Source organism: Mus caroli, chromosome 11, assembly GCF_900094665.2.
Source record: "Mus caroli chromosome 11, CAROLI_EIJ_v1.1, whole genome shotgun sequence".
Lineage (NCBI taxonomy): Eukaryota > Metazoa > Chordata > Mammalia > Rodentia > Muridae > Mus > Mus caroli.
Window position 1 is genome coordinate 90779172 of NC_034580.1, and position 70385 is coordinate 90849556.

At 51.1% G+C, this 70385-nt stretch overlaps 2 protein-coding genes across 4 annotated transcripts in view; both read right to left on the bottom strand.

Moving 5' to 3' along the window:
- The window catches only part of Pdk2 (pyruvate dehydrogenase kinase 2), a 15623-nt gene extending 6905 nt beyond the window's left edge, over positions 1–8718 (bottom strand). Inside the window, exons 1-2 of one of the 2 annotated variants that reach the window (XM_029483836.1) lie at positions 8694–8718; positions 6284–6425 (exon numbers count right to left, since the gene is read on the bottom strand). In XM_029483836.1, the coding sequence (XP_029339696.1) occupies positions 6284–6351 (68 nt within the window). In that variant the 5' untranslated portion in view covers positions 6352–6425; positions 8694–8718. Of the gene's footprint in view, positions 1–6283; positions 6426–8061; positions 8363–8693 lie in introns of those variants that run through there. The other variant, XM_021176814.2, reaches the window with a different exon arrangement.
- A 2671-nt stretch (positions 8719–11389) lies between these two features.
- Positions 11390–43150, bottom strand: Itga3 (integrin subunit alpha 3). Of its 2 annotated transcripts, none has more exons than XM_021175585.2 (26): positions 42545–43150; positions 35161–35288; positions 34677–34756; positions 32341–32590; positions 29761–29847; positions 29168–29378; positions 28487–28683; positions 26731–26819; positions 26499–26635; positions 26267–26353; positions 24986–25053; positions 24741–24877; positions 24049–24198; positions 23862–23959; positions 23501–23648; positions 23261–23332; positions 22675–22754; positions 22514–22591; positions 21080–21182; positions 20737–20919; positions 20229–20351; positions 19447–19560; positions 18448–18546; positions 13832–13957; positions 13360–13501; positions 11390–12678 (listed from the first exon to the last, which is right to left on the bottom strand). In XM_021175585.2, exons 1-25 carry the CDS (start codon positions 42748–42750, stop codon positions 13391–13393), a joined length of 3162 nt encoding a protein of 1053 aa, XP_021031244.1. In that variant the 5' UTR covers positions 42751–43150; the 3' UTR covers positions 11390–12678; positions 13360–13390. The 2 variants fall into 2 exon arrangements, with proteins under 2 accessions (XP_021031244.1, XP_029339793.1); XM_029483933.1 differs by having other exon boundaries at positions 11394–12678; positions 13388–13501.
- Positions 43151–70385: the final 27235 nt, after the last annotated feature.

Sequence of the window (70385 nt, forward strand, 5' to 3'; positions counted from 1 at the left end):
GCTGCCTGAGGCAGGAGATGGTGCCAATCTGATGTCACTGTCCCCTTGCCTGACTGAACCACGACCTTAGCTTCCCCTCCAGGCCTGCTCCAGCCTGTGTCTTATTCTGGAAATGTGAACTGTGAGCCTAGGGCAGAAACACTTCTGGTCTGAGGGCTGGGAGGGCTACCTGGAGTCCTGTCATGGGAGCCCCTGAGGCCCAGCAGTGTCTCTAGCGGAGACACTAGGTTTGGACCTATTTGAAATCACCCAGAGCTCTGAGAAGAGAGGAAGGAATGGGCCCCACAGCAGTGCCCCCGCTGGGTGGGAGCACAGCCGAGCCTTGTGGAGCTCCAGAGCTCCTGCCACTGACAGGGCTGCCGTTGCTCCGGTCTCACCCCGGCCTCCCTTTCTGTGTAGAATGCCCTGCTCTTTGCACCCCACAACTGCTGCTCTTTGCTGGTGCCGCTGGGTTCCACTGTGGTCCTGGGTTAGCTGTGGCACTTCTCTGGGCTTGTTTTCTCACTAGGAAAGGTGGGAGTTCTTATCCTTATCTCTCACTGTGCAGTGAATGCGCTGAATGATGGCCACTCAAAACCTGTCTCCAGCTGAGCACACCCACTCAGCTCCACTACTGCGGCACCTTGGGCTATTCGGCGAAGGGAGCAGGAGCAGGCTTGGTCTGGGGCTCCTTCCTCTTCGTCCCAGCCAGAACCTAACACAATACCTACGGGGATCGCTGTGGATGGGATAAATGAAGAAGCCAGCTTCCTGACAGTCTCCCTTCACCCCTGCCCAGATACCTGCATCAGGAAGACCTTAGTCTCCTTAGACAGGCATGGCAGCTGGCGTTCACTGAGCTACTTCTGTGCCCTCATCATCACTGCTGCCTATCTGGGCTCAGAGGCCCACACAGGGCCTTTGATCACTAATAGGTGAGGGGGCTTTGAGGGAGAGGGGACTTGGAAGAGAAGCTACAAGTGTGAATGTGTATGGGGGGGGGCGGGGGAGAGGAAAGGACAGAGCAGATGGAGGGTGGGCCACATGACCCCTCCTCAAGATCCACGGGGGGCAGGGCCCCAAAAGGCCAGAAGCAGTAGGCTCTGTGCTTGCCCAGAGGTGGTGGATGTGGGTGAGCCGTTCCGACTGTTCCACCTCTAGGCCTGGTGGGCGGGGCAGGTCTCCTCTCCAACTAGGAAAGGTTCTCAGAAGTAGGATGCTCTGTGCACGCCCAGAGATATAAACAGGCACAGTCCTAGCTTCCAAGGCCGGGCAGGGCTGTAGAGTGAACTTTCAGGAGAAGACATAGAACTGGTGACATGGCTACTACTGTGGAACAAGGGCCACCTGGATCCTTTGACAAAAGTCAAAACTGTCGCGGGGTTGCTGTGGGGACACTGGAGACTGACATCCCTGTATGTCCCTCAAGGGGCCATTTTCCATAGGGAAAAAATGCTGGGTGTGCTCCTGATTCTCCAGGGAAGAACAGGGGAGGCTGCTTCTGCTCAGGGCCCTTGGTAGCTAGCCCTAAGGTGCCCGTAGGCCTGGCCTTCCATGTCACCCTGGGATTGGGATACAACTAGATCCTCCAGAGAGAGAGACACTGAGGTAGGGTTATGCTGACCCTTGGGTAGCCCCTCTCCAGAGCCAGGGAGAGGTTAAGGCACAGTATGAGTCCAAGTTGAGAGGAGACAGCCTAGAGTCTAATCTACCCACCTCCTTCTTGGTAAAATCTAGTGTCTCCAATGCCCCAGTATAACAGAGACACACACCCACTCCCTAGCCGATACCCTCCAGGGAGTGGAATGCAGGCCCGAGGGGAGAGGCGGGTAGTAGAACTAGAAGAGGGAGGAGGGCACGCAGCCACCTGCAGGCACTGTGTGGGAGCAGAGAGACGGCTGAGCCACAGGAATAAGTGTGTAAATGGAAAGAGTGTGCATCTGTGGGTGTGTAGCAGCATCAACAGCTGCCGCCCACGGACAACAGTGTGAACCAGACCGCAGTCATGGGAGGGAGGAGGGTGGCTACTCGCACAAAGGGCGAGGGCAGACGTAGCCCCCATCTGGAGTCACTCTGTGAATGGCCAGTGGGCTTGGGTTTGGACACTGGCTATTCACTGAAGGCCACCGGGATGTTCCAGCCCAACTGCAAAATGTGCTTCACAGCCGGAAGCTCAGGACTCAGGATTGGGTAGAGCTTAGCTTTAAAATCGCCTTGGGGAGGGCTGGTGAGATGGCTCAGTGGGTAAGAGCACCTGACTGCTCTTCCGAAGGTCTGGAGTTCAAACCCCAGCAACCACATGGTGGCTCACAACCATCCTTAATGAGATCTGACTCACTTTTCTGGAGTGTCTGAAGACAGCTACAATGTACTTACATATAATAAATAAATAAATCTTTAAAAATAAATAACAGTTTTAAAAAAAAGCCTTGGGGTGATATAACTCCCTGTGAGACTACTAGGCCAGGCATGCTGGTGTACTGAGGAACTGACTAGTTTAGTGCAGGCTCCACCTCTTGTCTATGGACCTTCTGCCCCTCATTCTGCTCAAGACAAGGGCTTGCTGGCTTTTGTGGGATGGGAGTGGGACTCTTCCCAGGCAGGGCTTGGGGTCCACATACCATACCCTGTGGACAATCCAGGGAGAAGGATGTCCACTCTCACACACATACATACATACCCACCGAATCATCCGCTCCCACACACCCCTTACAACTCTACAAAACCCAGCGACAGCAGTGGCTCACTGGCTGTGTTTGGGGAAGCACCCTCTGCCTATCCACGCCTCTTCAGGTGGTCTTCCTCCCGAGAGGGTCCACTGGATACCCCTGTGCACCTTGGCATCACTAGGAGACATTCCATTCTGTAGGCGAGCCCTACTTATCCCCAGGCTTGCATGGGAACGTGGAAATCATTGCCCTGTGACATGACCCCATACCAAACTTTCCTGTCCCTCAAATGCAGCCTCCAGAACCCATGGGCCTGAATCTGAATCCCAGATCCACCAGGACTCCCTAACCAACCTTAGCCAAGATGCCCCACTTCCTGAGCCTCCGTCTCTCATCTGGAGATGAGGAGGAGACACGCTAGGAGATGCCATCCAGATTACAGGACCATCTGAATTAGCAAACAGAGGGACCCTGATACTCCACGAGCCCTCAGGTGTGTTAGTCTTGGGGAGGGGGGCGTCTACCCTGTGTTCTCATTGATGTGCTGCCTCTGAGACCTCTGACATAATTGCGTCACCTTTGACCTGCAGGTACAGCTGCCCAGGAGCATAGGACTGAGGCCGGTACTGTTCTAGATGTGTGTGCTGGCTACTTTTATGTCAGTTTGACACAAACAAGAGATGTCAAAGAGGAGGGAGCCTCAAGTGAGAAAATGTCTCCGGAACACTGAGCTGTAGGGAATAGCCCATTTGAGTGGTGCCATTCCTGGACTAGTGGTCCTGGGTCCTGTCAGAGAGCAAGCTGCACAAGCCACAGGAAGCAATCCAGTACTGACTTCTTCAGTGATGGACTATGATGTGGAAGTACACACTGCATAAACCCTTTCCTTGCCGTGCTTGTGGCCACAGTCACAGCAAGGGTAACCCTAACAGAGACAATGTGCTCTACATTCTCAGTAACACAGGACCCTGAGAAACAGCACGGGACTCCACTATACAGCCCAGGAAGCTGAGCCCAGGAAAGCCCTACTGTCCTGTAGTGTAGGGTACCTATCAAGACTCTACCGTCACATAGGTCACACATGCTGTTGCTAAGCCTAGGAGGCAGCCCCACCTTCTGGTAACCACCCCCCCAAATATAGCCCCATTCCTCCAAGCCTGAGCAGGCTAAGAGTTGATCCGGTTTATTCTGAACTGGGAAGTTATCATGTTGAGTGTCAGCCCAGGCCTCGAGCGCTCTCCATTAACTATGACTGTGTAGTAACTACTGGGCTGCCAACAGCTCCCTCCCTCTGTGCACCCCTCACCCCACATCCCCAAGGGCAGGTTCTGCTCTCTAAGTCATCAGACTCAGGCTAGAGGCCCTCTTCCCAGGCTCTCTGTGAAGTCAGGCCTTGTTCCTCTTCTTGTGAAGGCCCTGCCCACCTCCGTCACTCCACCATCTCAGCCCCCTTGAGTTTATCCTAGAAGAAAAACTGCACTCATTCTCTCATAGAGAGCAAGTCCTTCCTGTTCCGCCATGTTAGCTTCTCTTGCTGTGGTTGCGGCCCACTGGCTCTGCAACCCCGCTCAGCGTCTCTCTTTAGTGTACCAGGATGACCGACCACCCCTTGGCAATGCCCTCCTGCACGCTGAATCCTGCGCTGCAAGAAGTGTTTTCTCTGGCTCTACCCCTCCCTGCTGTGCCCTGGCATTCCTTCCAAGCTTTGAGGGGAAAATAATTCAAGCTATGCCTCCCTGTTCAGCAAACTCTTGCCCTCCTCTGGTCCTCCATTTGTCAACCTTCCTGGCTACCTCAGAAAACAGTTTCTTGGGAAGGGTCTGAGAGATCTTGTTGTGAAGTCAGGGACCAGCTGGTTAGTCAGCCACTCCAGTCAGCTGGACAGACTGGAGGAGGGCTGGGAGAACAGATGGTACTTTCTGGTTTCTCCCAACAGCCCCGCCACCCTGTGGGAAGACACGCAGACTGGCTCAGAGGTCTTGGACGTCCTAGTAAGGGCTCAATGACAGGTAACTTAGTTGGGCCACCTGAAATTCAAACCCTGCCCTCCACCCACCCGTCACCTTCTTGGGTCTATTCAAAGCCCCTCCTGTCTAGCTCTGAGTATCCAAGTCCTTCCGTGTATACTTTTCAGTTTTCCCACGTGTTTTGGCTTCAAACAGTGCCTGAGCTGGTCTTGAACACCTGAACTCATTATCTTCCTGCTTCAACCTGCCAACCACCAGGAAGACTGGAATTGTTTCCACCCTGCTCAGTTTTCCTCATGACATCAGTTAGCACACACTGCATACCTACAACGCACCTGGCCTGGTGTGTACAATGCTATCCCTTACCGGAGCCCGTCTCTCTAGAATAAACCAGGGAGAGACATATCCACGCACAGACTCAATGCTGGAAGGGCATCGGAAACCCGCAGGACATCCTAGCAGGGGCTGGTATGAAGGAGGGTAACGGTAGACATGTTCTGTCTACACTTTTGTGCTTTCCAGGTGTCAAAAGAACATTCTACCCTTCTGTAAGTGGGAGACGTCATAATCAATGACGTCTTTCATTTAAAAAGAAAAATGGAACCTTCCACGATCGTGACTCCTCCACGTGTTTGTATTGCATTTTGTTTAGCCTGTCTTGGCAGTCTCCCAGGAACGCCTTGGGCTCCTCGTGGGAAGCTGCTGCTGTCTTGGTGTTTGTCTGTGTGTGTGATATTGAGACTTGAACACAGGGCCTCATCTATACCAGGCAAGTGCTTTCCCACTGAGCTACAGCCAGCCCTTTGTTCGTTTTGAGACAGGGTCTCCCTAAGTTCTTCAGGCTGGCCTTACAATCGCGATTGTCCACCCTCAGCCTCTGAGCTGCGATTACTAGGCCTGTACTACCAGTGCTGCCTAGATCTATTGTTTCAGCTGCAGAGGAACAGCTCAGGGCAAAGGCAGCTTTTATCCCAGAGCCGCACAGTTAGCTGCTGCCACCTGCTTAGCCACAGGATAGTGTTGGGACCACAGGTATGATCCTGCCGAGCCCCAGGGAATCCTCAGTCATCCCATGTTGCAAATCCTATGACTAGGTTGCTGCCCAGTTGTCACAAAAGTCTCTTGATGATCAGCCAGGGACGTGCCCAGTGACAGACACACCTTTGTTTATGTTTCATGTGAGGCTATCTGGCCGCCAGTCACTCAGCAATGTCCCTACAGCTACCTGTAATGAACTTTCGATCCTTGCCCTCTGAACTCTTTGGGAAGGGACTGTATTGTCTGTTTTTAACTGTTTCTTCAACATTCAAGACAAGTTAGATTTGCCACCTGAATAACTGAATCTTCACCTTTTTTCTTCTTCTTCTTCTTGTTTTCCCAAGTTACTGAGCAGGCCAGGGGTTACTGCTGATGTCAGCATGACTTCTGCTCTTGACTTTGAAAGCTACGCTTTCTTGAATGGACCCTAAATCCCCAGGGAAAGTGGGATGGTGACCCACAGACTGAGCTTGACCTTTGACCCTGCTCAGGCTGAGGACGTCCACGTGATCCTGGCTAACTCTCCAGCCTCTTGGGGCCCCTATGCCTTGCCTCTGTCCTAGCTTCTGACACAAGAACGGAGGAACACGGTGAGGATGGAGGGGTGGTACTATGTGAGGGGGACCTCACCAGCTCTGCACCAGCTGCACCGATGGGGTGCCCAGCACTCGGTCAGGAAGCAGGTTGATCTCTTTCATGATGTTGGCCAGGCGAACAGGCAGCTCCTGCCGGAGGAAAGTGAATGACGTCTTCTCGCAGGCATTGCTGGATCCTGAGGATGACAGAGGGGTCGGTCGATCAATAGCTGCAAATCATGGGGACAGTCCCGCATGTGGAAACTGGGCAGGCTGAAATGACCATGGGACCTATCTGTGGCACACAGCAAGGTAGCCCTCCTAGCCTTGCGATGTTTGAGTCTTCCCCAGACATCCTACCACCTGGACGTCACTTCAGGTGAATGTATCACCCACTGACCCTCAGTGAAAACCCTGTTTGTTAACCAGGGAAACAAGATGTTCCTGGGGCTGACTCTGAACTGTTCTAGCCTGATTCACCTCACTTTCCTTTCCATCTCTCTAGGTGGGCACTCATCGCAGGGGGGCTAGCCCAAGGTGCAGAGGCACCTAAGAAATCCTTTTCTCCTTGGGGTGCTAGGACTAGGTTCCCAGGACTGTAGGAATTCAGCATTATCCCTGAGGCAGGCCACCTCATCTAGGCTGAGGAGACAGATGAATGCCAATGTAGAATTGGCCATGTTAATGACCATCTGTGAGTAAAATGGGGACCTTGGTCCAGGGTCAAGATTAACAGGCAGTAGAGGAATGAGCTGTGTCAGCTAGAGACAGGAGACCTAGGATCAACAGCAGGCGATGCCTCTGTAACTTACTGTATATCATCAGCAGTTTTCCCCATACAGGTGGACCGGACTACGGCCAAGTCCCTTCTAGCTGTGGCATTTAGCGGGGACTTGGAGTGGGCCCTGGAGGATTTCCTACACAAGCAAAGCTCACAACTCCAACTGAACTGGGAGTAACCAAGGCATATCCTGGAAAACAGGTGCCCAAGTCCTGTCGGCCATCTTCCTGTCCTGTGACACAGTCAACTCTTGAGAAACCTGGGTCCACTCCCGACACCAGCTGGCACCAGGGAATACCCTGCAGACAGATGGGGGCCACACAACGTCTCCATCCACCACTCCACAAAGCTTTCTCCTGCCCCAAAGCCACCTCCACCCTCAGAATACCGAGTGGGTGATCTTCAGAAACCCAGGGGTAGCCATGGGAGGGTGAAAGCCACCTGACTACCTCATGGTAAGTTGGGCTCTGCCCAGCTAGGAACCGCTGCCAGGCCAGAACAGATTTGATCTTCAAGTGTCCTTGCCCAGTGGGCAGCTGCAGTGGGTGGAGGCTCACCAGTCAGGGGAGCTCCCCCTGTTAGCACCTCCTACTCAAGGGGCCCCCTTCCCACCTGCCTTGGCATTTCTCCCTTGCTCTGTTCAGAAGTACCCCGCCCTTCGTGCACTGCACAGGTCTTCCAGATGGCTGAATCTCCTTAGCACTCCAGCAGCACGTCCCCTGTTTACTCCTGGCTGCCCACTCTCAGTGGCCGGGATCGCCCACTAACTCTGTCATGTCTGGATAGGGTCCTATGCCCTCACTGCCTCTTACTCTCCACGATCCCTCGCAACGCTTTCTCCGCGCCCCCATTCTTAGTTAACTGTGAAGGGGGCACTCTTAACTCTTTGTGGGCAGCCAGGTTGGCCTCGCCGTTTACCCATTCCTGTCCATACTCTTCCAAGCCAACCCTCCTGCCACCCAGGACCTCTTCCTCCGACGTTAACCTCTCATTGCCAGGGTCTCCTTCCCCGCGCCCACCGTCCCCGGTGCCCGCCTACGCCGACTCCGTACCGAAGTCTAGAAACTGCTTCATGGACAACGGGGACGGGGAGAACTTGCTGAAGTGCTCGATGTACTTGGGTGCCCCTGCCAGGGACGCATTCTTCAACAGCGCCCGGACCCAGCGCATGGCGACGGCGCCTGCGGCTCGGGCTTGGCTCCCGCTGCTGTCCCGGGGCTGGAGGCGCTGGCACCGGCCGTCAGCTCGGCCCAGCTCAGCCGGGAGACGGTCTTCGGCCGCCTCCTCCCTACCCTTGCCCTGGCGGTGCCTCCAACGCCTAGCCAATCGGCTTGTCCCGGCGCCCCGACGTCGCCAATGGTCGCGCACAAACAACTCTGGGAGAACCAATAGCCTTGCGCTTCGACACGTGGCTCTCCTCGAGGCCCACCTCCTTAACCGTGAAGGTGCTGGAGAAGGCCTGTTGTTTTCCTGGGCTGAGCTCAAGTCCCGCCTCCCGTCGCCAACTACCGTAGACTTCTTGGGGGCGAACCCCAAGTTAACCCTTTCTTTCCCAGAGTTCCGCTAACCATTCGTTTGACGTTCTACTTTCTCTGGTTCATTCTCCTGTCTCCTTCTTTAAAACCTCCCTTCCCTGCCCTGTCCCTTTCCTAAAGGCACCTGTTTGACCTGACAACCTGCTTACCTGCTCTGCTATAGGGGCTCACAGTGGTTTCTCACTCCTATGATGGACCCAGAACGAACACTTGCAAAATCCGGAACCAGTATGCGAGCTTATACTAAGCTATCCTATATGCGTGCAACCCGCTGACTTCCATAAATATCCAAAAGGCCCAAGAAAAGGTCTCTCTCTCTCTCTCTCTCTCTCTCTCTCTCTCTCTCTCTCTCTCTCTCTCTCTCTCTCTCTCTCTCTCTCTCTCTCTCTCTCTCTCTCGTGAAAAACATCCGAAATCAGGGTGGGAGTGTAGCTCAGAAGGCATGGCTCTTACTCAGTATGCATGAAGCCCTGTATTGATCTCTGGTACTTGGAAAACAACAACAAAAACAGCCAGAGCCAAACCCCTTAGGACAGGCAGAGGCAGGAGCAGGAGCTATGGTCAGTGCTAATTTTAGTTAAGTTCCATTTTATGATTACCTCGCTCATTTGACTGAGCATAAAACCTTGCGCGTCTTGCACAACCACCTAAGAAGGTAACCTTCTGTGCACCTAACCCGAGACGAGCAACTGTCTGTGCCGCTGGCTTCCTTATTACGATTCCCCGGGAGCTAAGGCATCTTAGCGGTTAGCGGCTTGGGAACCCAGCCCAGTCTTCTTAGCAGTTCCCTGCCTCTTCCCTGCGAAATGTCATGCGCCCTCTTTTGGTAAAACTTGGTATGTGCCCCACTCTCTGGGCCTTCCTAGGTTTCTTAGTTCATTACTATTGATTATCCTGTGGTTTCCCGGCCTTTACTACGGTCCTGTAAAGCACAGGCAGGATCGAGGCTTGGCCTTTAGGAGGGCCTGGTGATCCTCTTGGAGGCTGAGGCAGGAGGAGATCTGTCCAAGGCCCACCTGAGGCAGTGTGAGTTTAAGTCCAGCCTGGGTAATTTAGTAAGATCTTTTCTCCAAAAGGGAGAGAAGGGGGGTTTGAGCTGGTAGTAACTCAGTAGTAGAGAGTTTTCCTAGAATATGCAAGACTATGGGTTTGATCCTCAACCACCCCCCCACACACACACACACACTGCAAGTTATAACAGTTTAACTGTAGCCAACACAAAACAAGAGTTCACCTTGGAAAGTGTAATGCTATGGGCCAGGCACTGCTTGCTGGATTACTATATCATTTCCTCCATTTTATAGGCAGGAAAACAGAATTTGCAAGCATTCTCAACTACAAATCTGGCCTGTTTGGTTCCACCACACAGAGCCTTTTCACTTGAAAAAAAAAAAAAAAGTATCCGTGTATACCTTTAATCTCAGGCAGAGGCAGGAGGATCTCAGAGTCCAAGGCCAGTCTGGTCTACAGAGTGAGTTCCAGGACAGCCAGGGCTACACAGAGAAACCTGTCTTTTTTTAAAAAAAAATTTTTTTAAAGGATCTATATATAATCTGTATGTGTGTGCACCCAAGTGAGTTTTTGCATACCACAGCACACAGGTGCCTGTGGGGCTGGAGGGCATCTGCTTGCCTGGAATTGGAGTTACAGGTGGTTACGAAGCTGGTGTAGACGCTGGGAACGCAGCCCAGGGCCTGTGCAAGAGCACACATAGTAAGTACTCTTAACTGCTGAGCCATTTCTCATGGTCCACCTTTCCACCTCTTACTGGAGCCTTTCCAGTTATCCCAGTATCCACTTTAGCTCCATTCCTTAGCTTCATCTTTTCAGATTGCCAGGCTTAACAACTCCCAACTCCATCTACCTGCCGCCTTGCCCCAGCCTCTAATCTTTAAACCACTGACAATGCTATCTCTTTTCACTTGGAGAGGTGACAGGGGGGTGGGGGTGGGAGGGGGCGTTCTGGATCGTTCTTCTCAACCTCCTGTACCTATTCTTCAGGTCTTGGCTGCTTAGCCAAGTCCTTTTGCTGAGCTCCTGGGCTGGGCTGGGCTCCCTATGTGCCTCTCCTGATCTTAGGATGACATGAGAGCTTCTCACAAAGTGGGCTAACGGCTGATTCATGGGTCTTCCCCACTGGACTTTAGTTTAAGGAGGACACGGGATGTGTCTGACCTAGTCATTGCTTTATTTGCAGTGCTGAATACACAGCCTGGCATGTAGTAGAGCAGACAGACAGAAGAAAGGAAGTGAGGTTGGCAGAGAGGCTTCAGGGCTGTGAGGGAGGATCGCTAGACATCTACCAGCCTAACAATTAGAGATGGTGGGTAGCACAGAGGGTGTACTTTCAAGGGCCAGGCCAATTGGATGGGACCTCTCTTCCTCCCCCTGCCCCCTCTCTCCCTTCCTAAAGTCAGCTTGGGTCATACCTGATACCCTAGCACGGAAGAGGACGAGTTCAAGACCATCCTGAGCTATGTAGTTTGAGATCAGCTGGGGATGCGTCAAGTTTGTTTTCAACTCCCTTCCCATACTCCCTCCCTCGCCAAATCCAGGCCAGGAGCCTAGCAATAAATGGAAATGTTTGATGTCAAAATGAACCCAGCAGGAACAGGCCACAAACTCTGACAGGTAAAGAAAACACTCCCCCATGTCGCTCTCCCTAAAACTGGATTTCCGTGAACTCTGTGCTTGAATCAAAATCTCTCATGTGTGGCTTGCTGTGGGGTGCAAGGTCCATCATCAAGGGACCAGCGAGGGAAGGTTATTACCCCTCCAGACTGAACTGAGATTGGTCAGGACGAGGGGGGGTCGGGGCGGGGGCAGGTAGGAGCAGACACAGCAGTACCAACTGGGAACAGTTTATTTATTTTAGTGAGAAGCCCATATACAAAGAAGGCACAGGATCAGGGAAGTTGTTATAGTACCGTGGGGTGGAGGGGACAGAGCTGGGGAGTGGGCCTGCCTGTGGACTGGGATGGGGAGAGGACCTGGGAAATCAGCCTCTACTGCTAGAATGGGGATGCAGCCCCTGGGGGAGGGGAAGAAAGCCACAGGCAGCTCAGAATCTCATCTCTGTGGTCAAGGGAGCAGAGTTAAGTCTGGCCAACTGGGGCAGGGGCTGGGCCCTCCCCTGCCATGCTACATTCAAGTATCACACCCCACGTGGTCTCGTGGGGATCTCCAGGCCTTGCCCAGACTGAGGTGGTCAGGATGGATCAGAAGTCTCTCCTCTTCGTCCTACCAATGTCTGCTGCGCCAGGACCCTGCCCTCTGAAGGATGCCGCCATGCTCCAGGTCAGTCCCAGCACAGTGTGTGCGTCCAGGCTGCCCACGGTCTCTCTTTGTTCCTTTGGGCTGCGTTTCTTGCCAGCTCTATCTGTCGCCACGATTTTAGAGATGCGCCCACAAAGCCCATCCTGGCGACCTGCTTTCTAGTTCATTGCTCTTGCGTCTGAGCACGCAGGCCGTAAGAACATCCCCTGGCTAGCCTTTAGTGTGGCCCTGCGCTCCAGTGTCTGGCAGGAATTGCAGCCGAGCCTGACTGTCTCCTCCTCGTCAGTAGTTTTATTCTGGACAGTAAACTCCATCCATTGACAATGGCTCAAGGGGGATTCAGTGTGGAGGAGCGGTGTCCCCACATCAGGGACCTTTTCCTCCTGTCTCCCAGTAGAGGCGCTTTGGCTTAGTTTTGGCACAGACAGAGACTTGGATACGGCACCCTCCATGGTATATCAGAGCAGACCATTAGCAGTAGGCCCTGTGTGTGTGTCCAGTGTGCAAGGGCTGTGCTGGGCTCAGCATTGCAAGGTCTTGAAGGAGATTCCAGGGCCCCAGAAAACATGCCTGCACTGAAGAGGGATAGATGCCTGAGCCTGCTGGTGCCAGCCAAGGGCGTGGCCCCCTTTGGACTGTTGGAGTCATAATTTATGATAAATAGGAAGGAAGGCAGCGCCGGGAGGTTTGTCGGGGAGGGCATCAGTAGTATCGGTCCCGAATCTGCCAGCTGGTGACCCAGTGCTTCTTGGTGGGTATCGTGCTCCCTGGAGGTGGGTAGCGGTCCTCCTCCCGGATACGCACTGCGTGGTACTTGGGCATAATCCGGTAGTAGCGGGTCGGCTTAAAGAAGTCACACTGGGGTTTAGGCAGAAGAGAAATTGTGTCAGTATCCAGAATTCAAGCAGGAGAAGGTCTGCACCCCCCACCTCCGCCGCCCCCCACCCCTGTGGTCCTTACAGCAGGCCATAACTCAAACAATCCCAACTTCAGTATGAAATGGGCAGATGAACATCCCCACCCCAGGCCCAGAGGAAGGAAGGGCTGAGGAAGACAAGAGGAGAGCAGAGGCAGGTGGAGACTAAGCAGCTGCAGAGATTGTGGACCAGGAAGATGGGGTGGTCTCAATGGCCAGTACTAGAAGTGGGTAAGACAGTTATCCTAGGGAGATGGTGGGACTCAAGACAAAAGAGATTGGCCTCCCTTGCCCGCCTCCTTCCTTGTGGGAGGAGAGAGGACTTAGAGTAACTGTGGCCATGCCTGGTGATCAGACAGAGACAGGCCCTGACTATTTCTCTTTTTCAGTCCTCCAGAAAGCAGCACGCTCGTTGGGAGGATTTCCCAGCATGCTCTTGGGATTTTAAGCTCCTGAGAGCCAGGTGGAGGTGGGGGCACCGGGGACAACCAGAATGGCCTGCACTTTGGGGTGGTAGACAAGTTGAGATCCAAGCAGACCCCAAGGCAAGAGGAGCAGACAGGACAGAATCAGAGGTCCCAGGCAGCTGGGGATTCGGAGAGGAGATTCATAGGCCATGTTACCCGGGTGGGCCGGGGCAGGGGGGCTGACCCCTCAGTAGTCGTCGGTCAGCCTTTCTGTCTCTGACGGCTGGCTCTTCATCTCAGCCTTCTGCCTCTTAGCTTCATACAGGGCACGAGTGCGGGCTCGCTTGAAGAAGCCGCACTGGAGGGAGGAGGTGGGGGTGGCCATCAGGGTTGCTGGTAGACCTGGCCACCAGCACTTGGGGAGCTGGGGCTTAGAGCTGAGGAACCTGGAAAGCTAAGTCCTGAACCCAGCTTCCTGGGTAGCCAGATACCAGAGCCCCTGTTCCCCTTTGCAGCCTGCAGCTCCCTGGGGCATGGGTGGGCCTGGAAGCTAAGGGGAGGGGCAGGGAGTATCTGGGATGGAGATGAGGAATGGGATGCAGAGCCACGGGGTGGAGGGAGGGTGGGTGAGCGGTGCTGGCACTGGCAGGTCTGAAGTGGGAAGCCCCAGTAGGCTAGGAGGCTCTACCTTCCACAAGAGGATAATGATGAGCCCCAGCAGCAGCAACCCAGCACCCACGGCCACCAGCACCAACCACAGCTCGATCTCAGCCGGCAGCTCCTCCACCAGCTCTGAGTCAATGTCCACAGAGAACTGCAGAGGAGAGACAAGTGCTGGGTTAGCCTGCTGAGACCCCACATTTGGCCATTTTCTCTGTCTCCACCCAGCCCATGTCCCTGTCATTTGACCTACAGCCACTAGGGGGCAGTCAAAGAGTTAAAAAGCCCCCTGCAGTACTCATGGACACCAGCAGGTCTTAGCCGAAGATTGGCCACAGGGGCAGGCTTAGATCTGGTAGGCAGCCTGATGTCTGAGTTTGTGACACACACACACATCTAGACTTGCGTGCCAACTCCGTTTCTAATAAGTTGTGTGACCGTGGGCTAGTATCGTAATTTCATCTCTCTCTAGTTCTTTCATGTGCTCTGTAGAGACTATTTGCAGTTATTTTACAGTATAGCCATGGCCAAAAGCATGCGTTCGGAAGTTAGGCTACTTGAGTTCATGCCCAGCGTTGCTATTCACACTGGCTGTGTGGCCTTGAACGAGTTACTCAACCTCTCTGTTACTGTCTGTAATCTGGGAATGCTAATTTCCTACCTCAGGGGCTGTTGGACAGGATTAAATGGTGGTTAGCATGGGTGGACTGCTCCGAGTGGCTCTTCATAGTTATTAAAAACACAGACAACGCATAGCAATCGGCATGGTTTTTCCCCTCTATGGTGGCATGTGTGTGGTCATTATGTTCCCGTATGCATGTGTGTGTATAGGTTAAATAGCCTTCTGATGCTTTGGATCATAAGTGTTTCAAATTTGGGATTTTGTTTTATTTGTGGCTCAAAAAGTTCCCAGTTTGGAACGTTTGCAATTCCAGTGTTTGGAGTAGAAGTTCTCTACATGACTATGCTGATTTTTCACTTCTTTTAACATTATTTTGATTCAAAAAAAAAAAAAAAAAGGTAACAGAGAAAATTAAGGGTCTCCAGTAGTTCTGTGCTCTGGAAAAGACTGTTTCCACAGTGAACAGTGGTTAGTGTGCACTGATGATCCCAGCAGGAGGAAAGAGGATCAGAAATTCAAGACCAGCCTGCACGACAAGCGGCCACTACCTCCAAAGAACAAACAAACAAACAAGCTGTCTTGGCCTTTGATCCTAGCATTGGGAGGCAGGGGCAGGTGGATCTCCATAAATTAGAGGCCAGCCTGGTCTACTTAGTGAGTTCCAGGACAGCCTGAGCTACACAGAATGAGCCTGTCCCATGAATGAATGAATGAATGAATGAGTGAGTGAGTGAGTGAATGGATGGATGAATGAATGACAGAAGTGCAGAGTAAATCTCTGTACTGAACTTTTCTATTTTGGGGAGAGGGTCTTGTTATGTTAGCCCAGGCTGGCCTCAAACTTTTAATCCCCTCTCAGCCTCCCACATGCTGAGATTATAGGCATGCATCTGTGTCCCCTCCCGAGCCATCTCCGTATTTTTAATACACCTGGCCCACGCTGATAGAATCACACTACATGCACACTTCTGCAAGCTTCATCTTCCCCAAGTTTTTTATGAATAACATCATCTTTCTGTCTCAATGGATAAAGGCCAATCTGATCTCTTCTGAGGACCGCACACGCAGTCATTGTAGAAATGGACCACATTTTATTGAGCCAATCTCCTACTGACAGACATTTAGAGCCTTTCCAATTCCCTGCTCTTATTAACAATGCTCTAAAATACCCTCACATTTTTATTTATCTTTGTATACTTGTCCTGTTAGCTCTTGAAATATATGAGCATGTGCCAAATCAAAGGGAATGGGTGCTTTAAATTTTAATGACTATTGACAAATTCACCTCCACAAAGGAGCCACCAATTTAGACTCCCATCAGCAGTGCTTCCCGCCACCGAGCACAGCCGGATGGCGTGTCTCTTTTTAGTATTTTCCAATCAGATGGGCAGACCGCTCTTCTTTGTTGTTTTTATTTCTTTGACTTTTAAGGTTTTTTTTGCTTAATTTGTTTGTTTGTTTGTTTTTAAGACAGGGTCTCAATATTGTGTAGCCTTGGTTGGCCTGGAACTCACAATGATCCTCCTGCCTCAGCGTCCAGAGTGCTGAGATTAAAGGTATACACACCAGTATGCCCAGCTAAAGGGTTTTTTAGACAGGGTTTCTTTGTGTAACCACCCTAGCTGGCCTGGACTTTGCTTTGTAGACCAGGCTGGCCTCGAAGTCACAGAGATTCACCTGCCTCTGCCTCCATAGCACTGGGGCTAAAGGCGTGTGCCACCATGCCCAGCAGGTTTTATATTTTAAATGTTAGAATTTAATATTAAATTGTGTATATGCATGTGTGTGTTGTGTGGGGATATGTGTATATTAGTGCAGACTCCCCTGGAGGTAAGGAGAGGTTGTCTGATCATCTGGAGGTAGCATTACAGACTCTAAAATTAATGTATTAGCATCTTGTATAAATTGTGATATTATTGATACATAAATCTGATTGGTTAATTAAGAATCTTGATTCTACTGGGGTACTGTGTATTGTGATGTGATGGCTGACCGTGGGGTGCATAGTAGCAAAAGAAACTTGGTGGGGGGGCTCGGGGGTGGGCACCAGAGAGATTGACCTTGCGGGAGCCCTGTGGTCCAGCATGGCCAGAGAATTGGCCCCTCAGAGAGTTGACAGGTTCATTTTTAAATATTTCCCGCAACAGTAACACACAACTTTAATTCCACCACTTGGGAGGCAGAGGCAGGCAGATCTCTGTGAGTTTGAGGCCAGCCTGGTCTACAAATTAAGTTCTAAGCCAGCCAGGGATACATTGTGAGACCCTGTCACGGAGGAGGAGGAAGAAGAAGAGGAAGAGGAGGAGGACAAGGGAGAGGAGGAGGGAGAAGAAGAGGAAGAGGGAAGGGAGGAGGAGGGAAAGTAGGAGGAAGAGGAGGACGGGGGAGGAGGAGGTCTGTAACATGACGACATTTCCAGTGTCCAGCCTTTTCCCCACCCTTCTTTGTCCCATTGACTTACTTTAGGAAATGCATCCCAGAGTCCTTCACCAGCCTTCCATAAACCCCGCTTTGTGTATCTCCTATGTATTTTCACTTATATCCTTTTCACAACAAATCATTAGGAATCTGTTATATTTCTTCTTCCAACTTAGAACATCCCCGACCTCCCCCCTATCAGAATTTCCTGACTCTCACTTGGACTGGGATAATTTAAAAAAATCTGACGATGAGAGAATATTCCCTATCCATAACTTTAATTTTTTGTCGTATGTTTATCTCCAGGTGCTTTACGCTCTTTCAGCCGTACATACGTGCATTGTTCTTGTTCATGATTTATTGATTGGCTCGGTTTTGTGAGACAGCCTTGCTATGTAGCCCAGGCTATCCTTGAGCTCACTAAGTTGCCCGGGCCAGCCTCCAACTTGAATCAATGCTTCTGTACCAGCTTCCAGAACACAGCACTCCAGCACGGCCAGCCCTTCTTAATTTTTATTTATTTACTTATTTTATTTTATTTGGTGGGGGGGGGGTGTTGAGACAGGATCTTTCTATGTAGTCCTGGTTGTCCTGGGACTCACTATGGAGACCAGGCCAGCCTTTAATTCACAGAGATCCACCTGCCTCAGTTTCCCAAGTGCTGGGATTAAAGTATGTGCTACCATGTCCTCTGCCCTACCTTTAAAATTGTGTGTGTGTGTGTGTGTGTGTGTGTACATCTATGTGTATGTCCCCTGTGTGCCCTTTTGGAAGCCAGAGGTCAATGTTGGATGTCTTTCTTCTATCATTCATTCTCTACCTTTTTAAAAGATGTGATATCTTTCAATGAACTAGTAGCTATTTTGTCTAAATTGGCTAGCCATCAAGTCCCCAGCATCTCCCTGCCTTCACTGACCTACAGCTGAAGTTACACACATGGGCCAACACACCCAGCTTTTAACTGGGTGCTTGGGTACTGAAGATCCGAATTCAGGCTTTCATGCGTGTTGAGAAAGGCCTTTGCCTGCTGAGCCATCTTCCCAGCCCCTCGTTTTTAGTTTTGAGGCAGAATATCAGTAAGTTGCCCAGGTTGGCCTTGAATTCACTATAGCCTAGGCAATCCTGTGACTTAATGATTCTCTTATTCTGTCTCCCAAGAAACTAAGGTGGCAGGCCTCCAGCATCAGGACCAGCATCATTGTCCTCTTAGAAATGCTCTGTGCTGTGTGGCCTGGCCTGAGGCTGCTGCACACCTACTCACCTGTGGCCTCCCTTCCCCCAGCCTGGAACCTGCTTGCTCAAAGGTGGAGCTACGTGCTCATTCGTCCTGTCACGCCTACCTACTGCTGGAACCTGCCTTTGCTGCCTGGAGGCACACACGTGTTCNTCCTGCTACTGGACCCTGAGTTACTTGGCGGGATATTGGGTTCCCTCCCCCTTCCTTTATAACTGAGTGTCTGGAATTAGTAAAATTGAGCTTTGATCAGGATTTGTCTTAGCTCCATTCTTTCTTCCGCCCCGTCTAGATTCCTCTCTTTTCAGCGAACTGCCATTCTCAGTTGAACCATTCGTGTTGTGGACTGCGGGCAGGCCGCAACACTCACCCATGTGGTCTTGTTCTCCATGTTGATGGTAGAGATGCTGGTTCTCAGGAACAGGGTAGCCCAGCCATCTACCCTGACTCTGTCAAAGTCTTTGTAGTCCTACCAAGAAGACAGAGGGGTCAGAACTAGCAGCTGAAGTCTCTCTTGGCCTCCCTCTTTGACTCTACACTCTCTACCCTCTTCAGTGCCCCACCAGACAGCACCCTCAAAGGATCTGTTATCCAACCTCCCCTGCACACGCTAATGCCTGCCATTCACTCCTCTGTGCACTGGGCCCTGTGCCGATGCCAAGACAGCAGAGACAGGGAAAGTCATGGTCTAGGTCTAGGCCAGGCTCCTGGACTAAATCTATCCAGCACCTGTTTCTGGTAGATAGCCACGCCCTTAGTTCATTTACCTAAGGTGACTTTTGTGGTCCAGTGTTGGAAACTGAGTAGATATGACAGAAACCAATCAGAAGGATAGATAGTCTAGTATTAAGAAAAGGTTAGACTAGGTAGCAAGAGAAGGCTGGTATAAGGGTAACCCTAACCTATCCAAGCAGGACAGGTGACCCAGGTAACTTCCAGGAAAGACGTGTTATTCAGAGGAGAGAACTCCAGCTGCTGAAGTTAGCTAGGATCTCAGAAGTGAAGGTTGCTGGAGACCTTGGTGACTGAATAGGGAATTCACGCACAGAGACAGAAAAGAAAACAAACAAACAAACAAACAAAGCTGGCATTCCAGTGGGCAGGGGGCACCAGGGGCAAAGGCATAGAGATAAAATGTAAAGGACATATAAAAGGTTATTTTGGAAGTATTACACATTCACACACATACACGCAACCATAACACCAATGTGGTCACAGTAACAGACACACAACTCTGCAGAACATGATACTGTATTACACACACACACACACACACACACACACACACACACACCATGGCTTCAATCCCTCCCTGTCACTCTCCTCACCCCAGTGGGTAACAGTAAAGACCTCCAAACCCAGCACTAACCTCAATGAAGGTGCTGTTCCACACCCGTGCCTTCACGGTCACATTGGTAATGTTGGAGGCGTCTGGAAGGGGGCACTCCAGCCACACGCAGCGGGCGCGGCCATTGGAGCAGGTCTGAGGTGGACAGGAGGACAGACGGGGGACAGCCTGAATCTCTAGACGTGGTGCTGGCTCCTTACCTTCTACCCTCCTAGACTTCATCCCATCCTGGAGTGACATGGGGTCTGGTCGTTGTTTTTCTCATTCCCGTTTTTCTACTTCACGAACATACATGCAAGATGGACTCTCGGGCCAAGCTCATCTGACTCAGGGAACACAAGCGTGAAGCATAGCCCTGCTCAGGCTGGCAAGGTGCAGCCTCAGACACCTCTTCCAAGCCAAGCACGTTGAGCGTTGTCTGTTGTCTTGGGATACCCCTGCAACCTCTCTAATCAGTTAGGCTTCCCCCTGGGTCCCCATATTTTCTTCTCAACCTCTTCCTGCATAGACCACTCTGCTCTACATATCCTCTCCACACCAAATGCCCAAGCTACACCCAACAGGGTGTGAGGCCTCAGAATCTGCCAGCACTTCCTCTTTGGGTCCATTGTGTTGGGTGTGCTCTAGGATAGGAGGTAAGTCTGTTTTTCTGTCAGGAGGCTCTTGAGGCCCAGGTCTACAGCACCTCTCTAACTGGTGTCTCTGTGTGAATGGCTTCTATCACCCTTGCTTGTAGGCCCCTGATGCCCATGAGCCTTGTGCCAGGCTGTGCAGTCCTCCCTGCCTCTGCCCTGGCCACTCACCAACACAGTCTCAGACTTGGCTTTTTTGGCAGCAGCTAGCGTGACAGGCGGGGAACTCTGGTCTCCCCCTGGATCCAGTTGCCGCCGCCGGCGCTGTGGCGACAGTGGTGTGACTCCAGGGTCCTGAAGAGGGCAGAGATATGTTGGGAAGGCAGAGAGAGATAGAATAGCTGATAGGAGGGCTGGGGAGATGGCTCAGCGGTTAAGAGCACTGACTGCTCTTCCAGAGGTCCTGAATTCAATTCCCAGCAACCACATGGTGGCTCACAACCATCTGTAACGGGATCTGATGCCCTCTTCTGGTGTGTCTGAAGACAGCTAAAGTGTACTCAAATAAATAAATAAAAATAAATAAATCTTTAAAAAAAATAGCTGATAGGAGATAGGAAAGGGACAGGAAGTAGTCAGGCTCCCAAAGGCCACCAAGGCAGCAGGGGAAGACACTGGCCTTTCTGCCCTCCGGCATGCAAATGAGACACACGTGGACCATCCCTGATAATGGACTTACAGAGAGAGTAAGGTTGAGAGGGTTGACAAGGTTTCCAGACGGCTGGCAGGGCCAGGACCCATTGCTATGGATGGTGATCTCCGTGGGGTACAGCAGCCACTTGCCATTGGTAACTTCATAGGGCCACTCCAGACCTAGAACCAGTGTGCCCAAGGCTGCCAGCCCATCTCCCACTGGGCTCACCTGTGGGCACACATGACCCGTGTGTCATGGTTACCATCCTTTGGAAAACCACCCACAACTCAACAACACTAAACCCTTCACTTCTGAACTCCAGACTCAGAACAGTCTCGCCTCTGTCTTTCAGAAGAGTGGACATCCTGGATCCCAGAGGTGCCCTTACCTGGAATTCATATTTCAGGGGACTTCCCACATCCTCCACAGTTTTCATGGCAGCCTCACCCATCACTGTGCCACCAAAGAAGCTCTGCAGCCGATGATTCATTCTGGGTAAGAAGACACCAGAGTCAAAGCGGACAGGAGGCTAGAGCCCTGCCAGAGGGGACTGCAGTGTGGATGCGGGTTGCCTACAGTGCCCTTGGCACATACATCCCAGTTCTACTGTGCCCCAGCTGTGCGGCCTCACACAGACTACCGATCCTTCCTGAGCCTCAGGTTCCTCGCCTACGAGGTGGGGTTAGTCATAGTTGGTACAGTATGGGGCAGTGATGGAAAAATCACTAAGAGTCTTTGACATCTTTGCACAGTGGGCTTTCAAGAAGGTGGGAGAGGGGCTGAAGAGATGGCCCAGGGGTTAAGGAAGGACACTTGTTGCTCTTTCAGAGAACTGAGGTTCAGGTTTCGACACCATCTGTAACTCCAGTTTCAGGGGACCTGACACCCTCTTCTGACCTTCATGGGCACCAGGAATGCACATGGTGCAGAGTCAAAATACTCCATATATATGAAATATAATAAATCTAAGAAAAAAATTTTAAGCTGGGGGTGGCTGGGGAGGTGGCTCAGGGGGCAAAGCACTCACTATGTAAGAGTGAGGGTCTGAGTTTAAATCACGCCCCCTGCCCCGAACCCACTTAAAAACTGAGTGCAGTAGCACACATCTATAATCCAAGTGCTCCTTCTATGAAGTGGGCGGGGGAATCCCTAAGACAGGAGGATCCCTAAGGAAGCCCATGGGCCAGCTAGCCTGCATATGCATGCTGGTGAATGCAATGGCCAACAGCAGAAAAACCCCCTGCCCCGCAAAAGGTGTAGGTGAAATGCAATACCTCATACCGTCCTCTGACCTCCAAATGTGTTTCATAGATGCACACATCTGCATTCTCACACATGCACGTGCTCACACACATCATACATACACATACACAAAGGTCAATATCAAGAAAATAAAGTGGAGCTGGGCTTGGTGGCGCACACCTTTAATCCTAGCACTCGGGAGGCAGAGGCAGGAGGATTTCTGAGTTCGAGGCCAGCCTGGTCTACAAAGTGAGTTCCAGGACAGCCAGGGCTATACAGAGAAATCCTGTCTTGAAAAAACCAAAAAAAAAAAAAAAAAAAAAAAAAGTGGAAAATGAAAAGAAAAGAGCAGGGACCATCACCTTAGCCCCAAGTGCTAATCCGGCCCCTCCTACCTGTGTGACATACAGGGAGCACATACAGGGAGCACATACAGGGAGCACTAATACAACCATCATAGCAACCATGGCTACCAGGAGGGCCCGAGACCAAGAGAAGTGTCAGGGGAGTTTAGGAGGCTCCTTGAGGGTAGGGAAGCCCTGGCTCGGGCACAAAGGACTGGGAACAGAGCGGTACCCACAAGCTGAGCGAGGCCTGGAGGGTGTAGTCCACCTGCAAAGTCAGGAGTACGGGCTGCAAGTTGTCCTGGTGACTCGACCTGAGGAGAAAATGCAGCTGGTGAGCAGGAGACCCAGGATGTGAGCTCAGCCCTGACCAGACTCCCTTCACTGGGTCACTCACGTGGACAGCTGAAGAAGTACTGGGAGGGCCCTCGTGTGCAACGTTACCCTGATGACCTCAAAGGCAATGAGCAGCTCCATCTAGCACCAGGGTCAGGGAAACAGAAAGGAGCATTGAAAGCAGCAGGGGGCTATGGCATGGGGAAGATCCAGGCAAGGGGGTCTCCATCCCTCCTCCTTTTCCATCTCTGCCTCCTATCTTAGTGATAAGATCACTGGACATCACTGCAGCTTTGGGGAATCTCTGCCGCTTTTGCGAAACCTTAAGCAAGTTACTGAGACTTTCTAGGCCTGCGTTTCCTATTCCGTGAGATATAGCTATTGTGTTAGGGTAAGTTAGGATGGTACATCAGATAAAAGACGAGGCGCTATCTATAAGGCGAGCATCAGGGCTCCTTGCTTGTGTCTTCCTTAGAATCATGCATAGATCCCTAGTGACTCCATACTTTAGTCTCTGGGCCTCTTCTCACCCCCTGTTGTGCCTTCCCCTCCTCCAACTCTGGTTCTTTGCTTCAAGAAATACCATGAATTGGGCAGGTAAGATGGCTAGAAGCTCGCCAGGAGAGAAGGATGTGGCCAGGTCTCACCCTCTGGTTCCGTTTGAAGGGGTTTCCTAGCTCACACAGGATGGTCTGATTATCAGCTTGGCAGGTCCCAGACTGAGGAAAGAAAGCAAATAAGGTCAGGGTTATACCTGTCTTTCGTCTACTAGAGAGCACAATTAGAAGCCCTGAAGGCTTGTCTACCGAGTAGCAGAGGTACCCCAGTTCCAAAAAAGGTCAGCACACCACAGCAAACGATTGGGGTGCAAATAGCCTGCCACTCACCGGGCGCACTGAGGACAGTAGCAGGGCGGATGGCACCTCTAGGGTGAGCAATGCCTCATGCGCATCTTCCCCAGCCCGTTGGCTGCTCGGTGAATTGGTCACATTGATGCTCAAAAACAGTTTCTTAGTGTCTCTGCTGTACTGGAGCCTGAAGAGAGAAGTCTGGGACTAAGCCAAAAGCCTCACTTCCACTAGGCTCCGCCCCTCGGGCTTCCAGTGCTAGGAAAGCCATTGGGGGCAGTCTTAACCCTGGCTAATTAAAGCACCTCTGCTCACATCCCCCTACCCCTGCTTGCCCCAGTTCTGTCAGCCAGTGAGGCCCCGCCTAGCCCTTGACCAATCAGGGTCACCCAAATACCACCTGCTCAAAGGATGCAGCTGCTCAGACAGGAAGGCTGCTCGCATCTGCAGGTTGCTGTCACACTTGTTGTCTGGCCCGCACTCTTTCTGGAAGTGGACCTGGGGACAGTGGAAGGCTTGAGGAGGCTGTGACCCACACATCACCTTCTGACCCTGCAGCCCTCCTGGCCCGGAGAGGGCCTGCTCACCTCAGTGTGATTCTCCATAGCCTGTGCCTGGTTGAGGACTGGGTAGGCATCCAGAGACCGCAAGCCCAGCTTGAGGCGATCAGGCATGCGCAGAGGTAAGGAGTAGTTCATGGCAATGATGATCGGACGGAGTTTATCGCGAACATTGTCCTGGGGAAGAGGGTGCCGGGAACACAGTCCCCAAGCTGAATCCTCCCATCTCATTAAACCCTAGCCAAAGACCCAGGGAGGGAGTGGGCTTCTTTCTACCCTAACCCCCTAATTAAGCTGAACCCCCCACTTATCCAATCACCAAATCGAGTCCTGCTATCCTGCGCTGCCCTGCCTCGCTGGGACGGGGACTCCCCTGTACTGTTTGGATCTCCCGGTCTACTTCCACCTAACACCATGATGCCCCAAGGAGGAACTGAGCTTGTCCTGAATCTGGGTCCCATTCTTTCCAGACTGGGCCAGAGCCGACACCTCTTTTCCAAGATGATAAGCCCCGGGGCCCCATCTCTACATCTGGACTTACCTTCCTCCTAACATGGGTGACCTGCTGTGTGCGGCCACCATCGGCAGATCCATATTTGCCAGACTAACCTCCCCAAACTCTGGGGATGCCCCTATCTGTGAGCTTTGACTTAGAGGAACACTGACCACCTCTCCCAGCGATCTCAGGGCCCCGTCCTCCCCCACAGCCCCTCTCTCACCATCAGCAGTAACTCCAGTGTCTGGCAACGTGTCTCTGGCATGGAGAAGAAGCCGTGGAAGACAGACGACTGGCTGCGGGCAAATCGGAGCCTGGGTGGGCGTCGGTCCCTGTCAGCCTCCAGTGTGTAAGCCAGGGCTGTGGACAGAGGGGGCAGTCATCAGGTGGCCAGGTGAGCGCGGGATCCCGCCCACGAGTGCACACCCGGTCTCTTTCCCACCTGAGCACGCTGTGCCTAACACTTACTGATGTTCCGCCTGTAGTTGGGGTTCCCAGCGCTCTGGTTGTAGGCAAAGCACAGCTCCACCTGAACACTGTTGTGGATGGGGACAAGAACGCATAGCAGGGCCTGGTCACAGTAGGAAGGATGGCCACGTCCTGCTCTTCACTCCTGTGCTAGGCAAAGAACTCAGGACCCTTGTTGGGGGAAAAGGGGAGTCTACAAAGCTGCAGTGACTTCTCACGACTTCTAGAGGCCACCAGTGGGGAACCTGAGGTCCAGGGAGCAGCAGGGTTTGTGTGATGTTATCAGGTGGCTGATGACCCAGTCCGGGTCTTGGGATCTCCAGATCTTACTTTTGTCTCTGATCCCCTGATTTTCAGCTCTGCCTGCCCCCACCCCTTTTGCTACCAGACAGATATACACTAAAAAAGGCACTAGGGAGGCCGGGTGTGGTGGCGCACGCCTTTAATCCCACCACTTGGGAGGCAGAGGCAGGTGGATTTCTGAGTTCGAGGCCAGCCTGGTCTACAGAGTGAGTTCCAGGACAGCCAGGGCTACACAGAGAAACCCTGTCTCGAAAAAAAACAAAAAACAAAACAAAACCAAAAGGCACTAGGGTCACTGCTGATAGATCACCCTATTAGCAACTGGGTTTTGTTTGTTTGTTTGTTTGTTTGTTTTTGTTTTTAGTTTTTAGTTTTTTTCACGACAGGGTTTCTCTGTGTAGCCCTGGCTGTCCTGGAACTCACTCTATAGACCAGGCTGGCTCCGAACTCAGAAATTCGCCTGCCTCTGCCTCCCGAGTGCTGGGATTAAAGGCGTGCGCCACCACGCCTGGCTGTTCTGTTTTTTTACACCTAAGGTATAGACTACTGTGCTTAGGACTTTTTTTTTTTAAGTAGAATCTCATTTAACTATCTCAAGAGCCCTGTTAATTGGTTATTACCTTTTATACATTATCTGGGACTCAGACTAATAATGTGCCCCGGGGTGAATCTCCCTCCCCACGTCCATCCACCTATGAGCATTCCTTTTCCCCTTCCTTCCATCCCTTAGCCTTCGGAGTTCCCCCTGCTCTCCCCTGGCAGGGAGTGGCTGCGCTTTGAGCCCGATGGTCCAGAGCTCCTGTTCCTAAGCTCATGCTCAGGCTCCTACGAGGAACTTTAACTTTAAATGAGACTGGATAGGGAAGATGTTGCTGACCCTAGAATGCAGAGGCTGATGGCACATCAGGCATGTCCAGGGAAGGGCTTAAGGCCTGAGGCCTACAGAGGGGATAGGAAGAGCTGGGCTGACAGTCTTACCAGGAGGTAGCTGTACAAAGCGCAGGGTCCAACACAGCTGGCCTGGCCACCAAGGTCCTATGGAGGATATTGATGACAGGCCGGGCCCTATAGTAACAAGAAAGCAGACAGACATCAGTATTTCCTGCCTACCCCAGGGCAGGGCTGGGGTTCAGGTTTCTGTGGATCACTGTGGAAGGTAGGCAGATGAGGGTGGAGAAGGGACATGACCCTGCCCAGTCTCTGAGCTCACCGCAGCAGCACGATGTGGTCCGACAGGCTCCCTACTAGCAGGTCTGGGTAAAGGTTTTCATCTACGTCCATCTTCCCGCTCAGGGAGTAGCCAAAGGTGGCCAAGCCTGGCAGTCCGAGTTTCTCTCCATCGATTATCTGAAGCATTGAGGAAGCGGTAGGGACAGGTTCTGAGACCTGCCTGGTGGAGGGTGGTGGGCAGGGGTATCTGACTTGTCCCCACCCGTTCATACCTGCTGGGGCTGCCTGAGGAGCCCCCCGGAGCTGCTGTGGTAGATGTAGACTTTGCCCAAGCCCTCAAATGGGGCTCCCACGGCGATGTCTGGGAAGGAGAGACAGGGCAGAGTCACCAGGCATACAGGGCCCCACAGCTCTTTCACTCTCTGCGGCAGGCCACTGAGCCCAGTGTGGCGGTGTTGCAGTGGTGACCTCACCCTGGCAGAAGTGTTCGGAGCAGCCAAGAAGGAATCTCAGTACTCTAGTGCTCTGGTGGCAATGGAGGCTCAGGAAAGAGGAAGAAACTTCCTCAAAGTCACACAGCAAGTGAGTGCCACAGACAGAGGCCACATTCCCCAGTATAACCCAGGTTTCCCACTTTCCGTATCCCTACCCCCAACAGCCACCCACCCCTTTGGATTCATTGGTTCTTCTAAATGATATTTACTATCAGGACCAGAAAAGAAGCCATTCACCTTTGATAACCACCAACACAGCAATCACAGCATCCATTTCGTCTAACCCTTACGAGAATGTGAGTGTGTGAGTGTGTGTGAGTGTGTGTGTGTGGGGTGTGTGTGTGTGTGTGGTGTGTGTGAGTGTGTGTGTGAGTGTGTGTGTGTGTGTGTGTGTGTGTGGTATATGTGGGGGGGGTGTATGTGTGTGTGGTGTGTGTGTGAGTGTGTGTGTGTGGGGGGTGTGTGTGAGATTGTGAGTGTGTATGTGCGTGAGTGTATGTGTGTGTGAGTGTGTGTGTGTGTGTGTGTATGTGCGTGAGTGTGTGTGGTGTGTGGTGTGTGTGTGTGTTGCTATCGTGTACTTTTATTTACTCCCTTTATAGATGAGCAGACTCAAATCCCAAGGTCACACAGCTAGGAAACTGGATTATACATACAACACTACAGTGGATTTTGCTTCAGTATAACGGAACTTCCCGTGTCAAGACTTTTAAGATGCTAAGCAATGCCTCGTCAAATAAACTCAACACGTTCAATGATCTCAGCCTTTGCCCGACTCATCCGCTACATTTGATCCCAGGCTGGGGTGACTGGAGAGGATGCCAAGGACAGTGAGTGAGCAGACCCTAGGCTGAAAAAACCTGACCCGTCTGTGGGAAGGGCTTGGGCCTGTGGGCTGACCCCTCTGGCATCCATGTCTGCTTTTCTTCCTTTGGCTCTTAGCTGTGTGGTGGGAACTAAGATTGTCAGAGGACTGACTTTTGGTAAGCTAAGTGCTTCCACAGTAATTGGACTCATATCATAATGCGTCCTCCCTATGACTTCTCCCTGAGTCTGATTGTATTGTCCCCCGGGTCCCACAGAACACTGGCAAAGGAATGGCACTATGCCTAGGGCTCCCTCATTGTGCCAGCCCTTTCTTATCACCTGATATGGTACATTTTGACCTTCCTCACGAGGTTTCTAACCTGCTTCCACCCCATGCCACCCCACCCCCCAGAATCACCCTCCAAAGCAACAAGCTATACCTCCACCTTACTCTCGCTATGACCCAAACAGAAAGCTCCGTTTCCTCTGCCTGGCTCTCAGAGCATTCACCAGCTTGACCCCAGTGTACGCTTCGGTAGTGTACATGACATTGCTCCTGTGTTCATGTTGCATGCTATACCGACCGCTCTTCTGTGCACTCTCAACCCAACCCACTTATCACCCTCTATACATCCTCTCTGTTATGACTTTGAGCTGCGAGTCCTGTCAAGCTATGCAGCTGGTGCTCAGTCAGTGAGGGTTCTGAAGGAGGGATACTAGCTCCTACCCTGGAATCCATCCTGGTTGATGTCACCGATGCTGGCTATAGAGATGCCAAAGGCAGAGCGGCTGGGGCCGTGAAGCAGGAGGGAAGGTTGATCAGGGAAGGATGCGCCCGCCTGGTTCATGAAGACATAGACGGCACCCCCTACCTCCTCTTTCCGTTCGAAGTAGTAGGGAGCACCCACCAGGAGGTCCTGCCACCTGCACAGGGGAGGAGTGGGAATGGAAGTGTGAAGCTGGCCCCTGATAGACAATGCGAACGCCATCTAATGAGCACGACTTTGCCAAGGGCCATGCAATTAAGCAAACGGCAGGTCCCACCATGGTTCATGAGAAGGCCAGCACGACCCACCAAACAGAAAACACATGTCACAGAAAAATCATGCAGGCAAAGATCACCACCCCCAAAAAAACACCCTTACCCCATTGGCACCTTATGAATGACAGAGACAGACAAGCAAGCACAGGTGTCATGCAAATGACATGCAAATATCCAGGCTCATGCAAATGACATGCAAACGCCCAGACTTCCAAAAGGTGCAATTGAGACCTTGAAAACAGTGAACCGAAAAAAAATGTGTGAACGGAAAAAGCTTCTACTTCTCTGATCTAGCTTGAGCAAGCCTGCCACCCACCACCTTTCCCCCTGGCCCCAGAGGATGCCCCATGTCCCTGGGATTCTCACCCATCATTGTTCAGGTCTGCCAGGGCAATGGCACTGCCAAAATAAGCGCCCACCTGCGTGCCCTTCAGCACCTGCTTCCTCTGCAGGTCTCCACCTGACTCTTGCTTCAGCAAGAAGACAGCGCCCATATGTTGGTGCCGTGGGGCACCCGTCACAACAGTGATGATGTCCGAGGGATGTAGGATGGCGCTGCCTACCTGCACCGTGTACCCTGGGATGGGGGGGGGGGAGTGTTCAATCAAAGCCCCAATAAATCTGTCCCCTTCAATACTGAACCTATCCTCATTGTCCACCCTCTATTATTTTTCTATTCCTCTGGGCCAAGTTGAGTAACTCAGTGGGCCACAGATCCAGTCCTTGCACACTGGGTTTTGAGCTTCCTGATGGAACTTTGCGTCCGAAAGCTTAAACCATGTGCAGAGTCTCGCATGCAGGCAGTGCTCAATAAGTGTGTGTTAACTGAACAAAATGCCTCAGGTCACATCTGCACTGTACTCGCACCTCACAGCACACACCGGGGGTAAAAGGGCCAGTGTGTTAGGGATAAAGATGGCTCCTCCCATTCTTCAATAGGCCACCAGCACGGAGCTTACCAATATAAAGGTTTCCTTGCTCCTCCGAGCCCCTGTAGCTATATTCAGATAAATCCCAGTCCTTCCGCTGAATCATGTAGCTGTTTCCTGCAGAAAGTTTGGGGAAGGAGAGCAGCAAGAACCAGTCACAACCTTTTCTTCTACGAAGCCCGCCTCCCCACAACAACAACAATAAAATGTGTGAGCACTGTGCTGGTAAATCACTTCCTGGTTTTTTGTTGTTGTTGTTGTTTATTTTGTTTTGTTTTGTTTTGTTTTGTCTTGTTCTCCAAGACAAGGTTTCTCTTGGTAGTTCTGGCTGGCTTGGAACTCACTCTATAGACCAGGCTGGCCTTGAATTCTCAGAGATCTGTCAGCCTCTGCCTCCTGAATGCTGGGACTAAAGGTGTGTGCCACCATTGCCTGCCTGCTAAATCACTTCCTCTCTGAGAATGTTTTTTTGATGTAGGTGGGTAGGTGGGATGGGGCTGGAGAGATGGCTCAGTGGACAAGAACACTGACTGCTGCTCTTCTAGGAGACCCAGGTTTGAGTCCCAACACCAACTGTAGCTCACAGTGGTCTGTAACTCCAGTTCCAGGGGATCGGACAGGCCCTGAGCTCATGCTCCTCAGGCCTCAGCCTTCCAGCTGTTGGCCTGTCTGTCACGGTTTCTGTGATTATAGGTCTGGGTGTTTTGCCTGCATGTCTATCTGTGCACCACCTGCATGCAGTGCTTGCAGAGGCCAGAAGTGGGCGTTGGGTTCCCTTGGCGTTAGAGTGATAGACAGTTGTGAGCCACCTTGTGGGTGCTAAGCCATCTATCTCTCCAGCTCTTTAAGCAAGGATCCTGAGAGAATAAACTATCCTGTAACCTGAAAAGGAGGTTCCTGTAAGTACTGACCATGATGTACGAAAAGAGAATGTGGAAGGCCAGAACATTTCACTTGATCTCTTTGCTTTTAAGAAGATATTTATAAAACACTAAAATAACGGGCTGGAGAGATGGCTCAATAGTTAAGAGCACAGGCCGCTATTCCAGAGGACCCAGGTTCTGTTCCCAACACCCACATGGCAGTTCACAACTGTCTGTAATTCCAGTTCCAGGGGATCTGACACCTTCACACAGACACACACCCCAGCAAAACACCAATGCACAAGTGAAGTAAGTGTGAAAGGAGTCCTAAGACACTGTGAATGTTGGGAAAGGCATGAGGGAGGTGGAGGGACAGTAGGGGCTTTTTTTTCTCTCTCTCTCTCTTTAATTTGAGGTACTGAAGGTTGAATTTTTTTTTTCTTAAATCTTGAAACAGGGTCTTGCTAAGTAACCCACGCTGGACCTGAACTCACTGCATATCCCAGGCAGGATTATGGAATCCTCCTGCCTCAGGCTCTGAATAGCTGGGATCACAGGACAGTGCCACTGGGACTGGCCATTTTTGCTCTTGCTTCTAACAAATCCTTAGCTAAGATTTTAGTGCTGCTGTGGGCTGGAGAGATGCCTCAGTGGGTAAGAGCACTGACTGTTCTTCCCTAGGTCCCGAATTCAAATCCTAGCAACCACATGGTGGCTCACAACCATCCGTAATGAGATCTGACGCCCTCTTCTGGTGTGTCTAAAGACAGCTACAGTGTACTTACATATAATAAATAAATGAATTAAAAAAAAAAATTTAGTGCTGCACCAGCATGTTTGTGAAAGTTCCCAGAGGTTGAGCTGACGTCAGACGGGTCGCAATCCAATCTAGGTTTCCTAATTTAAAGTTGGCTTTCTCTAAGACAAAGTTTTTAATTAAGTAAAATGGGTATAAAATGCTGTGTCACCGAGGACTTTAGAAATGCTAACACATATAAATAAATTTATATGTGTGTTATATAATATAACATATTATATATTATATAGTACATGTAATTTTATATTATATATATTATATATTTTATATATAATTTCAGCACTCAGAAAATAGAGACAGGAGGCTTGCTTTGAGTTTGAAAATAGCCTGGGCTACATAGAAAGTTCATAGTATGATCTACCACCACCTTTCTCTCTCTCTCTCTCTCCCTCTCTCTCACACACACACACACACACACACACACACAGAGGAGCGTTTTTCAGGTTGCTTAAAATAATATGTGTAGGGAGCTGGGGAAAGAGTCAGTGAATTCTTTGCCATGGAAGCGTGAGAAGCTGCATTCGGATTCCCAGCACCCATACAAAAGGCCAGGCACAGCATTACATGTCCATAACCCCAGCTCTGCCAGGCTAAAAAACAGGTGAATCCATGGAGGTTACTGCCAGCCACTCCCCTCCCACTGCATCAGTGAACTCCTGATGTACCAAGAGACCCTGTTTCACAGAATAAGGTGGAGAGCAACTGAGGAACTAATGCCAGCCTCTGCCTGCTACAGCCACGTGCGCACATGTGGACATACGCAGAAGATTTAAAGATGGTGCATGTAAAGCCATTGGCACACAGTGAGTGCTTTAATACTGCTGTTGGCCTGGGGCCTTGTCTCTTGTGACCCTGACCCTGGATGGTCTTGACTGGCTGTGGCTTACTGACAGGTAGTCTCCGTAGCACCCCCTTCTCCCAGGTCCCCACCTTTCCAGTTGTAGGCACCAGGGGCACCGAAGTATACAGTGTTCTGGGTGAAGCCGCCGCTGGTGCCCAGCTGGCACATGCCGGTCTGCAAGTAGTCAGTGTTGCTGTTACACATCTCGTTGTGGTATGTCTGCCAGTCATCGCCGGGGTCAAGCTGTAGGTCGTTGCCACGCACATAGCACTTGCCCACCATGCGCCGCTGGTCTTCTAGCCCAGACCACAGCACCTTGGTGTACCGATGGGCACAGACCTAGGGACCCACAAACACACACACATATGGCATTAGACAAGATCAAGGAACCTATGGCAAGCTATAGCTCTCACCCTGGGTACTGCTGGCTTTGTGAGTCAAGGGCCAAAGTGGAAGTCTGGTTTCAGGCTGGAGAGATGGCTCAGTGGTTAAAAGCACTGACTGCTCTTCCAGAGGTCCTGAGTCAAATCCCAGCAACCACATGGTGGCTCACAACTGTATGTAATGGGGTCCAATGCCCTCTTCTGGTATATCTGAAAATAGCAACAGAGTACTCACATACAATAAATAAATCTTAAGAAAAAAATCAGAGGAAGTTTGAAGTCTGGCTTCTTTTTATTCCTGTGTGTATTCTGAAACCTGTACCTTCTTATCTATTATACTGGAATCAAGGGTCAGGAGTAGATCTGGGGAGGCCAGAAGGCATGAATTTGAGAGCAACTTAGAGATCTTGGTGAAAGGAATTACAGGATGAGGGAATGTGGAACTTAGGCTCCTGGGTCTAAAAGGAGCTATTTACAGAGAGATTAGGGAACTCGGTTCTCTTGTCCCAGGTAACCCTGCTGTTTAATGAAAGGGTCATTTAAAATTATTATTAATAATGATGATGATGATGGTAATGGCATTAATAAGAGCAATGAACATTTGTTTATTTGTTTGTTTTGAGATAGGATTTCTCTGTATAGCCCTGGCTGACCTGGAACACGCTATGTAGACCAGGCTGGCCTTGAACTCAGAGATCCACCTGTCTCTGTGCTACTACCACCCGGCTCAGCTAAGACTTCCTGAGCACTTCCTTATACACCAAGCACAAGCTCTTCTCTCAGGGAACTGGAGTCAAATCCAGCATTGGGAGGCAGAGGCAGGCAGATCTCTGGTTTTGAAGCTAGCCTGATCTACACAGTGAGTTCCAGGCAACCATGGCTACACAGAAAGAGCTGTGAATTAGCCTCTGGGCTATACAGTATCTAGAAACAGGGGGTGTTCTTATTTAGTGACTTTTTTTGTTACATCCCAGCTGTAAACACCACCAGCATTTCACACGAGCTTATCCTTAGGCACTGCTAAATTTCTGGTGCTTAGCTAAATATTTGTTGACTGAGTAAGGGTAGGTAAGGAGCTAATCCTAGCGTCTACAACCACTTAAACAAACTTCGAGACACATACCCACAAACAACAGGGGGCACAGAAGGGTGGTCTCATGAACTGACTGACAACCCAAAGCTTACAATAGTGTTCTCGGGACAGAAATCACAGCAGTGATGATTATAGGAGTGGCGACCGCTCGGAGGTGGCACAGAGAACTTTCTGGGGTGATGTAAGTATGCTCTGTTTCATGGGTGTTACTGACATAGGCTTATCATTGGTCAGAGCTCATAGAAAATCTGCCCTTTTCACTATAGGTAAATTTTATATAAACTTAAATAATGTCTATCTGGGACACAGAAATTGAGATTCCCAAGGGTTGACATTGAAGAACTGTCAGCAGCAGAAGGTGACAATTGACAGCAGGGAGTGGCACTCAAATCAGTGCCAGGGTGAGCCAGGGCCATCAGGGCTGTGCCTCTTCCGGCAGCCAGCCTCCCAGGAAGGAACGCCTGCCAGCGCCCAACTGCCTGAGGCACTCTCTGCCCTTTCCCCCTCCAAGTTCTCTCTGCTCTTTCCCACGGATGGTGAGCATCCATGCAGGTCGCCCAGGACCCACGCCATGTCCAGCCTCGGGAGAGTACCAGACAACCCTCTCCCCAGAGTGCAGGGATCAGGGATCACACAGGCCTGTAAAGATACGAGGCCGGGGGCTGGAGAGGTGGCTCAGCGGTTAAGAGCACCAACTGCTCTTCTAAAGGTCCTGAGTTCAAATCCCAGAAACCACATGGTGGCTCACAACCATTCGTAATGAGATCTGACGCCCTCTTCTGGTGTGTCTGAAGACAGCTACAGTGTGTACTTACATATAATAAGTAAATAAATAAATCGTTTAAAAAACAGAAGCGGACATTTGCAAAGGCCCCAGTCATCAGAGGATCCCCGACCACTTCTGCCGTTCTCCCTGGCTCAGAGGAGATGATGCTAAGTCTTCACTTACCAGGACTCGACCTGCAGGGCCCTGGCTGGCCACAGTCACTCCAAGCCACATATCCTCAATAATGTGATGGTCAGGGTCACCTGCAAGAATGGGAGAGATCACGAGCTCCGGTCCCTTACCCCCATACTGCAGCATCCAAAGCTTCCTGAGGGCAGCAGCTCTCTGTCCTCTATGTCCTGTCTGTCATTGCTCTGAGCTCACACTGTATATGATCTTCCCTTTTTCCTGTTCCTCTTCCCCGACGGATGAGAAAGAAATCAGCACTGCTTTTTTGTTTTGTTTTGTTTTTTGAGCCAGGGTCTCCATTTTACATCTCAAGCTATTCTGCAACCCACTATGTAGCCCATAGTAGATCTAGCCTTGATCTCACTGTCTTTTCCCTTTAGCTTCAAATGTTGCCTTGCTAACAAGCTAGCCCCGTATCTCCTCTTTGGGCCCCCTCTGCCAGGCTCCCGACTTAGCTCTGCCCTCAGGCTCATCTCACTTTTCTCTGAAATGTCCATCCGTTCACAGTCGTCCTTGTGGGCCGTGAGGGGACACAGGTACACAGCACCAGTCCGGTTGGTATAGTCATCACCCACAGCGAGGTCTCGGGGAGCCCCGGCCAGAAGGCTGGAAAAGGAAGGTGGGTGGGTCAGCCTGGCTTTGCAAGCCTCCCTCCAGTCAACCTGCAAATCAACACTCTCTGGGCATGGGCTCCATACCAATGTCTGGAGATAGGACATCGATAAACATTGCCTTTGTCTTCCAGGAGGGCCAACCACAGAGGAAGGTGGGCCAGGAAGCTCACACGCTGCAAGGATCTCACGGGGAAAGCATGGAAGTCTGTACACAAGGTGCCCTGGCCTCAGTGTAAGGACAATAGCCAGGGGTCACCCAATGATAAAGGACACCAGAAGAGGAAGGACACCAGAGACAAGGGGTACAATATGTACAGGGGCCAGGAAGCATGAGAAAGCCAGTGATTCAGGCACCAGCCCTCTGGACAACCGGAACCCAGGAAGAATATTGGGGGAGGCATACAAGCCAGGACAATGGTCTTAGAGGAACCACAGAGGGACCCAGGGCAAGGCAGCGACTTGGTTTTCTTTATTTCATTCTCTTATTGAGACAGGGCCTCATGTAGCCCAGGCTAGGATACTCCCTATTCAACCAAAGATGACCTGGGACTTCTGACCCTCCTGTTTCCACCTTTCACGTGTTGGATTTTCAGGTATGTACCGCCGTGCCCGGATTTAGGTAGTGCTAGGAATTTAATCCGGAGCTTCCAGAAAAAGCACCAGATAAGCGTTCTACCAGATGAGGTTACGTTCCCAGCCCCAGGTGTGGGTTCTTAAAGGAATTCTTTGGCCTCAAAAGTAAAGGTAGTTGTGAAGGAATGAGAGTTATGAGTTCGAGGCCTGGGGGTATCAGAGAAGGCAGAAGATGGAAGCTGTGTAAGGACGGATGGGTTGTTGGAAGCCAGGATCTCTCCTCTTGAGACTCTCAAGCACATAGCTCTGGGAGGCAGAAATTTCCAGGTGAGCTGAGTGAAGCCTCCACTGGCCCCACCCCCACCTCGAGACAGGCACGCCGGTATGGGGTGGGGCTGGATACCAGTGTGGCCCAAGAACAGGGTTCTAGTGGTCGGAGTGGACAAGAGCTATCTGTCACCTTGTCCTCCGAATCCACCTTTAGGGACACCAAGAAATTCCCACAAGGGGGCTAGGACCCTGGAGTCCCATCCCACACCAAAAGGGTGACTTAGGCAGGGCAGACAGGGGATCAGTCCTGAAATCCTATCTCAGACAATCCCTGGGTATTTATAAAAGAAAATTTCTAACTACCACAGGCTATATGAATAGTATCTGGGGCAGTCAGTCTAGCTTCAGACCCAAGTTTTTCCTTGTATCTTCTCCCTATCAATATTCTTTTTGAACATGCCCTCTGCCACCTTCTTGCCAACTCAGCTTTCTGGATAGCAGCACTTCCCAGGTTTATCCCAGCAACACTGTGGCCCCGAGGCTCCCAGGCTCCAGGCCTCTGGCCAGTATGGAACTGCTGAGCAATGGCTGTACCTACAGCTCTGCTTTGGACCTGAGAGTGAGGCCTACAGGGAGTAGGCAGGGCAGGGCCCAGGCATGCTGGGACTTGGGGTGCCTCCACCTACAAGGAGTCAGGAATGCATTGCCTGGAGGTACTAGGAAGTGGGTTGACCTGTATCTCATACAGGCAGCTCAGACATCACCCTCAGTGGCTGCTGTTCCTAAGGGCAGGGACAAAGCTTCCCCAAACAGAGTAGTGTTCTGAGCACCCTAGGGAGGGGTAAGGGAAGAGATAAAACAGCCAGGCCATTAGCCAACTTCTGTTCAGGCTAGGGAGGGTACCTGCCTGACTACCCTGGCACACCCACCCCCGGCATGCTTGACAAAGGAGAGAAGAGAAGAAAGGGCCTGTGGGAAAGGAACACCTCAGCCTGAGCTAGGGCCCTGCTTCCAGAGTGATTTCCTTTCCCTGTGAGTCTTGAGGGTCTTAACTATAAAACGGGAACGCCAAGTGAACTCTCTGTTCCAGGATTTGGAGGGAAACAAATGGGTTTCTGCAAAGGGACTCTCTGACTAAGAAGGCACCCGTGGGCGCATCAACACTGCTGCTCCGGATTTCTGTGGTACCAGCCCTGGCCTGAGGTTGACTCCAGACTCTCCAGGGACCCGGGAATTCCAATACTGCAGGTTTGGGAACCTGACACACAGAGGAAAGGACAGACTACTTCATTGTTTAGAAGGAATGAGGGCAGAACAGAAGTAGACCTTCCACATCCCGAGGATAGTAGGCGGTCACTGGGGAGAAGGGAGAGATAGGTCTAGAAGAAGCTCAGATTGGCTGGAGTGGGGCTCCGACAATAAGCCTGTAGGCTTCAGTGGATGAAAGGGCTCTCTGGGAAGCAGTATTACCATCATGGCTGCCACTATCCTGCCTAATTTGTCTAGCTGGAGGTGTCTGAGGAGCAGGAGGGAACTGAGCGACCCCTCCTCTTAGCTCCTCTGCAGTATGGGACAGGCAGAGCCAAGCACAAACCACGGCTGGATTAGAATAAAACTCTATACAACCTTCGAATTCCTGTTCTTGAGTGGTGCCAGCCTTGTGCCCACTGGTGGGGACTTGGGGAGGGGCCAGTGCCTAATCCCTAAACTCCTCCCTCCCGAGAGATTCCAACGGGAGCTCCCCCACACCCTTTGGAGTATTTTTAGCTCCTACTTGGCCCACTCAGAGGCCCTTTAAGGCCCTCTGGCTCCCAGCCCAGGATGCAGTGGTCTACAGCCAGAGGCCTGCACACAGATAGATGGAGGAAGGGGGTTCAGAGGGTAGGGTTCACATTCCTCCTGCCAAAGCCAGGTATGTGTAAGGTCAGGGTTAGGGAATCCCTAGACTGGAGCAAACCTTCGTGGTATGTAAACGAAAATGTAAAGTACTATGTACTAATAACAACAACAACAAAATCTAAAAAGAGATCTCTTCCAGGCCACCACTAAACCCACCTTCCAGCCACAGTCAGGGGGGCAGAGACAAGTGGAGATGCCTAGACAGAGCTCTTGGGAGATAGGACCTCCTCCCTCCTTGGAGTCAAGCTGGGCGGGGAGGAGGTGGGGAGCGGCGAGCACCTCAGGAAGAAATGGATGGGTGAAATGGAAGACCAAGAGCTCTCAACAGCTGCCTGTTCACCCTTTCATTTGGCCCCAACTAGAAAGCCCCTCCTGGCCTCCGGGGAGCCCCTCAGCTCCAAGCGCAAGGAGTGGGGCTCTGCCCAGCCCTCTACACCTTCATTCCTCCCAAGCAGTTCAAAACTATAGAATAACTGCACAGAAAATGCCATTATCTGAGAAGGCCAGACAATGGAACCCAAGAGAACTCAGGGCACCAAGCTGGCTCACCCTAAAGAGGAAGAGGGATTCTCGGAGTGTGGTGGCACTCAAAGAAAGTCTACCCAATTCATCTTCTTCTAGGGGTGGAGTGGGGTGGCGCCCATGGGGAGATCTGAGGAAGCCCCCAGGGATTTCTTTGGGGTCTTGGTTACTGTTCACCTCTGATACAGGCGTGGGAGTAGGAGTCGAGGCAAAAGCTGCTCCAGCCTGGGTAGGAGGTAAGTCCGTTTGTGGATGCAAGCTCTGTGCCAGGCTGCCTGATTTAGCCATTTCCCCAGAGGCTCTCCTATGACGGCTGAAACTGCTGCCCTCGCCACCCTCCCTTCCCCCTCCTCATGCTGCCCACCCAGCCCCCTCTCCCCTGGTGACTCAGCCCTAGAACCAGAGCAACGAGCCGAGCCGAGCTGAGCCGGAGGGAGGAGAGAAAGATGGAGAGAGGACTGTCTTGGCGGGACCTTAGGAGGAAAAGGATAAAGCTGATTTTCTCATTTCTCCTCTTCCCTGGCTTTTCAGTAGGTATCCGTATTTGACCCTTTGAATTGTCTAACCTCAGTCCCTTTACCGCAACAGACAGGGTCTTACTATGTAGCCTGGACTATTAGCAAGCTGCCACACCTCCTGCCTTCCTCTCTGAGTTGTGGCATCCCCCACTGCATGCCAATGCAATTCTTCCTCCAAAGGATCAGCCCTCCTCTACCTCCTTCCCATCTTAAAGCTCATTGGCCTAGAATGGCCACTGGAGAAAGCCAGCAGATAAGGATAAACCACATGCAGGCCTTGTGCCCATAGCCACAGCAGCTGTGCCATTTCTATTGGCACGAGCCGTGAAGGCTGCCAGGAACACGCCCTGCCCAGGGAGCATGTTTCAGGAGAACACAGCAGGTGAGCCAGGTTCCTGCCTACCTCAGGCATGACCTCATTTCCAGGAGCCGCTCCCTCCTAGGTTTCCCAGACACCCTCACTACCAATGGTGAAAGGGGGGTTGCACAGAGCCCAGAGGAATCTTCACACCTAGCCAATGGGGTCAGGCCAGAGCAAGAGGGAATAACAGAGCAGGTGCAGGAAGGGTCAGTTACCACCTCCCAAAGGAGCAGCTCTTCTCCCTCTAAGGGGCTTATGTAACAATAGTGAGCCAGACAGGAGGGCACAAGCTTTTAACCATAGCTTGGGAGCCAAAGGAAGGCAGATAGATCTCTTTGAGTTTGAGGCCAGCCTGGTCTACAAATCAAGTTCTAGGCCAGCCGGAGCTACCTAAGAGATCGTGTCTCAGATAGATAGATAGATAGATAGATAGATAGATAGATAGATAGATAGATAGATAAAAAGTGAGGGGTCTATCCATTTGGGGGGGTGTTGCTGCCTTTTGTTTTTGTTTGGGGGAGGCTTTGGCTTTGTTTTATTTTGTTTTGTTTGTTTGTTTGTTTTCTTCAAGATAGGATTTCTCTGTGTAGCCCTGGTTGTCCTGGAACTCACTCTGTAGACCAGGCTGACCTCAAAGTCACAGAGATCCGCCTGTTTCTACCTCCGCAGTGCTAGAATTAACGTCACACACTACCACCACCTGACTGCCTCAGATTCTTACTATCAGATATTGATATTGAGCTCTGAAAAACCTGGGTTACGGGTGGGGTACCCCAGGATAGAGATAAAAAGTCTATCTTGAATTTTTAACCACTTCTAGGCTGAAATCTTTGAGGACACAGAAGCTCTGCTTTGCCCTTCCTGATCTCCCAGGGACTATATGCAACCCCATGATTGTGCATATACACTCAGGGCTCTCTGAACAGCTAGCAGACCCCAAAGGAAGAACCGCGAGCCACTGCACTCTCCCAAGGACTCTATGAGACTGACAGAATCTGAGGCTGCAGTTTGACCTATTAGTTCCCTAGAACACTGAGGCAGCTGTTAACATCTGGCTACACATCTGGCTCTAGTGAATCCCAGCTGCTTCTCCCAAAAGGACGGAGAGCTGAACTCAGTAAAATGAAGACAGAGCCAAGACTCAGAAGCAGCTCTGGGCAAGACAGAGAAGACCCATCTGGTCAGAACCACCTGCCCTCAGAGGTCTGTGAGCTTCGGCATTCAATGCAGCTGCCAGGAGAGGAAAGCAGACGCCTTCCATGTGGCCAACTTGGGTAAGACTCATAGGTGAAAGAAGTACATCTCTATCCAGTCTCAGCCCCAGAGCCTACTGGTGTCTACTGGGGGACTGGACACTCCAGGACCATTCTAGACACACTATCACACTAAAATATTACTAACTCTGAGAAGATGTGTTCTCCAGAGCTGGGGAAACTAAGGCTCACGTGTTAGACCCAGAGCCGAGACACAGCAGCGGAACTGGAACACTCTGCTTTTCTCTCTACAATGTCAGGTGCCTCTCACAGGTCAGCAGAGATAAGAGGGAACACACAGATCCAGGTACAAGCTCATCCGGGGTGAGGGGGGGGCCAGCCCCCAAGAGAGTAATATCATATCGTCCTCAAGGTCACAGAACAGAGCGGGAGATGTGCAGAATCTCTTCTAGTGTGTTAGTTCCGGCCATGCACATTCAACAACAGAACATCTGAGAACTCTGGACTGGGCTGGGGGAGGCAACAGCACTGCTGTAGCAACTAACTATTATTATCAGAGGGCCTCAGAAAGGTAGAAGGTTAAATCTGCCCAGCCAGGACAGGAAGGGTGTGGTGGATCCACCTTCTTCTGCAGGGGCCAGGTAGGGTAGAGACTAAGTCCAGGTGGGCAGTACGGACAAGGGCTGGGCCAGCAGGACAGAGGCAAAGACTGTTGAGTTGGACTTTGAACATTCCAAACTTCCTCAAGTTTCTACAGGCCCCAGTCAGAGCAGGGAGAAGTTTCAACACTTTTTACCTTGACTGCATTTTCTGATTTAGGAACTGTCAGAGGCCAGGCAGGAGTAAATGCCTGGCAGACCACCCAGCTCAAAAAGGTAGGAGGGGCTTATATGATGGATCATCACTGTCCCTCCTGGGCAGTTTCACCTCCTCTGGTCACCCTCTTCCCTCAGCTAGCCAACCTAAGCACACAGAACCTATGCAGAGAAACCTCAGACACCTGGACATAACCCGTTGGGCATGAGTGTGCTCAGGGAGGGGCAGGTGGCTGGATGCAATCTCCTCCCCTCCTCCACTCTGCTGGGCTCTTCCCGCTTCTTGCAGCTGTTGCAAAGAGCAGAAGAAAAGAGAAAACACCATTCCCCTCTTCAAACCAAAACAAACACACTCAGGGCTGCTGATTCAACATGAATCTGTGGAATGCAGGGAGATGTCTGGTGGGAGTACCCCCACTGCTTCCGGGTGGGCTCTGGCCTCGAAGTAGAAGACAGCGCTTCCTCTGTCTTCTACTGTCCGTTCCTCTAAGGGTAAGAGGAAGTCTCTGGACAGCTCCGAATGCCCAGCCTCTTCATCACCTCACTCTGCAATGCCAAGCCCTTGAGAAGTGTGGTCCAGCCTGGTTCTGCAGAGGGCGTGGCTGCTCTGGCCACAGGCTAAATGAGAGGGCTAATAGGGACTTGAACACATATATTTTCGGTTCTCTCCAAGGAGGAGGGGAAGAGCGATGTAATAGGTGTTTAATGTACAGAGTTCTCCTAGTCCGGGAAAGAAGCTAATGTTAGGTACTGGATTCTCAGGGTGCTGGGCAACAAAGACCCTACTTCCGAAGATGTCTGAAATGTGGAGCGGCCGCGTCTAGACAGGTTCTGGCCAGGTCAGCACTTGCCATGATTACTGCCCCCTCCCCCACCCCCTTCCTCCACTTGCCGCCAAGCCCCACAATCGGAGGGCTGCCGTCTTACCCGCCCTCTTAATCCTGGCTCACAAGGAAAGGCCAGCAGCAGCAGGCCTGGAAGTCAGCGGGCCCAGGGCTCCAGTTTAGCTTAGGTCAGGTATCCGCGCACATACCCCTCTCTCTGCACCCCACCTCACCGCCGCCAGACTGACTTACAGGTAGCGCTGCTGTCGCTCAGTCTGCCGATGGAGGGCGACCGAGTAGCCGAAGAGGCTACCGGGGTTCACCGCCTCCTTCACCACCAGGAATCGGGTGTCCAGGTTGAAGGCGAAGGCGACCCGGCCGCAAGCCGCCACCATCAAGGCCAGAGCGCGGAGCAGCCAGCCAGGGGCGCGGGGCACGCGGCAGGGGCCGGGGCCCATGGCTGCGGGCCGGGCCGTAAGGGGCCGGGCGAAATCGCTAGAGGGCTCAGCACCGGGAGTGATGAACGGTTCACCTGCTTCAGGCGCCACCAGAGGACACCCGAGCCCGCAGAGCCGCTGCACCGGTAGTCAGGCAATTTTTTACCCTAGTCCGGGTCACTTTCACGTCTGCTCCGGGTGCTTTTCCAATCCGTTTTCCAGATCCGTGGATCTACTCTCACGTTGGTTCGGTGGACGGGTCACCGTTCCGAGCTCCGAGCACCCCACACCCTAGATGGTCCCGGCCGCGCCCCCTTGGAGGTGTTAGCTCTTTGGACCTCGGCTAGGTGGAGGATCTAGAACGGCAAGCCCTCGATAACCAGGAGGGCAGGAGGGAGGGATCCTCCCCAGCGCGCCCCGCCTCCCCACCGCCCAGCCCCGCACCTCCCCACCTTGCGCGCCCAGTCCGGGCTCCGCTTTCCTTCCGGGGAAAGAGAAAAGGTCCCCGCTCGGCCGCCGCCTCTTAAAGGGGCAGCGCCGCCCCTCCCTCTCCATCTCTCCTATCGCGACTCCGCCCTCTCTCTCAGACACCTGTCGGGAACCCTTAAAGCCTGGATTTCCCCTTCCAGCAGAGAGCTTCTTCCTAGGAGCGTCGTCTTCCGTACAAGACGGATTGGACGGGCGGGGCCAGAGGTGGGATTTGCTTGGCGCTTGCCGCGGCTGCTACTGGAAAGGCCGTTCAAGGCACGGCCAGCACCGCGATCCCCGCTGGACAAACCAGGCGTTGGCTCTTCGGAGAACGGTCGACTGTGTTCGGCTGCCTGGAATGCGGACCTCCGCAGTGATGTGAGTCCCTAAGAGGTGACTGCGGGTCTCCGGACTTAACTTCTTCGTGCTAAGTACCCTCAATGTTATGTATGTAGGAGTATTTCTCCTGCCCACCTGCCTCCTCTCATCCTGTTCCCTGCTGGAAGCGGCTCCTCCGCAAAGCCAGACAGATATTTAGCGGTGGTGATGACAACCCATCAGAAATAATAATTAGCAAAGGGCAGCCTTTGTCTCTAAGAGCAGTGAATGGAACCTCAACCCCCACAGGTGTGATGCCGGGTGGAGACAGGTGGGCTAAGCTCAAAGATCTCACTATCCGGGAAAGAATTAGGGAACTCCAAGAGTGTATGGATTTTTTTTCAGTCTAACTCAGATTTCCCCTAATGCAGAACAAGACTCATTTTCCGTGAGCATCGTTTTCTATATGTTTTTATAATTAAATAAGTGTTCTTTGCTAACTGCTTTACAAATACTACTTTTTCAAGGCAATATACATATGTACAAGTATATATGTGTATACACACACATCAACACAACCACCAGTCTAAGGAAAAGGGAAAGCAGAAAATGAACTCATGCAATGGGATTCTGCTCTGGTGTTTGAAGAGCCAGTTCATTCTGGGTCTGATTCCCTATCTAGACATTGTGACCTTAAAAGGTACAATCATTTCCACACAGATGATCTTATCTCTTGCACCCTTAGAGACCAGGATGTCCTTTTGCTCATGACAATAACTGACAGTTTGTCGCTGCCACCACTATGTAAATCCAGGTCTGTACCTGTCACTCTATTTACATTTGGGAGCAGAGATGTCTCTTCATCAGACACAGCCCTGGAGGGACCAGGGGGAGCAGTTTTCCCTGCATAAAGTAAGTTTGAAATCTTTGCAGCCCCATGTGGCCACATTGATGCAGGAGCAGCCCAGATGAGCCTGGAGTTAAATAGAAAGATGAGAAAGCAGAGGTGAGCCACCGGAAGGCGCGGTCTAAGATTATGAAATCCTTAGACCAGTCATCAGGGAATTAGCTCTGCTTTTAAGATGAGAACACCAAGGCTCAAGGAAGTTACGCTATTCGCTATTCGGCTAAAGCCACACAGCTAGGGTTCTAATAGTGCGGTATCTAACCCCAGAACCCTTCTTAACCATTATGCTAATGATTAACCCTTAGGACAAATCAGATTTTGTTGAGACTTGGTGTGACCAAGCCTCTCCTATGGGAGTGTCCTCGGCCATTACTTTCTACTTCCCTTTTGGCCTGGCGAATTCTAGTTGCCCCGCCTAACTGGTTAAAATGGTAACTGCTAAACAATCTGTCTTCCTTTAGCTTTGCAAATACCAGAAGATCTGATAACCTTTCTAACCCTGTTCCTCTGTCATTGCGTACAAACCAATGCATATTTACTACTGGGCTGTTTAGCTCCCAATAAGAAGCTTATCTGCTTTAGGAAGGTACAGAAACCGGTCCCAGGAGAAAAAGTAGATCGTAGAGTTCTGGGCAGAGGGGGAAAAACAACAAACATACCAAAACCCCCAGAGATGTAAGCCATAGGCAGCAAAGACCACTCCCTCAGCCTATAGAACATGCTTCAGTCTGCATATGGAAGTCAGGACAACCTCACGGGCTAGGTGGTTCTTCCACTTTTACATGCTTTCTGAGGTCAAACCCAGGTCATCAGCCTTGCGCAGCAAGCACTTTATATGCTGAGGCATCTTGACAGCCTGGTATGACTTCTGCTATGTAGCTCAGGCCAGCCTCAGAATATTGGCTACTGAGCAGCAAGCATCCTTAACCAGGTACAGTTAGGAGCAATGGCTTTAGGATCCGTTCAGACTCCCACCTTGCTCCTATCCCCCAGCTACGGGCCCAGGCTGAGCAGTTTCCTGTCTTCTCCATGGGGAAAGTGGGGGTTAACGTGCAGGTGGGCAGGCCTCTGAAGCTTGGCGTCACATCTTACAAATCATGTAATGTCCAGACTCGCGTCATCTTTCTGGGTGCCCTCTGAAAGTCAGGACTGCCGACCTTGTTTGCCTCGTGAGGGAGCAGCACTTCAGGAGGATACCTGGATGTCCAAAGTCACACAGCTCATGGGAAAGGAGTCAGGCACAGCAGGGACTGGAGCCACTGACCACAGCTGTGTCTTTAAGAGACAAACTCCAGGCAGATGTTGTTCAGACAGTCAGACATACCTAAACAAGAGCAGCTGCGATAACAGTTTTCTCGGTGGCATTTGAGAGCAGACGCTTGTCCCTGGCTGCCCTTGGAACACTATTAGTCTGAGCTATGACTTCCAGGGCCACTCAGTGTCTCTCATGGTTTGACTTGTGGGCTAGAGCTACCAAAGACATCTGGGGTCAAGGAACAGGAAGCTAGATGGAAGTTGAGCCATTGCGTTTGCCCTTCTGGGTAGCTCCCTTGGTTCTTGGCCCTACTCCTAGAGGAGTGTTGATAGCCAGAGCCAGGAGGGCCAGGGTGGGCACTTGGTATAGGCAAGGGTCTGGCCCAAAATAGCTTTGAGTCATGTGACGATGACAGATGGGCTCCACGCCAGGCCTTATCTAGTAAACCATCCCAAACAGGAAGGACCAGCATGTCCCATCTGGGGACCAGGAGCAGGAAAGGGACGAGGGATGGCATTTCCAGTCTAAAGGAGTGTCCAGAGGGAATGTGGGAGCAAGAGCTGAGAGAGCCATAGAAGACAGACCCAGCTGAGGAATGTGGGAAGTGTCAAGCAGACCTATGGGGGATGGACTGGGGTGGAGGGAGACATGGGCTGCCTAAGTCAAGGCTGGAGATCTGGAGCAAGAACTCCCAGTTCCATGCTGTAAGGCTGAAACTCTTTGTTCCTGAGTGTTTTATCTCAAGGGCCACATCTCACCCCTCCGGTTGCCTCTACACTGTCAGCTCTTCCTCGTGGAGAATGGATCAGCCTAGAAACACAGGATGTGTGGAAAATGTTAGGCCTCGGCTCAGCTTTTGAAATGTATAGCCTGTTAGCCCCTCCCTGTTCTTGTCCCTAATGGCTCACACCTGGACAAGCCCACAAGAATGGATGGAGCTACTCTTCATTGTCTGAGGGAAGGAGGGTCACAGAGCCCCTCCCCGGGTGAACCTGCACCACCACCCCCAACCACAGTGAAAATCCACGTTACTCTCCTCCCCGGCTCCCAAGTCATTTGGGAGCTGCTGACCTCAGAACCTGACATTATGTAAACAACTAAACCTCTTGGTCCGTGAGTGGTCCCATCCGGCCCTGACGTTTGAATGAAACCTTTGATGAGATCCCTTCAGCTTTTGCAGGTGACCAATAGGCAAGCTGTGTGTTCTGTGTAGGAGTCAGGGAGGCTTCCGGGAGAAGGAAGAGGAGCTGAAAGGAGAAGCAGGCCTGGGAGACCTCAAAAGAAGAAATGTAGTCGTTGGCTTAAGTTAGGGTAAAGTTTTCCCAGCTGGAACAATGACAATGTCAATATTCTCAGAAGGCGGCTTCCGTGTTCTTCTTGGGGCGCTTGCTGTGTTCGCACCAGCATGACAACACAGCCTCAGTCAGCTGCTGCAGGAATCACAGGGCCACATAGTGGCCTGCTGCTAGGGCCGAGCACTGACTAATCTGTCTTCTTACCCGAGCAAAGCCACCTTCCTACCCCAGGCCTTGGAATCCCATCCAGTAAGCAAAAGGGCTTGACAAAATGCCTTCTTAGTATTCTCCATCAGCATCCACCGTGTCTCATGTCCCAAGCCTCCTCGGATCTGTAGAAGCAAAGGGACCAGCTCTGCTACTGACCCTAAACTCAAGTCACTCCCTGACTCAGATTGAAGATACACATGACTTGGGGGGGAGAGAGGGAGTGGAGAAGGAAGGAGGGAGGAGTGGCCAAGCCTGAATACCAGATTTCCTTCTCCACTGACCCAGACTTAGCCTTCTCTACCTCAAACCCCAAGGCAAAAATCCCTCTCTGTATCAGCTTAGAGTGGAGTCCCCCACTGGGACTAACAAAGGTGAAGATTTCTACTAGGCAGCAAGGACTTCCTCTGGCCCCCTTCTCTGTCTTTTTTTTGGGGGGGGGGTGAGCCTAGTGTTTAACAACTGAGACATCTTTCCAGCCTCTGCAAAGCACTCTGGGAACTTAATGTTAAACAGGCTAAACTGACAGTGTCTTGTGTTATAGGGTTGATGTGTGTGAGGCAAGAGAGGCTATTAGAAACAGCATGCTTATTGTACGGGATAAGAATAAGGGGTGGGGGTGGTGTTACAGCATGAAGTTGACATGGCCAGCACATAGAGGGGCTAGTATGGAACAGTGGAGACTATGGAAGACATGTAATGGTAGCCACCTGTACTTCCAGCACTGGGAGATAGGAAGATTGAGAGCTTGAGGCTGGCCTGGTCTAACTGGTAAGTTTCAGGCCAGCCTGGGCTACATAGGGAAGACCCTGTCTCAAGAAGAAGTAAATGATGGATAAAGATGTAAAACTGGCTGAATAGGAACAGGGGTATGGAAAGAGGGAGGGCAAAGAGTTTGTGAGTGAGAAAATGGACGTCAGGCGCTGGAGGTGGGGGTGCTGACATAGGAGAGCCAAGGAGCAGGAGGGCTCAGCATTATTGCACAGTGGCTCATGGGAACCTAGTGAGGTACCCAGAAACAAAGGAAACGTTCCTGACAGCTGGCCACCTTCAGTCTTCCAGCCTCTTCCAGTAGGGTTTCCTCCTACTGCCTATGGCATAGCCTTGTGTCCACACTGTCTTGTCCCAAGGTCCCTCTCCTTTCTTGTGTGGCTCCTAACTCTAATGGAGATCTGCTCTAGAGTCAGGATGGTCCCTTTGAGGAGAGACTGCTGGGCCCACAGGCTGTGTGTGCATGTGTGCATTCGTGCATGCTTGGGTGTGTGCATATGCGTGTATTGAGCTGGGGGGCTGACCTCCCTTGGTTTTTAGTGGCCAGATTCTATGCTCAGGTGGAAAATCTGGGCAGGTGGGGACTTTATCCGCCCAATCTCACTCTTTTTCACTAGGGGTGGAAAGTCCCTATATAATTGCTCACTAGGATATCTCTCTGCAGATGTTCTCTTGTATGCTATGATATATTCACATCGGTTTGCCTGTGTGCCTGAATTCCTGAATCTTTTACTTGTACATGGAAAGGGACCTGATATTTATTGAGCATGTGTTATGACCCGGCTCTTTATTCGTGGTCTCTTCTAAGAGCCCTGTGGCAGAGGCATCAAGCAGTTTTCAGTTTAACTCACCAAGATGGCCAAGGTACAGCAGCTGTGAACACTCTCTGATATGATTGGATCCAGCCACCCCCTAGGGCTATCTGACTCCTCATGCGGGTCCTTTTCTCCATAATAAGTTCCTTAGGAAGAGGGTATGTGTGGTTTACCTGCCTATGTCTCACCAGTGGCTGACAAATACATCCTCCTGGTCTGCGCAATCTACGTAACAAATGCACCCGGTCTTACCCTATGAGAAGCCGAGGTCCTCGTGGCTTAGGAGTTAGACTTCTTTGTGGGAACCTATGTGTTTTACTGTTACAGTTTCGATATGAAGTGTCACCGCAGGCTCCGGACCCTAGCTTGAGCTGTCATTCTGGAAGGTGATGCAGACTTTGAGGGGTGGACCCGGCTGGTGGAAGTAGGTCACCGGTTGCGTCATCTTGGGGCTATATCCAGCCCTAGCCCCTTCCTGCCTCTCTGCTTCCTGTCTGTGATGAGGTAAGCTGCCTGACTCTACCACGGGTGCCACAGAATAGAGAGTCCTGTGATGTTCTTCCTACCCACACCCCAGCAGCAAAGGAGCCAAGTGGCCAGGAACTGAAACCCTTGAGACTGAATGGATAAACCCTTCTTTTAAACTGTTTCTCTCAGGTGTTTGTCACAGTAACAAAACGAAGGTAAAATAAAACAAGCAAACAAAAAGGACCACAGGTACACAATAAAGAAATACAATTATGTGTTCAGGCAGGGATATAGATTACAAAACTACTGGGCATGGTCAGTCTCTTTGAGATCTCGGTGCTTGGGAAGTGGAGGCAGGAAGGTTGTGAGTTTGAAGCCAGCCTGAGCTGCATGGCAAGACCTTGTCTCAACACAAAAAGTGGGAGGGGAGCTCTAGGCAGATTCTAGGGTGACGCCTGGCTTGGGGTCTCCAGTTCCATCTCGAGCATGACAAAAACAAATGCCACCAAGACGGGAAAACCTATGTCCATGGGTTCTCCTTTTGGGTTTTGGTTTGGTTTTGAGACAGGGTCTCACTGTGTAGTCCAGGTTGGCCTCAGAGATCCATCCACCTGCCTTGGACCCCCAAGTTCTGAGATTAAAGGTCTGCGCCATTACACCTAACTGTTGTGTCTCCTCTACAATTAGGTAAAAGTTGTTCCAATGGCTCTTCATTTCCCATGTATGTATGTAGTGTGCATGTGACCTGTAATCAAACTCAGGTCATCAGGCTTGGAAGCAAGTGCCTTAGCCTGCTGACCCCTCCACTGGCTCCCTTTTGAGGCAGTCTCCCTGTGTTGCCTGGGCTATCTTTGAACCCACAATCCTCTTTGCCTCAGCCCTCCAAGTACTGAAATTACAGTCATGTGCTACCATGCCTGGCTCTCCCTGGCTTTTACTATGAGACCACGGCTCTTAGACCTGAATCAGCACCACCACCCCGCGACCTGCCAAGCTCCGGCAACCTAGTTGCAGCTGCTGAATGAAGTCCTGGTGGAAGACAATGAGATCTCCTAGATATCCTTGCTTCTCAGGTGTCCCAGCTAGAAGCCTGGTGCCTGTTCCTTTTGCTCAGTGGCACACTGGGACAATGACTGCATCCCGCTGACCTCAGTGTGTTCTTCACACTTTCACTTCTCTGCTCTCCGGAGTTCCTCCCAGATCCCCAGGGAACCCTCTTCCTCCTGCTTCCTGCTGGTTCCCTGCTCTCAGCCCCCCAGTTCTCTTAGCTTGTGTCTTTTCAGGGTCACAGTTTAGAACACACAGCTTCTGAGTCACCTGTCTGCCCTGTTCTGGAGCAGGGACCTTGGGTTATCAAGGCTCTCTCCTACCACTCCAACATGGCTTCAGTCTCTCCATCTCTTGGAAGGCTCTTCTCACCCTCTTTCTCAGAGGACGCTTTCTCAGGGGGACAGAGTCCCTGTCAGCTTTGGTCCATGGTTCTGACCTCTTCAGGGTGGTAGCCATAACCTGTTGAGCTGGCCCTCTGCCTTTCATTCAAAGCCCTGCTCTCTTGGGTTCTCCCTCACTGTCTCCTCCCACCATTCTTCCAGTGGGGTCACCTTCCCATGACCCCTATGGGAGACTGTTCTACCTGCTGATGACCCCTGCAGAGTCCCCCCCAGGCTACAGCCTCAGACCCTACACATCCCTCTTCATCTGCAGCCTGCTCCTCCCATCCCCCCACTACCCTAGCCTGTCACTGTATCTCATTCCACTCCCAGGGGAATTCCTCAAACAAGACCAGCCAGGCCACCATCCTTCACCTATGGCTACTCTGCCAGGGATGCCCTTTGCCTGCCCGAGCACTTGGAAAATGTCCGCTTGTTTGTTCTTTGAAATCTTTTGTGAGTTTCCACTCTCAGCGACTCTCCCCCTTACAGTCACACGAACGCAAAACAGCACAGACACACACTCACTGGAAACTTCCAGGCCTTGCACTGACTTTGAGCGTGAGATGGCAGTGTGGTTATTAGAGTGGTGGGATTGTGACCTTAAACAAGTCTCTTCCCTCCCGTTAGCCTCAATTTCCTTATCTGTATATTGGGAACAAAGATCCAAAACTCACAGGTTTCTTAAAGCAGCAAACCCTGGGCTCAGTCATTAACACCCTAGGGCCAGCTGTCATATTCCCTGTGATGACGCCTGTATTTCCCAGCCCTGTGACAGCCCTTGACGTTCAGCAGGTCTTCAACTTCCCATACGTCTAGCTGGCCTCAGTCAGCCACATGCTCTTATAACCTTTCACCCTCAAAAAAAAAAAAAAATCAAACTCGATGGAACGGAGCGAGAGGCTCTGTCTCTTTAACATCCACCGCCGCCCGCCCCTCCCCCACCCCGAGATCCTGTTGGGACAAACGTTTTGGCTCAGTGGGTTGAAAAGGAAAGTCAGAATTTGGAGGCATGAATTGCTGTGCCCACTGACTCACTTCCTCCTCCTGGCCAACTCTGCATAACCTAGGGCCTGAGTAATACAGGTAGACACGTCCTCCTCCCCCTCCTCCCCTTCTTCCCCCCTCCTCCCACTCCTCCTCCCATCCTGGGGTCCCCTGGCAGGAAGGCAGTGGACATATATACCACTGACCTGAAAACCCCTTGCAAGCTGGTGCAGAGCAGAGAAGGTAGCCATCCTAGGTCAGGCTAAATGGGAAACACAAACTGTGTTCCCAGAAGCCTGAAACTGGTGGTCAAGTCTGACTGGCCCCACGTGGGTTTGGAGCTGGGAGCCAGCCTCAGCTCGCCCACCCCTCTGGTTCATGCTCTCTCCTGTTAGAATCACACAAAAAAAGCTCATCAATAGGACCTCTCTGGGATAGGTGAAGCCTGGCCTGTCGAGGACACCTATTAAGATGCAGGGAGTCCCACCTTAGCAGGGGTAGCCCTCCTCCTCCCTGGCAGGGAGTGGGCAGGATATGACAGCATTGCCAGAGATGAGGGCCCAGGGCACAGATGACTCAGACCACTGAGAAGGGGGAGAGAGGAAAGACCAGAGCCTGGGAGCGGGTGGAGACAAGGAAAGATTTAGTGGGGTCCGGTGGGGGCAGTCCATGGGGACTTAGATGAAGGTCTTACTTTCTGACTCTTTCTCTCTTGCCCATCCCCCACCCCACCCACTCTACCCCTCAGGTGAGGCTTGAAAGGGCATCAAGGCTATGCCCTCAATGGCAGAACTGCTCTCGGTTGTATTCTTGGGGTACAGCACAGAACAGAGCTCACCTCACCTCCATTACAGTGAAAAAGACAAGGGTTAAGAGAGGCAGATGCGATGGGAGAGACGAGGGGACCATAAAAGCAAGAGTAGACAGTAAAAACCACAAGCACAGATACTCCTGGGGGCCATGTTCAGGTAGCCCTAGGTGCTTCATCCCGAATAGGGCTTCATCAGTCGATACCCAAAGGGAACATTAGCTGGTTCCTTCAGGCAACAAGCTGACAACCTGGAGATTATTCAGAGCATCAAGGAGACCAGGTGTGTGTGAGGGGATGGAGGTGTGAGAGGATGAGGGGTCATAGAGATGTGGATGGATTTGAGAGATGTTTAGATTAGGATGTGTGAACAGGAGCTGGTACCTAGAAGGATGCGGAGGAGAGAGAGAGGGCGGAGACAGGGGAAGGAGTCTGGGTTGTGAGTGTGGGACCAAGAGGGCCTTCTAGATAGAAATCCAAGCTTGCGGCAACCTGACCAGGTCCAGGATGCTGATGGGGACAAAGAGTCCAGAGCCCAGAGGGACCCTATGACAGTCTAGATCCACACACCAACAAAAAGCTCTTTCCTTGTGCTGCTGAGCAGGCTATGGCCGGCCTGGCTTCCACAGGAAGCTAAACCAACACAGCCTCCCCAGGGGTGCCAGTTCCTGCAGGCCCTTAAATACTGCCCTGAATCCCTCAGTCCAGTGTAGCTCTCTAGGTGGCCTGGCTGCAGCCTGACTGCCTCCACTTTATTCATTTACGATAATCTTGTTTTCCTGTCCACAAATGACATCCACCCTACCCACCAGTGTGCAAAGAGGACCAAGGTCCTGGCCGGATGCCAGCAGGGTTGGGGGATGGGATGGGATGGGATGGGATGGGATGGGATGGGATGGGATGGGACAGATTTGGGGTGGGGGATTTTAGAGGGGAGTGACTCAGCCCAGTGTGCATTCGACTCTAACCCATCTAGAGCTCCAGTCCCTTCCTCTGCAAAGAATGACAACCATGCCTGAGTCTCAGGACTCCAGAGGACTGGCTCCGGTCGGACTAGGGAAGCCCCTGGCATCTGGCCCAAGGCCTTCACTTCACTTCTGTTGGAGACGTCTCACCTGGACACTGGGAGACCAGTCTGTTCCCCCTCAAGCCGCAGATTCGATGAGACACAGAACAATCCCTTCCCAGTCACCATGGGATCCTCCGCTGGTGACCCTATTGTCCGCCCCATGCAACCCAGGCAAGCAGGTGGCACCTCATGCTCATGCCTGCTCTTGCTTTCTCAAGACTTGGGTACTCTCTGCCTACAAGCTCCAGTCCTCTCCTGCCTAGTAGAAACCCACCTTCCCCCGGCTTCTTGCGTGCCCGCCCTACCATGGATTCCACTCTGAGAAGCATTTGCCATATTTGGTCACCTATGAGCTTTGGACGTGTGTGTGTGTGTGTTCTCTGTGCCTCACTTTTCCTAAGTAAACCATCGTGTCTTATAGATTCACTGCAGTGTATTAGAAGTTGTACGGTGCCTTGCACTAAGTAGTCACTTAACAACTGGCATTTTTATTTGAGATGATAATGGTAACTGTAAGAGTGAAGGTGGGTGTGATGGACTTGCTTCTAAGAGCCAGGATCACCAGGAAAGCAAACCTCAGACCCTCTCCCTAGGCACCATGCCTGGAGCTCTGACCACAAGGCTCTGCCTGGATTGGAGAGAACAGCGTGCTGTGCTCGGTTGAGAACTGCACTCCCTGCAGGCCCCCCACAGGTTTAAGGAAGTTGATACTTAAGAGCTGACCAGCACATAGGCTACTGTCAGAGGTGCCCCGTCCCCATCACATAAGAGCCCAGAAAGCTTACCCCAGGACTCAGATTAAGACCCCTATGTGGTGACAGGGAGTTCCGAAAGGCATTCCGGAAGACTTTGTAAAGGAAGAAAATGCGGAGACGCTGACTGAGAAAGAATGATGATGGGTTTTAGTGAACGGCTCCTTGCGTCAGCCCTTTGAGCGTCTACATTTCCTTTACGGTCTACAAAAAGCCTGGGAGGTAAGCCATGTTGATCCCCTTTCCCAAAACAGCTGCCAACGCCCTGATTGGGTCAGTGAATGTCCAAGTTCAGGAGGTACATTTTCACCGGCGTCTAGGGACTGGGCTTTGAGGTAAGGACCCCAAGGGTGGAAGGATTCCAGTTCCAGGCCGGCTGCCCACTCAGACAGGGAGGCTGTGGGCGGGGCGGAAACAGCCACCAGAAGTCAGGGGCACGCGGCAAACAAGGGTGCCAGGAAATGACCCGGACCTGGGCCTTTCCTCTCGGCCCGCCCTGTGCCCCTGGCTGCCTGCCGCCTGCCTCACATTCTCAGTGCTCCATCCAGCTAAGGGAATAGAGAAGGCTGGGCTGGAGGCAAGGGATGACCCTACATGGAGGGGGTGCTCGGAAAAGGGAGGTTCTAGGAGCCCAAGATAGCTCTGCCAGGCTTAGCCCCCGCCCAAGGTCCCTAGAGGAGAGACCTAGGGCAAGGTTCCAGGGATCTTGTCCCTTCAGCTTCAGAAGATCTGCACTGGGCCTGACACAGGGGACCTCCTCAATGAATAGGCCTTGCCTGCCTAGGGGTGCAGAGCCAGCACGGGGTCAAAAGCATTGTGTAGGGAGTAATTAGCCCACATGGCCCTGTGCCACTTGATGACCCCGGGTGAGTCTTAGAGGCTTCAAACCTTCAAAGCAAGTTGCTGTCCTGGAACACACCCCACCACTTGGGTTCCTTCCAGTTCTGACAAAGTGGCCCCATTATTTTACACACTCCCTAACTTGTTATTTCAGCCAAAATACACGGCAGTGCTCAGTAAATATATTTTGGTACAAATGAGGTGAGCGGAGTCATGGTGATAAGCAAAGTAGATGGGAGAACAGCATTGTGGCCAGAGCAGCAGCCCTCTCAGGTCACATGGCCTGAGGTCTTGGTAGGCTGGCATTTCCCAGGGCATTAGAGTCCCTTGAGCTTTGTAAACACACAAGGGGAGGGCTGAATGACCACACAGAAAAGAATGCCGCCAAACCCCTACTACAAATCTTGCACAAAAGTCAGCGCAAAGAAACGGTTCAAAGCCATAAATATGAGGTCTAAACCTACAAAACTCTTAAAACATAGGAGTAGATCTTTGTGATCTTGGATTTGGTAATAGTTCTTTGCTATCGCATCAAAAGCACAAGGAACAAAAGAAAAACTCAACTGAACGTCATTAAAATCTAAGATGGTAGTATAGTGCTGGGACTTGCTCTGTAGATCAGGCTGGCCTTGAACTCACAGAGCTCTGTCTGCCTCTGCCTCTGCCTCTGCCTCTGCCTCTGCCTCTGCCTCTGCNTCTGCCTCTGCCTCTGCCTCTGCCTCTGCCTCTGCCTCTGCCTCTGCCTCTGCCTCTGCCTCTGCCTCTGCCTCTGCCTCTGCCTCTGCCTCTGCCTCCCTAGTGCTGGGATTTAAGGGATGCACCACCACCACCCAGCCTGCACTTACTGTTCTTATAAAGAACCCAGGTTCGGTTGGTACTTAAAACCACCTGTAACTCTGGTTCCAAGGGATCTGACACCTTCTATCCTCTACAGGTTCCTGCATGTCCACATAAACCCATGCACCCATGCAGGCTTATACACACACACACACACACACACACACACACACCAGGCCAGGTGTAGTGGCTCACACTTTTGATTCCAACATGAGGGAGACAGAGGCAGGAAGATTTCTGTGAGTTCCAGGCCAGTCAGGACTACACGATGAGACCTTGTCTCCAAATAAATAAATAAATAAATAAATAAATAAATAAAAACTGCACAGGACATTCTCCCAGGCTTAGTGACAAACACAACCAATGCCAACATTTGGGATTCTGAGGCAGGAAGAACTCCGTCTCAAGGCCGGCGTGGGAACTCAGAAAGACTTTGTTTGTTTGTTTGTTTTTTAAAAAGTAGAACTTAAATCTTCTGTGCTTCAAGAAAACATTATCAAGAAAAGAAAATATAAAGGACATGAGAGAATAAGAATTCCTAATTTGCCAGGTGTTGGTGTTGAACGCCTTTGATCCCAGCACTCGGGAGGCAGGAGGCAGAGGCAGGCAGATCTCTGAGTCCAAGGCCAGCCTGGTCTACAGAATGAGTTCTAGGACAGCCAGGGTTACACAGAGAAATCCTGTTCTGAAAAAACAAACATGGGGGAGTTGGTGGAGGGGTGAACAGGAAGTGGGGTAACATTGAGATGTAAACGAATGGAATTATTAATAAAATTTAAAAAAAATAAACAATCACAAAGAATCCTGGAGGGATGACTCAGGAGTTAGAAATGCTGGTTGCTCTTCCAGAAGAGCTGGGTTCGATTCCCAGCAACCACATGGCAGCTCACAACTGTCTGTCACTCCAGCTTCAGGGGATCTGACACCTTCACACTGACATACATGCAGGCAAAATACCAATGCACATAAAAAAAATTTAAAAAATGAAAAAATTTAGCCGGGCGTGGTGGCGCACGCCTTTAATCCCAGCACTCGGGAGGCAGAGGCAGGCGGATTTCTGAGTTCGAGGCCAGCCTGGTCTACAAAGTGAGTTCCAGGACAGCCAAGGCTATACAGAGAAACCCTGTCTCGAAAAACCAAAAAAAAAAGAAAAAATTTTAAAAGAGTATTTTTTTCATGAATCTTATAGAGATTTGTAGGTGGAATTTTTTTTAAGTAATTCAATAATAAAAACACAAACAGCCTAACTTAAAAGCATGCAGGCTCAGAGCTGGAGAAATGGTACAGTGGTTAAGAATGCATGTACCCACCGGGCGTGGTGGCACACGCCTTTAATCCCAGCACGTGGGAGGCAAAGGCAGGTGAATTTCTAAGTTCGAGGCTAGCCTGGTCTACAGAGTGAGTTCCAGGACAGCCAAGGCTACACAGAGAAACCCTGTCTCGAAAAAACAAACAAACAAAAAAGAATGCGTGTACCCTCTGGCAATGGAGAAAGAGACCCCTTGTTGGTGATAGCAGTCAGGGACAGAGCAGATGGCAGTCCTTTGTTCATCCTGATGCCTGGCTTGGTGGCCAAAGCTGTTGTACTGGCTGCTTTTGTGTGTCAACTTGACACAGGCTGGAGTTATCACAGAGAAAGGAGCTTCAGGTGAGGAAAGGCCTCCATGAGGTCCAGCTGTGGGGCATTTTCTCAATTAGTGATCAAGGGAGGGCCCATTGTGGGTGGTACCATCTCTGGGCAGGTAGTTCATAAGAAAGCAAGCTGAGCACTGAGCAAGCCAGGGGAAGCAAGCCAGGAAGCAGCATCCCTCCATGGCCTCTGCATCAGCTCCTCCTTCCTGCCCTGCTTGGGTTCTGGTCCTGACTTCCTCTGGTGGTGAACAGCAACCAACGTGGAAGTGTAAGCTGAATAAACTCTTTCCTCACCAACTTGCTTCTTGGTCATGATGTTTTGTGCAGGAATAGAAACCCTGACTAAGACAGCTGTTTTATGTAGAAGACTCATAAAAATCAAATCAAATCAAATCCAGGCAGCACAGAAAGAGGAAGACAGACAGACAGAGACCTGCGGACCACCATGCCACCCCAGACCCCCCCCCCCCAGTGCACAGCACAGGCAGGTGACAGACACCTGCTGGCTGGTGTGTCATATAGCATGGATTGGGGATGTCACCCAGAGCCCTGCCAGCTGTGTGGCTAGCCTACAGCTAGAGCCCCCTCAGTGTGTGAGTATGTGGTGGTCAGATGGGAGAGAAAGAGAAGTGGAGTAGCTTGAACATTACAAAGAGAGATGAACCTGGGGACTCGAGAGTGGAGAGGAGTAGCCTTCTATGAGTGGCCAGCCATGCCACTTGGGGCCATGGTGAGGTCGAACTGTTCTGTTACTGAGGGCCATGTTTGAGTCTGTGTAGCAGGGGCTGATGTCAATGTCCGTGGCTTGTATTACCACTAGAGAACATGGAGCTGTCCCTGGTCAGGGCAGCCACCAGGGACCACCGGGGTGTCCACAGGCTGTGCAGAACTAGCCCCACCCCTCACTGGATGCTGCACTCTGGAGAGTTAGCCCCATCTCTCACCACCGGCAGCACATGGGAGAATGAGCCCTGTGCCTCATCCAGGCAGCACAATGGTGCTGGCCCTGATAGCGGGGGTGGGGTGGGGTGAGAGGTGAAGGGTCAGGGGTGCCATGGGGTGGCAAGGGCGCAGAGGTGATGCCCCTACCATTCTCCCATTCCTCACCACCTCTGGCAGTTGAGAAAGCTATTCAAAGGGTCATGAGCTCAGGAGAGTTAGCCCTGCCTCTCACCAGCTTTAGCATTCAGGAAAGCGAGCCCTGAATCTCACCTAGACAGCACACCAAGGTCACCCCTGGTGGTAGGGGTACAAGTGAGTCAGCCCCAAGGGCGTGAGAGCAGGAGAGCTGGCCTTGCCTCCTGTCAATGGTGGCATTGGGTGGCCTAGTCAGAGCAGTGCTGGAGAGCTTGCCCTGGTGGTGTGGATAAGGGAGAGCTGACCAGCTCAGCTACCAGCCAGGCCCACACGCAGAGTTCTAAACTGGCCCACCTCAAAATCTCTATCATCTGCTAGTGGCTGGGAAGCATGAAAGAGCCAGTCCTGCTGTTCCAAACCTGCAGGATCTCCATGACCCAGGGCAGCAACAGGATAACCGAGGAGGAGTTCAACACTGATGTCACAGAAGCCAGATATCTCGAACCAGACCAATGACTCATCGCAATGAACCTTTGCAAGAAGTGTGGACAAAGGGCTATGCTGTGGGACACACTGTGACACACTACAGCTTCCATGGTGAGGTGTCTTCTATGCTGTTTTTGTTCTTTGTTTGCACGTGTGTTTCCTGGGGGTGGGGGGTGGGGGAATTTGCAAGGGCAAAGGGTGGATATGAGGGGACTGGGAGATGAGTGGGATTGGGGGGCGTGATGTGAACCTCACAAGGAATCAACAAAAGGTTAAAAAAAAATCTTCCCGCTGGGCATGGTGGCACACACCTTTGATCCCAACACTTGGGAGGCAGAGGCCAACCTGGTCTACTGCATGAGTTCCAGGACAGCTAGGGCTACACAGAGAAACCCTATCTCAAAAAACCAAACAAACAAACAAAAAAAAAGAAATCTTCCCAGTATTTTATTTACTTACTTACATTTTTAAACGTAAATCTTTTTTTAAAGACTTATTTTATTAGGCTGGAGTAATGGGACATGACGCCCTCTGCTGGTGTGTTTGAAGATGGCAACAGTATATTCACATATATAAAATAAATAAATCTTAAATAAATAAGTAATAGATGGGAGGCGGGAGGCAGGAAGAAATCAGGACCTCATCTGATTCTAATTCTAACAGTAAGAATAAGAAAATATAGCCTGGCATTTCTTCAAAGGGTTGGGTAGAGAGATCCCATCCGACTCAGCCTACCTGTGAGTCTATACCCAAGGAAAACAGAACAAGTCTACACAAAATCCTGGACATGAATATTCATACCAACAATATTTATAATAGCCAAAATATGGAAACAACCCAAGTATCTATTGACAAATGGATAAGCAAAATGTGGTTCACCCACATAGGAAACTTTCTTTGGCAATAGGGCATAAAATTTGATGCGTGGAGTATATGGGCAAACCTTGAAAACACAGTGTCTTAGTGTTCTATTGTATAGAGACACCATGAGGAAGGCAACTCTTGGTTTGTTTGTTCTGTTTTTGATTTGTTTTGTTTTAACAGAAATTCTCCACCTAGCCCTGCCTGTCCTGAAACTAGTTCTGTAGACCAGGCTGGCCTAGGACTCAGAGATCCAACTGTCTCTGCCTCTGAGCACTGGGATTAAAGGTGTGCTCCACTGCTACCACCACCCAGCAACCAAGGCAACTCTTATAAAAGAAAGCATTTTTAAAAAAGATTTATTTATTTATTATATGTAAGTACACTATAGCTGTCTTCAGACACACCAGAAGAGGGCATCAGACCTCATTATGGGTGGTTGTGAGCCACCATGTGGTTGCTGGGATTTGAACTTCGGACCTTCGGAAGAGCAGTCGGGTGCTCTTACTCACTGAGCCATTTCACCAGCCCAAAAGAAAGTATTTTATTGTGGGACTTGCTTACAGGTTCAGAGGTTTGGTCCATTAGCATCATGGAGGAGAGCATGGCAGCAGGCATGACAGAGGTGGTGCTAGAGAAGAAGTTACATCCTGATCTGCAGGCACAGAGAGACTGAGCCTGGCATGTGCTTTTGAAACCTCAAAGCCCATTCCCAGTGACACAGTTCCTCCAACAAGGCCACACCTCCTGATCCTTCTAATCCTTTCAAACAGCTCCACTCCCTGGTAACTAAGCATTCACAGATATGAGCCTATGGGGGCCATCTTCATTCACACCACCGCACCCTGAACAAAAGAAAACAGGCACCAAAGGCTGCTTATGCTGCGGTCCATTTACAGGAACCATACAGACAAGGCGAGTAGAAACCACAAGGCAGATTAGCAGCTGACTATAGAGTTGAGAGTGGAAAAGTGACAGCAAAAACGGTGGTGACTTTGAAAGACATGGGGTTTTATTTTGTTATTTCAGATGGAGATCTCACTACATTGCCCAAACAAACTAGTCTCAAACTCTTGAACTCAAGTGATTCTCCTGCTAGGATTTCAGGTACACCTGGGGCTGTTATCTCCATTTTACAGATCAGTAAACTGAGCCTTAGTTTACCATATTTACATAATGAGATAGGGTCTCACCATGCAGCCCCAGGCTGGACTCATATGTATGATCCTCTTCCGGGTGATGGGATTACAGGCATTTGCCACTGGGCCTGGCTCAGATTTTCCCAGTATTACATGACAAGAAAGTTTCTGGCTTCTCTTCCAGAGCTCTGAGTTCAATTACCCAGCAACCACACAGTGGCTCACAGCCATCTATAATGGGATCTGATTTCCCTCTTCTGGTGAGCGTGAAGACAGAGCACTCAGATCCATAAAATACAAAAATAAATCTTTAGGGGGATGGTGGTGGCACATGCCTTTGATCCCAGCACTTAGGAGGCAGGTGAATTCCAGGCCAGCCTGGTCTACAGAGTGAGATCCAGGACAGCCAGAGCTACAGAGACACCCTGTGCTCTGCTATTTAGGTTAGGGATGGTTCTGTACATAATGGGGCAAACCTGGAGATATGTACACTGTTGCCATCCTTGGCTCCCATGTCCCTCACTCACTCCAGCCAATGCCCCAGACGCAGCTTCTTTAAATTCCCTAGTAGTCCGTCTAGGGAACACGCTTAAACTTCCGCAGGGCGGCAGGTAGCGGGAGGCTCCTTTGCATTCTTAGCAATGGGTTGTGCAAAATGTCAGGCACTTCCTTTGAAGACATGCTTGTTGCCTTGATCTCAGGCCAGAAAGAAGAGGAAAGAGTCAGAGGCAGATGAGAGCTGTGTCCTCCTCCATGACCTGATGGACTGGCAGGAAACCCCACACAGCCTAGGGATGTCTACTCAGGTCCAAGGCCTTTCAGTTGAGTGTCAGTGGACACACAGTATGGGGGCGTCATGAGGTGGGGTGGGTGTCAAAGAGCAGTTGGAGTTCAGAGCTTCTGGGAGGGCAAAAGTTAAGGGTTCAGAGAGAGCACCCATCCCCCAAAACATCTGTGCTTCCTTGAGATGGTCTGGGGTTTCTAGCCTGGAGCCAACACAGATCAGCTGTCTTAGTCCCCACCCCCTACACACACACCCTTTAAAAGTATATTGTTGTTTATTTATATTTTTCTTTTTATTTCTTTTTTAAAAGGTATATTTATCTTTTTATGTATCAGTACACTGTTGCTGTCTTTAGACACACCAGAAGATGGTAGATGGTAGATCCCGTTACAGAGGGTTGTGAGCCACCATGTGGCTACTGGGAATTGAACTCAGGTCCTTTGGGAGAGCAGCCAGTGCTCTTAACCACTGAGTTATCTCTCCAGCCCCCTTTATTATTTAATTTTTAAAAATATGCATTGGTGTTTTGTGTGCATGTATGTCTGTGTGAGGGTGTTAGGCCCCCTGGAACTGGAGTTAGAGACAATTGTGAGCTGTCATGTGGATGCTGGGAATTGTACCCGGGTCCTTTGGAAGAGCAGCCAGTGTTCATAACTGCTGAGCCATCTCTCCAGCCCCTTAATCACTTTTCTATACCAGCCAAGAGGCTGGGAGATAACTGAGATGGAGCTGCCCCTGGGGCTCCTCTCTATGGCCAAACTGGTCACACTGAAGCCTTGGGCAGCCTTTGCCTTCAGTGAAAAGGCCAAGGGATGGCCACCAAGTCACAAAAGGGTTTCTAGTTGCAGGAAAGACTTGGCTGTCGGTGGGGAGGGGTAGGCATTATTCACTCCCCAAATATTTACTGACAGAGGTCCTAGTGCTGGGCCTGCAGCCAAGGACCTGGGGTCAGGCACTGCATTCTGTCCATTACTCTTGTCTCACTGAAGGAGCCCTAGGCACAGGGGAGGGACAGAGGGAGACAGGAGCGCTGGGGTAGAGGTTGGGGGGGGGGCGTTAAGGAATGGCAGCTTCTGCAGGGGCCCACCGGCCTTGAAGGAATCTGGCTGTATTCCAAGGCTCAAGCCAGCTCCCTAGAGAGGTGGGGGAGTTGGGCAGGGAGGGGGCCTCCTGGGCTGGGGGTTGGGGGAAGGAGCAGCTTGCAGTCTTGCTAACTCTGTAACTTACCCAACTCCCAAGAAGGGACTCCCCCAGGGCCAGGTGGGGTCAGACAAGCCTCTGCCTGCCTCACATCCTGGGCAGGAGGCAGTCCCTAGAGGCAGAGCAACAGGAACAAATAATCAAGAGTCCTGACAGGAGTGGAGGAGTTGTTGTAGATGTAGCAACCTAACAACACGCATGGTTACAATGTCCTCAGGACACTGGTTACACCACACCCCACAGGCCTGTGACACACCAGAACTGCCTGCTAGTGGGAGACTGTGGTGACCCCCAGAAAGTTGAAGACCCTTTGCTGGGTGTTTTAGAGCTTCCTCTTTCTCTCTCTCTGGTCCAGGCTCAGCTTATCTGGCCCCCAGGGCCCTGCCCAAGGCTTTCTTCTAGGTCCTTCTCTCCCACTTCTCTGCCCCATGACTTGCTTCCACCCCGTCTTTTCTGTCTGTCTTTCCATTCCTTTGTCCCTGTCTCTTCCAAACTCTCCTGTCTGCAGACAGGCTGGGACAGGAATCCAGGTGTCACCCACCCAAAAGAGGCTTGGTAGGAAGAGAGAAAGAAGGTCAGAAGTGGCCATGGATTCTGAGTGTGGGAAGCCCATACGCTCAGTCATTCCTTTCAGTCCCCTGCAGTGCTGGGGATGGAGTCTGAATAGACAAGAACACTTTTCTTCATTGGTGTGGTTCATGGTAGCTAGACTTGGATTTCAAGTAAGCCACTCCTGACAAGGCAGAAAGAGGATCATTTTCCCCCATAGGGCTTTAATAACCATGGGAAACTAGCCCAACACCATCTGCCCTCTAGTGAGTCCTGTTCCATTTTCAAATATGTATTTCTTACACACACACACACACACACACACACACACACACACACACACACGAGATAGATAGATGGGGGAGGGAAGACCCCCACAGCATGCATGTGACAGTCAGTGGACACCCTGCCAGAGTCAGCTCTTTCCTTCTACCATATGTGTAATAAGGATTTTACCCACCGAGCCATCCTACTGGCCTGAGCATGCCTTTAAAAGCTGCTGTATTCTTCGAGGGAGCCTGTGCTGGCACCTTTTGCTGATCCTTCATGGTTTCAGAAGAGCATCCTCCTTGAATTTTCTCAGTCCTTCTGGACTCAGAGCCCTGAGAGCATCGGATCAATACCTCATTATCCCTTTCAGTGCCCAGTGCCCAGTTTAGAGTAGAAACTCAGTAAAGAAGCCAGCACTCCCTTCCATCACAATCCAGGAAGGTCTGTCAGCGGATGGAGTTCCTTGACTCTAAGGGCTCCCCTATAGAATAGGATCTGTGTGCTCCTTTCCTGCCTCTGGTCCCCAAAACCAGCCGGGGCTAGAGACAGAGGCAAAGGTGGATCTGGCGATGGAGCAGTGCTGACCTCCATTCATCGGTGTCAGGGACAGCTAGTTACGGTTTTTTACAGCTTTTGTAGTCCCGAGACAACACAGCAAGAACAAGCCCTGAGCTCAGACTGGGAAATGGGGCTGCCACAGGAGACCCGAGTCCCCTGCTCTAGCTACAAATGCTTCTTCTACTTCTCTGATTCTGGAACATTCCTGTTTTATGACTACCACTCTCTGCCAGCCTCCACCCCCTTCAGAGCCAATTCCTCTCTGGTTAACTTAGAAAATCCTGGAAGGACTGGTGGCTTAGCTCAGACCAGCATGCAAGAAGCCCTGGATTCCACCCCCAGTGCTGTATAAACTATCCATGGGGGCATGCATCAAGAGGAGGAGGCAGGAGGATCAGAAGTTCAGGGTCACATGCTCAGCTATATAACCAACTGAAGGCCAGCCTGGGATACATAAGAGCCTGTCAGAGAAAGAAAACAAAAAAGGAAAGCAAAGGAAAGAAATAAAGAGGGTAGGAAGAAAGAAAAGGGGGTACAGGGCTGGTGAGATGGCTCAGTGGGTAAGAGCACCCGACTGCTCTTCCGAAGGTCCAGAGTTCAAATCCCAGCAACCACAAGGTGGCTCACAACCATCCGTAACAAGATCTGGCGCCCTCTTCTGGAGTGTCTGAAGACAGCTACAGTGTACTTACATATAATAAATAAATAAATCTTTAAAAAAAAAAAAAAAGAAAAGGGGGTACAGTCCTGGAGGGGCAGGAGCCCCACCCTCTGGGATTATGTTCATTCCAACACTTCCAGAACGAAGTCCCCACTAATGCTTTGAAGAAGAGTCTAAGCCTCTTTCTCCAGTTCATGACAGTCATCAGTGAAGAGACACCCCCAAACAAGGCCTAGCTGGGTGTGGGTGTTCTGAGTGAGTGACTAGGGCTATAAGATAAAGGTGGGATAGCTCCTCCAATGGAGACGAGTCTTGAAGAATAGCATCGTTTGTTTGTTTGCTTGTTTGTTTTTTCGAGGCAGGGTTTCTCCGTATAGTCCTGGCTGTCCTGGAACTCACTTTGTAGACCAGGCTGGCCTCGAACTCAGAAATCCGCCTGTCTCTGCCTCCCAAGTGCTGGGATTAAAGGCGTGTGCCACCACCGCCTGGGGAAGAAGAGCATCGAATCACTGGACTTCCATCTCTTTGGCGGCCATGCTTGCCACTGACTGGGACAGTGAAGGAACAAAGACACACAGGAGCACATATAGAAAAGCCAGGACCAAGTGATGGAACACACCTGCTACATACACAACAGCCCAGTACCTCAGGGCGTTCGTTACAGCCAGCACTGCGGTGGAGGGGGACATCTCAGGCAGGCTTTGGTCACCCAGAGTGTGGCAGCTCCAGTTGCTCGTTTTTGTACACACTTGGACTCATGGTCAACGTTCACACCCAGACTAGAGCTTTGCCTTCTGCCTTGCCCCAGGGGTGAGGTGGAAGGCGTCATCGTTCCCATGGGTCTGAGACACTGGATTCCTGACATGGCTGTGCCTATGTCAAGAACACACATTCCTGAAAGAGCCTCCTTCCCTCCCCACACATGCCCATCCCTTAGTTCCTCAGCTCATACCAGCTGAAGCCTCCTTGACCATAGCAGGCAGAGTTCTCTCAGCGCTGTTACGGGCTCATGTGCAATGGCCACCTCCATCCCTGTGGTGTGGTCCTCCAGCTTGTGCTTCAGCTCCTCCATGCTTGCACCATGATGCAACAGAGACTGTAAAGCATGGTCCCTTGTGCTTTTCGTACTGATAGTAGTGGTCATCATTCTGTGAGAACTGTGACCCGTGGGGAAACATCATAGTCAAAGGTGTGAGAATCCGGGCTCACGGGACAGACGGACATGGTGGGCTCAGCCCCTTCACCTACCTCCCTGGCTTCGGCATCAGCTCTTCTAAGCACCTCTTAAGTTACATTGAACATCTAGAACATCGTTCCTTACTGCTCAGGGTCAGCTGACTCTCCTGGAAGTCTGGGACCTACATAGATCCCTTACTTTGGGGACAGTCAGGTCTGGTTGGGGTTAGAGGTGGGGCTGTCTTTGAGTTTCTAGATGTCATGACAGGCAAGTGGGTCTTGTGTGTGTGTGTGTGTTCCTGTCAGAGTGGCTGACCCACAACCCTCAGCAGTACAGGAAGGAGCATGGGAAAATCCCTAGCCTGTGCGGGGCTCAGGACCACATCTAATTTACCTAGTGTTTCTTTCTCCCTGTAACACAATGGCCTGTCACCAGGGCCCTTGATTCTTCACATTCCTAGGCTCATCTGCCTAGCTCAGAGCCTGAGCTTGCCCACAAGTCTTGGCTCCTCCTCTCTGGCTGGCCTGTTTTTCAGCATCTGCTAGTTCTCATCTACCTTAATAAGCCAGAGGCTCTGATGGTCAGGCCAGCTGTGGAATGCAACGGAACCCCTGCCCTTGTATTTTCCCCAAAACACTGGGTCATTTCACCCAAGGCACTGGGGGCTGCCACATCCCAGAGAGCTGGTAGTGGGGAGGCAGGAAGGAGCAGGATCCTGACAGCCATGGTCCCCCAGCTTTCAGCCAGTGTGGACCCTGACAGCCATGCATGCTCTGTGTGCTCTTAGGTTAGCCTTTTTTTTTTTTTTTTGACAGGGATTCTCTGTGTAGCCCTGGCTATCCTGGAACTCACTATGTAGACCAGGCTGGTCTCAAACTCACAAGAGATTCCTTCCCCTGCCTCTGTCTCCCAAGTGCTGGGAGTAAAGGCCTGACCGCGGCCCGGGGGTGGGAGGGTGGGGAGGAGGGGGTTTCCTTCTTGTTCTCACTGTCTCTGTCCTCATCTCTTCTCAGGAAGGCTGTGGGGCTCGGGTCTCCAGAAGCCCCGTCTCTCCCACCACAAGTCTAGACCGGCTTCTCTTGTACTCTTTACATCTGGAAGGCCTGGCCAGATGTTTCCCAACAAAGATGTCTTCCTCAGAGGAATCCTCTTGGCTAGCCAGTGCCTGTGTGGCTTTCTTCCTTCTTGGTCAATAAAGATAACGGAGAGTGAGCTGCAGAAGGGGAAACGACACATGCAGAGTCACACACAGGGAGGAGAAAATCCAAGTGAGAAGCTGGCACTTTGAACTTCCCACCTCGGAGCTGTGTGACTCTGACAGAAGAAAAAACATCTCTTCCGGTCACTTGTGTTTAAATGGAAATGTTTTTCATTTAGTTGGGGTGGGGTGGGTAGGTGAGGTGTTCCCATTCATGCGTGAATGTGGGCATGGGCATGCCACGGGGTGTTGTGGAGGTCAGAGGGCAACTTCCGGTGTCAGTTGTCACATTCTACTTTGTTTGAGACATAGTTTCTTTTAAGTTGCTAGCGCCTCCTGCCACAACCACTCCTTCTCTCTCTCTCTCTCTCTCTCTCTCTCTCTCTCTCACACACACACACACACACACACACACACACACACACACACCAGGCCCTAGAGCTTCCAGGATTCCTTCACCTGTCTCCACCTCCTTACCTCAGTGTAGGAGCACCGGGATTATAGATGCACTGCTGTGCCCAGCTTTACCTGGGTTCTGGGATTCGAACTCAAGTCCCCATACTTATAAGGCAAGCGCTTTACCCACTGGGCCATTTCCCTACCCCTCATTGGGAACGCTTTATTGAGATATAAATCAAGACAGGAAATTGCGTGGGTTTTCACAAAAAATATCTCAGGTGAGTAGCCAGAAGTCAGGTCCTGAAATAGAATATCCCCACATCTCCCAAGTTTCCTATGTTACCTGCCAGTCTCTCTTTCTTGTATGTCACTGTCCCCTTCATTCTGTCACCATAGACTAGTCATGCCCATTTTGAGCTATCAACAAACTCAGTGTCTAGATTTCTATTTTATTTTGCCTTATGTGTATGGGTGTTTTGCTTGAATGTGTATCTGTGTACCACGGGTGTGCCTGTTGCCCACGGAGGCCAGAAGACGGCGTTAAATCTGCATCTGGAGACTCAGATGCTTGGGAGCCACCAGGAGAGTGCAAGGAACCAACCAGGAGTCCTCCGCCAGAGCAGCTGGTGTTGTAGATCACCTTGGCATCTCTCCAGCCCGTGTGTGGATTTTTGCCATTGGTGTGGCAGTAATGGGTTATTTTGATTCTCTTTGTCAACGTTACACTTGTAGGATTGATGCAGGTTGCTTCCTGTCGGAGTCGTGGCTTCCTGTGCCCTGTTGTATAGTATGCCATCATAGACCTATGACACCATTCGGGCACTGGCCATGGATAGGCATCTGAGTTTGACTTGTTTGTCTCTTTTTAGTGTGGACTGTTGACAAAGGCGCTGTGGTGGACATTCTTGCATGTCTTCCAGGACACTCTGGGTGCTTCTCTGTTGGATCCATGCCCAGAAGTGGAGTTGCTGGGCTATAGTGGACCAGATGCTGCCAAAGTGCTGTGCTTGCTCTCCTAGCTGCCTCAGGCATGCGGGTCACTTACCCGTCTGTGGCCCTGTGGGGCCTTTTCGTTTTTACTCAATGTTGCTTTTCACTTTCCTGGCCCCCACCCCCATCTCCTTTTTTTCTTTTTTTCTTTTTTTTTTTTTGGTTTATTTGAGACAGGGTTTCTCTGTGTAGCCTTGGCTGTCCTGGAACTCACTTTGTAGACCAGGCTGGCCTCGAACTCAGAAATTCGCCTGGCTCTGCCTCCCAAGTGCTGGGATTAAAGGTGTGTGCCACCACGCCCAGCTGCCATCTCCTCTTTTTAAGGACTGAAGAGGGACACCGGCCATGTGAGCCCCTGCTCAGCCCTTTCTGCACCCCCAGTTCCCCTGTGACACTTGCTTAACAGTGGCTCTTCTTCCTTCCCTTTGAAACACAGACTAACTGGGTAGTCTCAAACTTGTGATCCTCCTGCCTCTGTCTCCCTAATGATTGCTTAGCCCCAATTTTAGTGAATAATAATTTCTCAAATTTTGCCTTTATACTTAAATACTTTTGGTGTCCTAGTTAAGAAATTTGTAAGCCAGGTAGAATGCTATACACCGAGGGTCTCAATAGGTAGGAGGCTAAGGCAGAAGGATTGCAAGTTCAAGGCCAGCTTGGGCCACACAGTGAGACCCTTTCTTCAACTAAAACAAAAGCCATGGGACTGGAGAGATGGCTCAGTGGTTAAGAGCACTAGATGGTCTTCCAGAGGACCTGAGTTCAATTCCCAGCAACCAAATGGTGGCTCACAACCATCTGTAATGGGATCTGGTGCCCTCTTCTGGGCATTCGTGCACAGAGAACACCGTATACATAAGTAAATAAATCTTAAAAAACAAACAAACAAAATAAGCGCCAAGGGGCTAAGGGCTAGTAAGGACAGCTGCCACTGTTCCAGGTCACTCTGTGCTGGTCCAATGTCAACCTGTGGGTTGTGCCTAACCTAGCATGACTCCATTTTTAAAAGCAACAACCTTGGCCTGAGCTACCTCATTTTGAGTAGAAATGCAAAAAAAACAATGATTCTCCATCCTTTTTGTTGTTGTTGTTTTGACAGGGTCTCACAATATTACCTTGGGTTGTTCTGAAACTCTCTGTGTTTACCAGGCTGTCCTCAAACTCACAGAGATCTGCCTGCCTCTGACTCACATGTTTATGCATGTGTGTGTGTGTGTGTGCGCGTGCATGTGTGTGTATGCCTGCCATACCACACATGTAGAGGTGAGAGAACAACTTTTGGGAACTGGCTCTCTCCTTCCACGATTAGAACACAGGCCTGGAACTCACACTATCAGGTTCTAGTGCCTTCCAGCCTGAACCATCTCTGTCCCACGACTCTCTTTCTTTACACAAATAAACAGGCACCAACACAGCAGAAGACACAGTAAATGACTTATGCTAAGAAA

What these genes read in the sequence shown, in the direction of transcription:
- Itga3 (XM_021175585.2), bottom strand. Translation starts at nt 42,750, where the DNA reads ATGGGCCCCGGCCCCTGCCGCGTGCCCCGCGCCCCTGGCTGGCTGCTC. An exon ending in GCAGACCTGAACAATGATGG is followed by an intron (nt 28,684 to 29,167) that starts GTGAGAATCCCA and finishes TCCCCTGTGCAG; the next exon opens with GTGGCAGGACCTCCTGGTGG. An exon ending in TCATTATCCTCTTGTGGAAG is followed by an intron (nt 13,502 to 13,831) that starts GTAGAGCCTCCT and finishes TCCTCCCTCCAG; the next exon opens with TGCGGCTTCTTCAAGCGAGC.